The 72089-nt window shown below is 28.9% G+C and overlaps 2 protein-coding genes across 7 annotated transcripts; one reads left to right on the forward strand and one right to left on the reverse strand.

Moving 5' to 3' along the window:
- Positions 1–5165: 5165 nt before the first annotated feature.
- Positions 5166–37235, reverse strand: tmod (tropomodulin). Of its 4 annotated transcripts, none has more exons than XM_043052547.3 (10): positions 37101–37235; positions 29779–29921; positions 28995–29154; positions 24776–24904; positions 18463–18552; positions 15377–15507; positions 15155–15262; positions 11984–12127; positions 10288–10435; positions 5166–7770 (listed from the first exon to the last, which is right to left on the reverse strand). In XM_043052547.3, the coding sequence occupies exons 2-10, from the start codon at positions 29905–29907 to the stop codon at positions 7739–7741; spliced, it is 1071 nt and encodes a 356-aa protein (XP_042908481.1). In that variant the 5' UTR covers positions 29908–29921; positions 37101–37235; the 3' UTR covers positions 5166–7738. The 4 variants fall into 4 exon arrangements, with proteins under 4 accessions (XP_042908481.1, XP_087020709.1, XP_087020710.1 ...); XM_087164583.1 differs by lacking the exon at positions 37101–37235 and adding an exon at positions 31502–31633; XM_087164584.1 differs by lacking the exon at positions 37101–37235 and adding an exon at positions 31384–31478.
- Positions 37236–37332: 97 nt separating this feature from the next.
- Positions 37333–53816, forward strand: RpS4 (ribosomal protein S4). 3 transcript variants are annotated; one of them, XM_071185169.2, is made up of 8 exons: positions 37381–37516; positions 37981–38058; positions 40241–40421; positions 43118–43215; positions 43937–44108; positions 46200–46310; positions 46838–46856; positions 53659–53816. In XM_071185169.2, the coding sequence occupies exons 1-8, from the start codon at positions 37514–37516 to the stop codon at positions 53783–53785; spliced, it is 789 nt and encodes a 262-aa protein (XP_071041270.1). In that variant the 5' UTR covers positions 37381–37513; the 3' UTR covers positions 53786–53816. The 3 variants fall into 3 exon arrangements, with proteins under 3 accessions (XP_042908483.1, XP_071041270.1, XP_042908484.1); XM_043052549.3 differs by lacking the exon at positions 46838–46856 and having other exon boundaries at positions 37333–37516; positions 46200–46329; XM_043052550.3 differs by lacking the exon at positions 46838–46856 and having other exon boundaries at positions 37479–37726; positions 46200–46329.
- Positions 53817–72089: the final 18273 nt, after the last annotated feature.

Genomic DNA, 72089 nt, shown 5'->3' on the forward strand with positions numbered 1-72089 from the left:
TTTATTGATTGATAATTGAATTGATTGATAACATTGAATTGATAGCGTTCATTTGCAATTATCTTTGAATTCCACCTTAGAATTTTCTCTTTTTCTAATATTTGCTATTTACATTTTAATCCTTTTATAAAACACGGGAAAATAAAAATAAAAAAGTGTCTGGCATTTCTCTGATAAGAGGAAGATTTTGCAAAGTTCATAGCTATTTAATCCCATTAAGAAACTTAGATCCTTTTTGCGTTATTGCATCTAAAAGGGATTTTCTGGAAGTTAGGAAGAGCGAACAATTCGATTATCGACAAAGACCAGCCATTAAAACAATTCACTACTTAGAGAACTGGCAGACGATCTGGAAAATGCAAGTGAACTAACTGTAAATAAAATAGAATATTCTATTTCTTTCCTCAAACATAAAATTTTGTTACTGTAAAACTAGCAACATCTATTTATTTACAGTTTTTCAACAGTTAAAACCAAATTTTTTTATTGGTAATGAAACTTAATCGAACAAATCTTTTCAAAAGACTAGAATTTCTAAATAATAGTATATTTTCTTTTTTTCATCCAAAGTGCTGTACAGGGAATCTATAGCACTGTATATTACTGTGAATTTTTTCAAATCAAGTTCCGTAACGTTTTGTGGAACTAAAATGTCGTTAGCTTTAAAAATGGGTGACAATGGTCTTAGAAGGTTGAACAACAACGACAATACAAAATATTATCCCTTAAAAATACAGCATTTGATAAAATTTACTCTAAAAGATAAGAAAATTTAATCGCATTAATCATCTATTTCCTACTTAAAATTTGTCCTCATTTGTTATTTACATTTTAATCCTTTAATAAACACAGGAAATCCAAAAGCGCCTTGCATTCCTCTGATAAAAGAGGCTTTATTCCATTTAGGAAACTTTTATCCCTTTTGTGATATTGCTTCTAAAAGGAATTCTCTGGAAGCTCGAAAGAGTGAACAATTCTATCATCTTCCATGCTATCCACAATCGAGTACTTTCCATTAAAACAATTCGCTACAAGCAGACGATCAGGAAAATACAAGAGAACTAGAAATAAAATGAAATATTCTATATTTATTAGCAAATAGAAGATTTTAATTTATATCAATATATTTCAGTTATAGTAATTAATATAATTAAATTAAATAATAATTTTCGTGATTTGGGTAATTTTAACATATTAATAAATAGAACACAAAAAGAAAAACTACAGTATTTATATTTTAAAATTTTATTTCTTGAACACTACGTAATCAATTTCGTTCAAATTTTGGATTTCGGCAGCGATTTGAAGGGGCTAATGGCCCTTAGCATCCAGCGAAATGGGGCAATAGTTGGTAGTTAACAAATTTTTAATTGGATTACTAGCGTTAATGCAACATATTTTACGGGAAATAAAATATGATTTTCTACCAAATCTAACAATAAAGGTTTTTGGTCAGTAAATACATTTTTTTGTATGAATATTCAAGAAAAATTCAGAATATTTTGTTGGAAACGATAAAATTTAACAACCAATTTAACCTCAAATATAGCATGAAATATAGATTTTTGTGAAATATATATTTTCCCTTTTTTTTTCGTTTTAATTTGTTTTGTTTTTTTCCCTTCTATGGCAGTTATTGCTTTTATTGCACTCTGTTTTTCAAGGGCATCTAATCAAGGAGTTTGTCCTGAGCATACATACACTTGTGCACTCCACTAGTTCAAATAAAAGTGCCCCAAGGTACAGTACTTAGTGTCCCAAAGTACAGCAAGGAGTTGTATATAGGAACGATTTGTAATTTCAACTGTAAATATCTGCCAAATATTTATAATTAATTTAAAGTTGAAAAAAAAATGCAATAAATAAGAAAACGTTTGTGTGTTTAAAACTTGTCTTTATATTAAAAATCTGACTATAATATTCAAAATTAAAATGTGACAAGTGTCTCAAGGTACAACGCTCTAACCCTATATTTCTTTATTTCATTCTGCGAAGAATTTCATTGAAATACATTTTTTTACATACACATGGAAATACATTTTTTTACATGCACATGGGAAATACATTTTTATTTACTGTTTAAGTGAACATTACACGGAAAAGGCAAAATAGTAGACATTTTTACTAATTTCTGGAATCAATACAAGAAAATAAAAAACGAACTTCATTTTACCTTTATGTTTGATCTATGTTAATAAAGTTGTGTGTGGGCGACTACCGGCAAAGTTTTTTCTTTTTCTCATTGCAAAAGAGCCTCTTCTTAAAAACCTTCTATTGAAATCAATATTCAATGTTATCGATGACGTCAAAATTTATTAAACTTCATTTCATTTTTTCCCCTCGAGTACAAGAGCAAATAGAGTGCACGCGTCGTCATTGCATGCGTAGCTATGGCGACTGTGGCGGTTTATAATTTGAAAACGATAATTTTTTTTAAATTTAGAATTCTTTTTTTCATTAGCTTTATTTGCATTGAGATTAATTCTTAAAATGTGGGATCTTACAAAACACTTCTCGAATTGCAAGTGAAACGAATTTCCTTGTATCTCTCTGGTTCCGCATTTCAAGAATAAACTCACCAAATCTTAATCCATATTGGACTTCAAGAGAGGAAAGAAAAAAAAATTCTCTAAAAATATCGTTTTCTATTATTAAACAGCGCTGTCGTAGTAGTAATTGCTCTTGAACACCTTGCAAAAACTCCCAGTCAGTGGAGTTCTATAGACAAAAGAACTTTATTCTAGATAAGTATTTTTGAAATTAAAATAATTGTTCCAAATAAAAGGGAAAGAAGTAAATGTGTCTATTTCCCCATCTAATCTTTATTCGTTGTTGTTTTAACAATAAAATATGTGTATTTGCTTATAACGACAATTACGGTCTGATATTGTGAATTGTCGTTTTAATGGACTAACTGCAATTAAGGACTGTCATTACGAGCCGACCTGTCTAAGTTTCACGCAGAAGCAGAGAGTTAATAAGATATAAATCAAATTAGTCAATAATTAAGTTATCTCCTAACTGACACAAGTACTAGAATAAATTAGAATTCACTTATGCATAATAGAAATCAACAAAAGAACATTTAATAATCTTTTTAAAACCTTAAGATTAGAAAACTGGAGCTAAAAGCCGATTTCAGAAGACGAATTTTTAATTACTTCAGTGCTTGCTTGAATAATCCCTTTTGTAAAAATTGTTCGAAGTCACGTCTCTCGGATCCAGAAATTGGTTTATGTGAGTCAAAGAAATAAAATAAAAAAATCATTTCATAACCTTTTAGCGCCATTTCTTATAAAAAACATTTAGAAAACTTCTATTTTTCGTAATTCAATTTTCTCTGATGATCCGCGAAATTTCTGTTGATTCTTTTTTCTTCTATTCTTTGATTTTAGTCAAATAATTTATTGGGAATCGACTATTTCACGTAACATTCTTTTTTAAGATTATTTTCTAAAAATATTTTTTAATTAAAATAGAAATATTAATTACGTTACCGCGGTAAAACTCAAAAGTTTTTAAAGTGCATGTTGCCCAACTAATCTGCAGATTAACTCAGTTGCTCCGTTAAAGTGACGAACCAAGAGTTATTCGTATTTTGTGTAGTTAATGTAATGTACAGAAAAAAAATAATAAAATCGGACTGCTTTGAATAACTTATGATCCTAATGATCAAATCTTCATGTTCTAGGACTCAATCTTAAGAGGGGGTGACCTCAAATATGCTAATTAAATAGTGCAGACGATATTTTAAGTTATGAAATCGGGCACAAAAACATACTTTCTCTGAATAACCATACATTTGTTTCAACGGATTCAGGTTTCTGATCCCCAAAATATAGGGGTTTGCTACAATCTGGGAAATGGGGTCCTCATAGTTTGATCAGGAAAGTGATCCAAAGTATGAACCCCATAATGTTAATTTTACCTTTTGAGTGTTTTGCCATATCTCGAGAACTTTCGAAGCAAATAGAAAAATTTTTGCGCACAATTATAAAAATCTTTTATCCAAAGATAATTCCATGCAAAAAATTAATCTTAGTAAATATTTACTATTTTTTATTTAATAATAGTTGAAAAAATTTTGAATTGTAAGATATACAGTTTCTTACGGCATTTTAAATTATGTATTTTTACATGGGAAAATAAAAATTTTGAGCAAAATTTGGTCGTATAATTCCTGAGAAATCGAATTCTAAATATACGACTTATTTAAAATTAGATTTTTCAGGAACTTTTCAACCGGGTTTCTGGTTCTCTCTCGAAAAAAAATAAAAGCTTACTATCACTTTGGAGGCTAAACCTGGACATGTCCACCTCAAACATTCTCTTCCATGGCGTAACGAGAATGGATTCTATGTCAAACCTGTGGTTAGAAATTGTTACCAAAGTATATGAACCACAGAAGGACTCTCATTCACCCATCTCGCCACTTCTGGTTTTGTCTTGCCTCAAATCTTCCAATAATGATGCCTGTAGATTTATATTACAAATTGGCTATTTTAAATTTCGGAAACACACAGTGAAATTTGCAGGCTTGTGATCAAACACACAATTTCATGCTTATTTCAGATGGCATTATTCTATTACAGTGCCACTAATTTAAATATTGCAGTTTTATTTAGCAACTCTTATTCGAAAACATATTCAAATTTCTTTCATTGGAATTGGCTTATATCGCTATTTTTGTAATTTTACCTTATTTTATGATAATCAGGTGTATATGTATTGTCAATAGATAAAGAAATTACAGCTAATATCGCAAGACATTCAACAAAAACAATCAAAAATACAGTTAGACATTTTAAATTTGGATGTAAAAGATAAAATAATAGTTTGAACAGTTAGTGTCCTCTATTCTCTATATAATAAGAGAACATTTGTGCAAATTTTCAAGTGAATCGCATTATCAAAATTCAAGACGTTGCATTAAAAAATAAAGGAAACAGGTGACCTATAGGTGTATAGACGAGACAAGGTAGATATATTTTTTGTAAGTACAACAAATTCAGTTGTAATAGAGAAAAAAGCATGATTCAAATGATATTGGAGAGATAAAGCTTTGATGATAAATTGGTCTTAAAAAAAAGATAGTTGGGTGCCTTTAGCTTGTCTAACTGAACTTTTTACTACAAAGAAAAACTTCATACAAAATAATCATAATATTTATCATAATACTTTTTATTTTAACTTCAAAAAAGGTATATAATACATTCTGCTTTTGATAAAGAAAAGCTTACATTTAGAATATATAAAATGAAATAATGTTTTTTTTTTAGAGAGCTAAAAATTGTTTGACTGGCAGTGAGTACAAAACAGCAGCTCATCAATGTACAGGGAGTCAGTTACAATCAATCAATCAATCATAATTTAACTATACATAGCCAGTTGATTAAACTGGTAAACATTCACAAAGGAAAAAGCATTTAAGTATTGACCTTTGATTTTGATCTACAGAATTTACATAAGTGAGCCATTATGTTTTTGAAAATGGAAAAAGTTCACTTTTAGAAGAAGAAAAAAATAGTAAAAAGTATTTTTACTAAAATATAGATATCTTCTTATATTCATACATTCAAGAAAGCAGGATTTGTTGCTAAAGTAATCAAAATAATTTTAGCTAAAAATGCTATAACAAAATCATTTTTATATTTTTGTATCAAATATTTCATTTTAGAAAAGCCAATTTGTTTAAAAACATGGATATAACTTTCCTCTGGTTTTTATTTTTTACAAAATATTATTGAAAGTACATTTTAAGTTAAATAATAGTTTTTTCTTTATTATGAATTTTATAACTATTATATTTTAATGTTTAATTATAATTTAGTATTAAAAACATCACCTAAATTAATTAACCTTTGCCAATATTTTTAAATTCCAAACAATAAATTTCATCTGAATACTAAAAATTTTTGAAAAATCAAGATTTTTTTCTTATCACTTTCAAAAATAATGGCTCTTTCATAGTTAAACTAAATATTTTTGTTAAAGAAATGCAAAAACAAAAAATAGCAAATGTAAAAATGAAGCACATTTTATTCGAAGGTCATGGCTTAAAAATGATAAACACAATTAAAAGGGAAAAAAAATGCTTTCTTTCTGAAAATAATTTAATTTCACCGGTAATGTTTTAAGAGATGATGAGTTGTGATAAGTAAACAAAAATAGTGCAAGAATTTTCACTGAAATATTGTAATTAAGAAATTGAACAATTACTTCCATACATCTATAATATGACAGTTTATAGGTGCAACTTCATTCATAATAAACTAAAATTTTTTAAGTAATTGCGATTAGATATAGAATTTAACTGACAAATTGGAAGAAAAAAGAACCTATTGATAAATAAACTGCTAATACATGAAAGAAATTCTTTACTAATGTCTGAAATTTATACAATCAAAAATTAAACTAACTCAAAGAAAACTATATAGACTTATTTTAATAAAAAAAAATCTTAAAATTGTACAACTGTACAGCTTTTAGCACCAAAATTCAGGCAAAATCTAAATACATTAAACAGATAAATATTTCATGAAAAAAAATTGAAGTAAAGCTACCTAAAAGAACTATTAGAAGAATTCATTTATAAATATAGATGCTAACATAGCATGGTACTTAATGCATTTTTTTTTCAATACACATATAAAAGAAAAATAATATGGCAAAATCTTGCACGATTCATTAAATTTCAACATATCTTTTTTTAAAATATAAAATACTTTACCCATATTTTACAATAATGTAAAAATACACTGGTAGTTCTTAATATAAAAATTAGTACTTTAAAACATAATATCAACTTAATTATTTTAAAAATATTAAATTTAAATTATATCACTCATTTCAGAAGTTTAATTGATGCCTAAAAAAATAATGAAGAATTGTTATAAATAAAAATTGAGTCTAACTCTAAAATTTTGTTTTATATTTTCCAGCAATTAATACTAAAATAAGCATTTGATTAAAATTAAGATTAAATTACAACATACCCACATAATCATATATCAGGTAAAACATTGACATAAAAAGACATGGGAAAAAAAACACACGCATCTTCAATATACACATCTATGCAATATTTAAGCTTGCATTAAATGTAATAGAGTTGGGCAAAATCAGTTATTTAAATCACCATCCAAGGTAATTAGTGATTTGAATCCAAAATATAAGTGTAAATCAAATCTATTCAATTAAATGTAAACAAGTTTATTCAACACTTGGTGATTCAAATCACTAATTCAATAAATAAACTTGGGTGACATAAATCACTCAAGTGATTTAAATCAAACAAACGTTCCCTCAGGTCATTCAAATCAAACAGATTTTGAACATTTTAATCATGGGTTTGAATTAAAAGATTACAGATTCAGAACTTTATTACCAATCAAGTAACTCAAATCGTAAAATACGAATCACCAAATAAAAATTCAAGTCACTTTGTGGTGATTCGAATCGCAGATTCAGGATCCTAGTAATGTTTGAGATTGACGAAATAATAGGTCAGAAGAAATTTCTTTTCATGAAAGACAAATTCTTACAAAAAATAGAAATATTCACAATATATGAAGGAACACACAAACAGGAGTTCATAAAACCAAATTTCAATTCATTGGCGACAAGCTACTGCACTAAAGTGACGAAAAACGGATATAAAAGCAGGCTTGTTTATAGAGTGGGTTCTAATTCTAAAAGATTTCCATTATTGTCATATACTGTGTTTTGCATTACAGTCTTAAGGCTCCATTCCGATTCTTCGCAAGCGAACTAAAATAGAAATTTTAATTAGCAACAGAAAAATCTGCACAAGATAAAGTACAAACTTAATATGCAATGTATTTTAATTATGATAAAAAAACTTTATGTTATGTGTGTAAAGAAATAAACGGGCCATCTTACATACCTTTGATCAAATGAATAGGATCTTCACATTCTAGGAGATAATATCAAATATTCTAAAAATTTGATTTCTAAGGAACTATTTGTCCTATTTTGTTCTTTCTATTTTGCTTTTTTAAATTGTTTTCTTTAAAATTATGTAAAAAATTTGAATATCTTACAATTCAAAATTTTTTTCAACTATTAAATTAAATTTAAAAAAAAATTCTAATAAGATTTTTAATGAAAGCAAATGAAAATTGTGGTTTCTGAATAACAATAACATCAAGTAACATACAATACATTTTTAAGCTTTTAATAAAAGGATCGAATTTTTTTACCAATAGAGGGACAGGTTATAAAATATAAATATTTCAAAAAATATTTTTAATGTATTGAAATAATGTAATGTTAGTTACATTACGTTTAAATTAATTAGGATTAGAATTACTGGAAAAAAAACTATAAACATGAAAGACTTAGGAAAACTGAACAATGAAACTTCAGTTTTATTTGATACAGCATATAAATTTACAAAAGTTAGTAAATAACTCCACATTAACTCTTTTGTATGTTTGTTTGTTACTTTTGATTTATTTGGCTTTCATATGCCGTTATAAGAGTTTTTTTTATATATTTTATTAACAATTAAATAATAGTATTTAATTAAACCAATTTTATTTTGCTGAGTTTTATGTTTGCATTTAAATTTCAGGGGTGGGAAGTTTACTTCTCAAGGAACCATTTACAGTCATAAAGAAAATTAAATTTAATGGTGATTATTTATATTGTTAAGATGAGAAGCATGTTGCAATGCTCAAAGGTAGATCACATTCTGTACTTATGTTCAGGTAAGAGATCAATGCAGGTGTCAAAGCAGAACAATGCCAACACAAGGTTTTAAATGTTCAAAACAAATGTACTAATTCTGTTCAATACTGTACTAATGTACTAATTCTGTATAAAACTGAAGTCAGAATTCGTGTTCCTATCACTATAATACCAATACCAACATATTATAATGGGTTTTGTGCTTCCCAAAGGTGTATTTTGTAAGATCATGTAGGTTGGAAGTAATCATCCTAAGGCTCAAAAAAGCATCAAGGCACTTTGAAAAATTCAATCACTAGAATTCAACCTTAATCTTGATCAATTCAAGAATTCAAAGTAGGTTTTGAATAGTATCATAGATTTTTAAGTAGTAGTTTTTCAACATCCTTAGGCAGATAACAAAATTGGGTTGGAAAAAGATAAAACCTAGAAAAAATTAAGAAACTAATCAAAGAGAAAAAAAAGTGACTCACAGAATTCCCTATTTGCATAATTTTTTTCTCATAGTAATATTGAAATATAAAATTAAATATTACACTGACATTAAACAAGCAACAATCTTTAGAGTGAAGAAATTAGCTTAACACATTCAGTTGTTTAATAAGTTTTCATTAGAAATTTCTCCAAATTAGGGAATGCCACATAATTTTTTTTTACCTCTATGCAGAAACGGGAATCAAACACATTTAATTCAGAGATGATTTTTTAAATTGGTATCAAAAAAATATATACATATACAGTAGAACCTTGAACAATCGTTTCACATGGAACCTGTCATTGGGACTGATTGACAAGGACAAAAGTGAGTCAACATAAAATATCATATGACTTGATAATGTATGAAAAGTAATAAAAAGCAATGGAATTGATAAGTAATTTCGCAATAAGTGAAAAAATAAATTAAACTGGAAAAGTTACGTTTTCGTTGCAAAAATATTTATGTGCAGAAAGGATGAATAAGTACATTAATTTATTTAGAAAATTTTGATTTGAAGAGCCTCTTTGCATCTCAGCGCAAACAAAAAAATTTTGGTACAAAAAACAAATTTCTTTAAATTTGTGTGAATACAGAAAATTCCTAATTTTTTTAAAAGCTTCAAGGCCTTCTACAAAGAGCACAGGTTATGGTTTAGTTTTACCACATTCATCGGGTATCACTTCACACTTCTTTAGCTACTGTAACCATTCTTTTGAATCAAGAACGTATTTTACAACGTTCAACATTTTTATCAACAGATACATAAACATAAAGCTTGAGGCATTTTATTAAGACTCTGACAAATCCTTACTTTTTTATTTATCATCAGCATTAGGAATTATTGTTTTTCTTCCCAAAATAAAATTATTTTTTTATAAATATGGGTAGAATTTCTGATTGAGGGTTGCAAAAATCTGCTAGTTTTATAAACTATATAAACTGGCATTACTAACATTAAAAGAAAGTATTTGCGATGGGACCATTGAAACGAGATGATACATACGGGAAAACAAAAGATGAAGGAATGATGGATTGAGGTTCAACTTTATATATTTTGAAACAAAACCTATAAATTAGGTTTTTCATTTATAACTTACTTCGATCATTGTTCTTTTGAAGGTGATCAGTAATTCTAACTCGAGCGTCAGGGACATCAAAACACAATCCAAGTCTCAACAGTGTCTTGTTCTCCTCAATGAGCTTTGTGATCTCCATTTCTATTTTATTGCCAAGTGTAACCGGGCTCTGTAATATAAAATAATAATTATTTGCACTAAGGTTTCAACAATGGCAGTGGTTTTTCCAAAAGAAAATATTTCTTATTAAATTCTATTATTTTAATTGAGTAACCAGTTTTGAACAAAGGATTCCTCAAGTAAAAAATATAGTTCTAGGTCGTTTTGAATAAAAAAATAATCTGTAAACCTGATAAATGCTTTAAATATTACACTATTTATCAGCATTTGAAATCATAGTTGGTCTGCTTGTCTGAGGCTCCTGTTACAAGACTTGAATTGCAAGAAAACAGAGTTGGTAAAGTTTTGGTCATTTTGTCTAGAACTCTTCAGACCAAAGTTAGATTATTTAGAATTTTCATTTAATCAATGCAAAAATATTGAGATATTTGCAATAGCCTATAATAATATGTCACAAATGTAGCTATACAAATATCAATATTAATCTTTTTTTCTGCCTCACATTGCATCAAGAATCATAGACAACACTTCGTTGCAGAAAGTATATAAAAAATATGCTAATGTAGCTATTTTACAATCATATTATTATCATGTTTCTAATTAGCACTGCAATTAGATTCTAAAAAAGAAATTTAGTTCAATATCTTGGAGTTAATTATATTTGATATCTTAGGAGTTAAAAGTATATTATAAATTTTATAATATATAATAAAATATAAATTTATTACATGTATTATATAATATAAATTATTAATTATATGTTATATATAGATTATTAATATTATGTTTATAAGATATTTAGTGCAATACCTTGAGGAGTAATATATAAATATTATAAAAAATATTAAATTTAGTGTTATTAGTTAGGAGTTAAAATTGAGGAGTTATAAATTAATATATATTATTACATATATTAATTTATTATTTATATACTATTAATTTATTATTTATATATCATTAAAATTACATAATATGTTAAGGAATGAAATATATTAAATTTATTGTTAAATTTATTATTAAAGTTAATACATATTATTACATTATTATTAAATTCCAATGCAGTTATATTGCATGGAAAACAAGATTTAAAAAATTGACAATACTAAGTATTCAGAGTAATAAAATTAAACAGAGATATAAACCATTCCTGTTGTATAAATAAATAATGAAAAATTGATAGAGTAAGTGAAAAGATTATTAAAGTTTATGAAACAAATATTTATCTGAATATGTTAACATCCCTAGAGTATGTCAGTGAGAAATTTTTGATCAAGAATACTAATCAATAACAATTCATTTAAAAGTAGAAAGTAGCATTTCGGGCAGTATAAAGCCATATTTTCAAATTTTTCATGAGAGAATTTATAAAGAGCTGTTTTGGAGAAAAACATATTTTCCATACAGGCAATAGAACATTTCTGTGTATTATGTACTGTAAACATGTAAAAGTTCAGGAAATTTGCAATGTATCTTTATAGAAATAATACTAAAGAACATGTTGATGTCAAAATGTAAATCGAGAAACTGTGGCTTATGGGTACAACTAAAACCTTTATAATTAAAATTTAAAAAAAATTATATTTGAACAAAAACTCACCTGGTTTGAAGCACGGAATTCTAAAACAGTCTGATTTGTCAATATGGCATCGAGCAGATCACGAATCATACTGCCAGATAAATAATTTGATTCCACATTCAAAGATATTAGGTTTTTGTTTTGTTTTAATGCCTCAACCAACACCTACACAAATAAAGTATAGCAACATTAAAATACTTTTTGTCTGATATCTCAAAAGATAAACAGAACATAAAAGTTTCAGAAACAATTCAATGAGATATTAAATAAATATGCAACATAATGTATAATGATCTAACATAAACGCACATTTAGTTTTACAATAGCAGATTGGCTATTTTTTAGTTAACTAGATATTTTAGTCAGTAGAACTTTAAAAAATATTAAAATGCAAGCGAAATAGTATTCCATAACCTGTAGAGTAATGTAACTAATAAATTTATTTTGTTAATTTCAGATTGTCTTTCAAACAATAAAACAAGTCCTTACATATTTAATCATATATTAATGATCAGTATAAAGAAGTACTGAAAAAATAGCTTGAAATTCACAACTCAAATCTCTTTCCAAGAGTAAAATAAGCTTTTATATATGTAATTTTATTCTTCAGTTGAGAGTGTTCTTCAGTTGGGCAATAAATAGAGGCATGTTTTGTTGATGGTATATAATTATGAAATGGATTACAACTTAGATGTAACAGTATGAGTTCCGATTGTTGATGAAAATATAACTAATAAATATCATGTTACTCGATTTTTTGAAAATTTTGCTTGATAAATTTCTAAAAGTTATAAAACCTTAGTTAATATGATTTTGTGTGCTTATGTAATAAAATATATCAATAAAATAAAAATGCTTTCAAATCATTTTTAATTGATTTCTAAATTTTAGGTTTTTGAGATGCCAGCATCTCAACATTAAAAATTATACATACAATCAACATAAAGACATTGTTTGCATTTAACTGAAAAACTGATCTCTACATTACAGAACAGTTTAGAAAAGTATAAAAAAAAAAATAAATAACTATAAATTCAATTATAAATGGGGAGGGTCAGAAAAAGCTGGAAAATTGATTTTTTAACATCCACATTATAACGAAGAACATTAGTTTACCATTTTCTCTTCATTTTTCACTATGTCAGAGCATTAGGAGTGTGAAACCTGGAGTGCAATAGGCATTCACACATTTTGAAAGGAATACATTTAATTAAAGATAAAGGAGACAAAATTACAAATTTAAATAAAGTTTTCATTAAAAAAAAAGTATAGAAATGCTCTCCATTTTTTAAATTAAAAATAATAAATTTTTAATAAAAGTATATTTTTATTCTACATTTTTAACTGTAAAGGAATGACATTTAGCTAAAAATAAATTTTTAAAAAATTTTTGAATACAGTGAAACCTTTCGGGAGCAACCACTCTCTGTTCCACAGTAAAATTGTCATACTTAGGGGTTACCCCCATTGACTTCAAAATGTTATCGAAAGTACATAATTTTTCACGAATGATTTTAATTTTAGTTATTCATTTATAAAGCATCAAAAAGAGCCCATAGAATAAGAGTCTCGCACCAATATTTTGAATACATTTTAATCTATTTGTTTTGTTTTTATTTTTTGTTTTCATATTTTTCGCATTTAGTTCAGAGGTTTTTACAGTCACTGGAAAGGTTTTGATGATATCTCCTAAAAGTTTACTTCCACACAAAATCTATAGAAAAAAGTCCATGCCTTCCAAAAGTGGCTGTAAATAGAGGTGTTTTTTCCAGAGGTTTCACTGTATTTGTTACTAACAATGGTAAAAAGTAATAATAATTTAATTAAAATTTTCTTTATATAACTGAAAATTTCCCATAACTATAACAAATACAAAAAGTATAAAGCATTAAAGTCTTCTTAAATGTCTATTTTTTCTTCATAAAAAGCTAATTATTTTTGTATCCTTTCATTTTGAAAAAGTAAAAAACATATTTAAGCTTAATATATTTTTGTCTTCAGTTACAACAATACTTATTATAACTGACAGATAAAAAAACTTTTTGAAATTCCAACAATATGAGCTATAAGATGTTAGTATTAATAGAGAATAAAATCCACATAGATATCATTTGTTTCTAAAAAAATGATTATTGTTTCACACAAATGTATATTAAATTTAGAATCCAAAACAATTTAATTATCTGAAATAATATTACATGTAAATTACGTAATATCATGAATCACTTCGAAAAATTGTAAACTATGTTTTTTTTAATAAGAAAAACACAATATGAAAACTAATATTTCAAAATAAAAACCAAACAGAAAATAAATATAAAGGATTTTTTAAGCAAATGAAGGAAGAAAAGAAAACCCCATATATTAACAGTAACTTCAACAATGAACTTATCGTAAGTTTGAAATCAAGATATTGTTTCAACACCAACTGTTTATGTAAATTTAAAGATTTTTAGTAAATTTCTAAATCTTGTAAAAGAATTAGGGACAACTAGTAGCTATGGTATAGGTAGAACCATAATATAAATTGTGAAGTGTAATCCATGAATCATTTATTTTGAATCATGATGTTCCTTATGTGTAACATGCCAGTCAAATTTCTATGTTATGATGTCCATTCTCGATTTAAGTAAATATAATAATTTATTATTATGACTATTAATAAGAAATTGTAACATGTTATATATATTTTAATTTTTGACCCAATATAATGAAACAGAATATTATAAATAAATTTCATAACAAAAACATGGGTGACACTTTAAAACAATTTCCAAGACTAAACTTATTTTTTGACCAATTAACACAATCTAGCGTTATTTAGCAGAATTTTTCAGAAATTTATAGATAACTTTATACAAGAATGATCCATATGTTACATCATCATCAAATTTTGTCTTATTTCCATAAATTCAATTTTCAAAAAAGAATAATCCTATATTTATAGATCTGGCAGAAAATAGTTAAAAAATTTTAAAGGAAAAAATAAAATTTAATTTTCACTTTTAAAATTCAATTTACAAAAGTAAAAGGAAATAAATTTAATAGGAGGATGTATTTCATCCTACTGATCTTTTCTCAAGACTGATTTCAGTCCTCAAGACTGAAGAGTTTCCCCCACCCCTGTAAATAATGAATGAATCAACAACAAGGTAAAATAGAAATGTTGAAGTTAAAAAATATATATTTTACTTCAGCAGAAGCATCATATAAATCAACGTTGGCTAAGCTTAAATACTCCAAGTGTGTATTGGTTTTCAAGCCTTCAAAGAGCCTTCTCATTTTTTCCCTGGATATGTTCTGAAAAAGAATTTAAAAAAAAAAACTTTTTTAAAACTATCAATTAATTAGAAAAAAAAATTAATTAAAAAAACTAATGATATACACAATTTGATCAAAATAAACCCAACTTACTCTTATATTATTCCAGTTGAGAGTTTTTAAAGAGGAGGCATTATCAATAACTTGTTGAAGAGTTTTATCAACATCAGTATCATTGTCTGGTTCCAGTGGCAGCACTTTTTGTTTAGTGGCATGTACAATACCTTAAAACAAGTTAAAATACAGTTATTTAAGAAGGGATAAATGGCTTAAGTTTTCTAGAGACTTAATGTTCAGAGAATAATTAAAAACTTTTTTAAATATCATGCAGATTGCTAATGTAATTAATCATTTATGAGGACTTTTATAAAAATTTGAAACTACATCTCTGTGAAGTAACAATGACTGATCGAGCAAACGCAAAAATGTCCAATTTTATAAGAAAACTACAATGCAACAATGAGGAAATACAAAAGTTTCAAGCGATAAAAAAACAATTGTAACTAAACATAAACTTAATAAGCATTTATAAATTGGAAAGAATTTTAATATTTGCCTCAAATTAGTTATGTAACCAAGCTTGTAATTTAATATTTTAAACAAGTTTTATGTGTCAGACTAATTAAATAGCAAGTATAGTTTTTTTGCTAATTAATATTGTAATTGAAAATTAAAATGATGAAAACTAATTATATGAGGAAATGTCCATGTCAAGCAAACACAAAGTCTATAGATAAAAAAAAATTACTGCAAACTAAAAATTGACAATCAATTCAAAGTTAATTATTAATTAAGCAATACTGTTAAAATATTGTTCAGGGAAAATTGTATTGATGTCATAATTAAACATAAATAAATTTAATTCGGGAGAAAGTTGCTAAGCCATCACAAAAATGTTTATGGATACAAGTTTTTATTACAATGTAGAACAAGCTAATGCACATTTCCATAACACCAAGTAAATGATTAATTTGCACACAAACAAGAAAAAAAAAAAAAGAATACATAAAGTTTTCTATGAAATTAATGTTCCAGATTAACTAAATGACAGTTTTTAAATATTATGTAGATTTATATTGCAATTAGAAATTAAAAAAACTAAATTTATGAAGTTGCAAAGCAATATTAAGTCGGCACAAATATATATATATATATATTTCTCTTACACGGCACCAAAAAAAAGCCTCATTACAACTCCCCGAATGGCAACGTTGGAAAATCGACCAATAATTGCTGCTAAAAATGTCACATGGCAAATGTCACATGAGGTGGCTCAACATATAGCGCTTTTAAAAACTGAAACAATAACCAGAGTGAGCATTAACAGGTTGTTCAATTCAGATTCATGCCCTAAAAACATGATAATATTTAATTTAAACTCAATTGGGTATAATATGAAAAAAACACAACTACTTCGATTTAGTAGGAACAACATATGACGCAATGCTAAACGAATGGAATTTAGTTGTTGTTTATTTAGTTATTGTTATTAGTAGTTGTTGTTATTTGTTTTAGTTGTTGCTGTTTATTTAGTTGTATTTAGTTTCAATAACTTTTCTTTATAATGCAATAAAATTTGGCGAGCAGCTATTTAAACGATCGAACACTTCGTTTGTTTATTTGTGGCTTGAAGTTAGGCTAGCAGAAAATGCCGTTCATGGGTTAAATTTAGTAGGAACAACACAACCTGTGACGTAGGCTATATTATACCCAATTAGGAATTAATTAGGCTGGCCTTCTCCATGACTTTTTTTCTTTCCTCCAAGCCCTGGGCATGTACCTAGGTTATGAAAAACCCTTAACCATATAGCCCAAGACTTGGCCACTAATCCAGCTCCACTCCAGCCTACATAACATGATATTTAAAAAAAATATGTATATATTTTTTTTTTAACTGAATGTGTGGAATTTAAGAAGAAATAAGGCCAAAAAAATATACATGGAGAAGGGATCCCACTTCTGACACCTTCTCCATGACTATAAATAAGTCACAACGTCAGACTTTTGAGAAAGTCAGTTTAGTATTGACTAAACATGTTTTTAGTCATGGACAACTTTATGTTGGCCTGTCAAGAGTTAAGTCATTTAAAACCCTTTAATAATTGCTCCAAGATGCCAAATCTATAATTGTGTTTTCAAAGAAATTCTAAATGCTTAGTGTTAATTTCTTAGAGCTTTGAAGAAAAAAATGTTTTTTGGAAAAAATTTAATTGAAACTTCTATTGGCAGTAGGCAAGGGGAACTGCCAAAATCAAAACTCCCTGATTAGAAATGCAGCATAGCGACCTCCACGTGGTACTTCTCGGGTAATGCTAACAGCCATGCATCTTTATTTATTGTATGTAAAACATCCTTATTTTGTTCTAAAATGTTATGTACTTTATCACAAATGTTAATTTCAATAATGCTGATCACCAAAAAATATTTCATTTGGCGATAAAACAAATTTTTGTGTTCCTGAAAATGAAAGACTTTTCGAGGGTTATTATCTCACAAGGAAAAGTTAGGGTTTAAGGTTTATATTTTTAAATAATAAAATTTTTTTCTAAAACTTTCAGAATTTCTAGCATTAACTAATTTATTATGTACATTTAGTTGAATTTAGGTGAGTAACTGCAATATTTGATAATTTATTTTGCTAATATGTTTTTTATTTAGCTAATGTTTTGATTTCTTCACCATGTACAATCTAAATAGCTAATATACTTTTTAAAAGCCAATAAGAACATTGATAGTATTTTATCATCAAAGACACAGTATTGTACTTATGTAGAAGAATTCTATGTCTTTGATGATAATACACTATGTCTTTGTGCTAGAACATTGTGTTCATTGGCGAGTGAGCGCAGCGAGCCATGGTTCACGGCGTGAACCACATAGGATTGCGTAGCAATTCTCGGGGGTTGGCGAGCATTAGTGAGCAGGGGGCGTAGCCTCCTAGTATATATATATATATATATATATATATATATATATATATATATATATATATATATATATATATATATATATATATATATATATAATACTGGTACATTTTTAAATTACCCATTAATTCAATGTGTTATTCAAATTAATTAAAGATTTAAAACAAATAAAATTTATTATAAAATTAGATATTACTTGTAATTTATATTATTATTCATTTTATTTGTATGTGAAAACAGATTAATGCATACTTTCAAATCGATCACCAATTTTCTGTCCTTTGTTCAAGATTGAAGAATGAAACTGATCTTGATTCAACATACTGTGCAATCCCAAAATAGCTATTAAAAAAAGAGAAGAAATGAGAAATATGGTTGTTTAATTATTAGGGGCAAGTGTAGTATAGAGGTCACAAAACAAATTTTTTTTCTTGTTGTTGTAAATTTCCCTTATTTGAAAATATAAATTTACAGCATAGAGAAGGAAAAAAAAAATAGGTGAGAAATAGAGCAGTTTAATGATCAGGGGTAAATGGAGTAAAAAGGTCATAAAACAGTATAAATTGCTATTACAGAAAATTGTTACAAAAATTTATCAATTTTTTTTGAAACTGCATTTTAGGAGATTAACAATTTCTTTATTAACTTAACTATTTTGTAACAACTTTTTAGAACGCCTTTCTGAATTAAAAAAAACAATTAAGATAAAATGGAAACACTGAATAAGGCTAAAAGCTTATCTGCAAAAACTTTTAACAAGTAAAAAACAATTATTACATTTATGTAAAAGAAATTGGACACTATGTAAAAGAATTGGGACTGGTGTTCACAATTACAAAAATTGATAGAATACATAAATTATTTCTAAGACCACTGAACTAATTTGAATGAAATTTTGTTCGAAGTGTGTAAAACTCATTAGAGTTTGGTACAGGGTTTAATCTGAAACTCAAATTTTTTGCTTACACGTGGTACAACAGCTGGACTGGACAACAGGCTTCACAATGCGAAGCGCCAAAAGAAAACGGTCAATTTAGCATAATATAATACTCAAGTAACATCAGTCTTGAAAAATAACATTAAATAATTCTAAAATATCCACAAAAGGTAAGCCTAAGAATAAAAGAAGAGCCTACTTCAAACTTTACTTTAAATTTTTATAAAATGTAATGTTATTTAAAAATAATGATAATTAGATGTTAATGAAAATACATTCATTCATTGTGAATCCATTTTGTGAAACATAGATTAAAAAAAAAAAAAAAAAAAAAAGAATAATAGTGAAAGTTTACAAGTTGTAATAATGTGAAACTGAGAAGCCTTTCTTTTACTAATATGTTGCCTTTAAAAGCTTATTTTGAATTATAACTATTAAAATCCAGAATGGGATGCCTGCAAGTGACATAGTGTGGGTATCTTGATCCTGATTGGTTGTTAAAAACAAGGCATTTGTTTAAGTTAGCAACAGTTCTTTCCCTTCTATTTTGAGCAAGCCAATCCAATCAAGTATCAATTCTCTTTAAAAAAAAAAAAAAAAAAAAAAAAAAACTATAAATTCTTTCCCAAAAATTTCAATTCTTTCACTATATACACCCTTGTGCAAATTAATTGAAACAAACTTTTTTTTGTGTGTTTTTTAAAGAAGATGTTTTGGGGTTGTTTCGGTTACAATGGGGGTTGGACCTTTGCAGCCTATTGATGGTATGATGCGTTCTGAGCAGTACATTACTATTCTGGGTAAAAAAGTTGTTCCAGAGTTGAAGAAACGATACCCTGATGGAACAGGAATTTTTCAACAGCATTTAGCTCCTTGCCATACGTCCAAAATTGTCAAGAAATTCATGTCTGAGAATCAAATTGAGACATTGGAATGGCCAGGGAACTCTCCGGATATCAACCCAATTGAGAATCTCTGGGCCATATGCAAGAATCGCCTATTAAATATGGACTGTACAACTATGGAGAAGCTAATCACGGCGTTAATTCATGTGTGGTACAAGGACACAAATATTATAAATGACTGTAAAAAATTAGTGGAATCCATGCCGAATCGTGTCCAAATGTTAATAAAGTGTCGTGGAGATCATATCAGGCATGAGATTAGCCAAAAGGCAAAAAAGCTGAATTTCCACGATTGTAAATTTTACGCAAGCGCAGCTCTTTAATAATAAATTCCAGACAGTTTAAGGTAATAAATAATGTGTTGACATACAATTGCGTACTAATCTATTATTATAAAAACGACAACATTGATACCTAATATTTAGTGAAAATAAAAATTACCAATTGAAAAAATAAAGCTGGAAATTATATTTTTCCTCAGTTCACATAAGAGACAATTATTACTTGAAAAACTACTTGGTTTATCAAATTAAAACTACTGAGAATCTATATATATATTTCTCTTACACGGCGATAAAAAAAAGCCTCATTACAACTCCCCGAATGGCAACGCTAGAAAATAGACCAATGATTGCAGCTAAAAATGTCACATGCCAAATCTAACTAAGATGGCTCAACATATAGCGCTTTTAAAAACGGAAACTGAAATAACCAGGGAGAGCATAAGCTAGGCAGAAGTCTTTGTCGATAGATCTCTATTTTGGTTTTTTGTCGAAAGCGTTTTTTTTTTCACGAATTTATGTATTACGAATTTATTTGACAATTTTTGATTTATATCACGAATTTATTTGTTTTACTAGAATTTATTTGTTTATGCAGGTTTTTCCATTGCAATTCACTTATTTAAATTTTTAATAGACTTAATTATAGCCGAAATTTTAATCTTTTTAAAGAGATATCAGTTTTAGAAATTTTATCTTAAGATTTTATACTATAGCACATTTCTAATAGATTTAACGAATTACATGTCATTTATTTGAATTCAAATTTATTTTAAGGACTCAGTACTTACTAAAAAGATGTAATTTTTTTTAGAAAAAAAAGTTGTTATATGGATTTGAATGATTGTTTTGAATTCTTAGAATTTTGTGCATTTGCAATGTACCTAAGTTAGTAGTGAGCGAAGCGAGCTTGGTTTGGGGAGCAAACCATATAACATTGCGTAGCAATTTTCGGGGGTTGGCGAGCGTTAGCGAGCAGGGGGCGCAGCCCACTAGTATACATTAATATTTCATTTCTTTTAATAAATACTGTTATGTGATTTATAGCAAATATATCAGTAATTTTACTTTTTAAATTATATTGGGGAAAAAAAACTTTAACAATGGACCAAATCAATATGTTCATGTTATAGTCTAACCTAACTACAGCCCTTTGAAACATACCAATAACAGTGAAGTAGAAATATATAGTAACTCTTTAACATAAAAAAATTGGTATTTTAGTTTGAAAAATTACATGACAATCAGCAGCTGTTTAGATAATTGTTTTTTATTTGAAAAGAATTTTGCATTTTATAGCATAAATAACAGCAATTATAAATAAAATTTTGATGATGAGTTAATTAACTCTTTTTCCAATAAAAAAAAATTAAATTGAATCCCTTTTTAAGTTATTGCTTTTGTTTCCTATATCTTTAATGTTTGCTATATTTAGTCGTTAGTCCATTTTCAAACATCTTGTGACAAATCCTATTTTTTCTTCTTTGCAAGCACAGAATGTAAGTTTTGAATATATTCCCTTCCAGTTCCTTTGATGTTGTAACACTTATATATACATACTAATACTCGTCGTTAGAAAAACAGTCACCTTTATAGTAATTAATTTTTAAAAAAAATTTACTTCTTACAAGAATCGCGAGAGTTGATCTTAAAATTGCGTGAATATGAATAACAATTATGCATTTTGAAATCACATGAATATGAAACTAAATATACGATTTTGAAAATGAGAAAATACAAACTGGGATATAGAATTTTTAAAACGCGTAAATACAAATCCCGATTCATAATTTTTAGATCGCGTAAATACGAATCATGATGCGTAATTTTTAGATCGCATAAATAAGAATTATGATGCATAATTTTTGGAGTGCGTGATTGCGAATCCCAATGCCTTATTTTAAAATCATGTATAAATGAAAATCAATGTTTGATATTATAAACAGCATGAGCAAATCAAGACATTGAATTTTAAACTTGCGTGAATACGAATCGCTTCATAGGTTTTTAAAAAGGCGTAAATACGAATCACAACGTACAATATTCAAATCGCGTGAATAAGAATCTCAACACGCAAATATGAAAAGCTATGTTTGATATTAAAATCGTGTGAATAAGAATCGAGATATTGGCAGATTCCAGGCTTGGGACCTCTAAAAGGCTTGTCAGAAACAGCGTCGTTTGAACTACAAAAATCGGATCTATCTGGAGGGCGGGTAAAAAATTCGGAAAATCTTATCTGCGACGAGTAAAAGGGGAAAAAATAGCTAAAATAAGTAAAAATGAGAAAAGATTGGTAGCTATGTAGTTTGAATTTTCTGTTTCTCTTTGAAAATGGGTGAATTTTCAGAAAAAGCGGAATACTTATAAAAAAAAAGTGAAATTTTTAAAAAAATCTGAATTTTTGATAAAAAAGCTGAAATTCAAGAGATAAAAGTGAAAAAAGCGGAAATCAGCTAAAAAGCGGAAAAATCTCATCCCTGTCATATTATGTACTAAAAATTTTTGAGTTTGTATAAATTTAAATAAAATAGCATTTTCTCTTAGTTTTCTGAATTTATTGAGTTTGTTTCAATTAATTTGCACAAGGGTGTATTTACACAAAGCCATATGAACGTAAACTAATTATGCATCAAAGTTTCCAGATACTACAAAACAAAAATATATCATGGTAACAATAAAATGCATAAATCATAAATTTAAGTTAAATAAAAGAAGAAAAGAAAAAATTATATTTCAACTAATTTGATGTGTGATATAGTTCTGCATTTAATTAACTTATCGTTAATTGACATTCTAACTTATGTAGAGAATTTTAGATTAACTTCAATATGTCATTTTGCTGATAAATATTAGCTGGCACTGATGTCATAGGTCACATGTGTGGGTATGGGAGGTCTTCTCCAAGTGCAAGTAAACAATTAAAATTTACATTATAAAACTAAAATTGTAATTATGACTTAAAATGTTAAAGTTGTTAATTTTAAGATTGCTTTATTTTAAAGGTCAAATAAATTGTGCGAAGAATTTTGTGATAATAAATTGTACATGATAAGAATATAGCATTCTATGAGATATGATTTAGCATTATGTGCAGGGTTGGAGTTTTGGACGTCCTAAACTGGTTTTGGACAGGACACGTGGGTTTTACTGTCTTAAACTGGGTTTTACTGTCTTAAACTGGGTAAAACTGTGCTAAACTGGGTAATACTGTCCTAAACTGTCTTAAAGTGTCCAAAACCTTGAACTTTGGTAAAAGGTAAAAATTCTATAGGTGTAACCATTGTACACATAATAATTACATGTATCAATAAATATTTAATATTTTTTATACAGTAACTTATTAAAAGAAAATAATATAATATAATAGGAAAAGGTTTAAAATTTTTGAAGCTTCACAATTCAGTGAACATAATCCTTGCATGAACAGTGAATGCCTAATCCTTTAAATATAAATATGCTTTTAGTACTGATAAATAATATTTTTGCATAAGGATAAATATGGCAATATTAAAAAATAAAAATTTTTCTTAAAAAAAAACACTAAATTTGCTCAAAAATTAACCTTTTACTTTTCACAATATTTTTTTAAAAAATTTTATAATTTCTGCATCACAGGATGATAAAAAAGACATCTATTTTAAAAAAAATTGTCTTTAAATATAAATATATTAGTGTAAATTGAAAATACAAAATAACTGAAAAATGTATTAACAGTTTTGAAGGGCATAATATCAGTTTCAGTTACTGACACTGGTGATGTATCACCCCTATGCTGAAAGAATTGAACATGAATGAAATAAAAGTATTCTTGAATAGTATACTATAGATAAATAAACCTGTTTATGACAAACCAAGCACTTAGACCCTAATATTTTAACCTGTATGGCAAGGCCAAACTTCAGTTATGTACTATTGAATGAGAGGACCAATTGAACTTGATTACTGATTAATCTTCCTTTGTTTAAATTGAAGAGTCAAACAATATTAATAAAACATTATACTTTTAAAAACAAATATTCTCTAGTATATTTTATTATCAATATGTTACTAGTACTATGTTTATTTTACCTCTTAAATATTGTTCAGATAAAATTATGACATAATTTGCGTAAAAGGGTTTTGGACAGTTTAAGACAGTTTTGGACAAAGGGGTTTTGGACAGGACGGTTTAAACCAGGGTTTAAACCGTGGATTAATCCATTCTGTCCTAAATCTTGCCAACCCTGATTATGAGACATAAAATTAACATTACAATGCCACAGAATAATTTGAAACAGGTTAGTAAAATATAGTTAGATTACTCAAAATGTTTGAACAATCCATGAGTATAGTATAATGTAATCTTATAGGACAAATTGAGAATTTCCAATATATATATATATATAGCTAATTGGAACAGAAATGATTTTGAACGAAATAATACAATCCATATTGCATACCAGCTAAATCAACCAATTCAGCTTCATCAGCACCAGTCAATGCTTGTTCATATTCATCATCTAGATCAAGTTCAATTTGCAGATCATCAGATTTTGGTTTCTGCACTTCTTTGGGCTTCCAAATTTTTCCTATTAAAATTAACTGTTTTAAATATCAAAAATATTTGTTTTATTTCAATAAATTAGATTATCAAAATAGATGGTAAAAAGAAAATGCCATTCATTTTTTGAACTTCTTATTTTAGGTAAAAATTTGATGTCAAAAAGCTTGCAATTGAATGGAAAAAAAACTGGCATAGAAATTTTAACTTACATTTTCTTAACGGCAGAAAATTATTTTGCATGATTATAGAAAATAAGAGAACCTCAAAATTTCTACAAAAATTTAAGAACCAAAAATAAAAGATGTTAAGTTCAAAAACAAGGAAAAAGAATATGTAGAATATTAACTAAATCTATAAAATCCGCATGCAGATTTGTAGAGCTAGATTACTAACACATTAATTTTTGATATCTTATAATTTTTTTATGAAAATAATAGAAAGGAAAACAATCCTAATATCCTTGTCATACACATATTCAGGGTGCACGACCAAATCTTTCAATAAAAAATAAGCACCAAGAATTCAAAAACAGTTTTCAAGTACAATATACATCAACAACTTACAAAATTATTTTCAAACACTTTACGTGATCATGATAAAATAACTAGTTTCTGACAAAGAACTCTTTTTCTTGATTATATTAGCCATTGTAAAATGATCAAGAGAGTTTTCGGTTCAATATCAGAGGGTGGAAAATGAAGCCTGAAATGGAGAATATCTTACAAAATGCAGCAGAGTTGCACATGAGAGTGCATCAAACTCAACTTAGTAGACGCACATGCGGACTCGCAATTATTTCATCAAACATGGTAAAATGATTGGAACTTTCATACGCTAAAGACTCCGACAGTCGACCAAAATAGATAGTGGTTGAATGAATTGCGAAAATGTTGTTTAGAACAATGTGAAAAGCACGCTTTTACATAATATATGGAATACATGGCGATAATCAACATTCTCGTTTCAAAAACTCATCTTCAAAAAGGGAAAATTAAGCACTTTTTAAAAACATCCAATAAAAAAAGCAACTCTAAGGACTTTTATAAAACAAAAATCGAAAATAAGCACCTTTAAGCACTTTTTAAAAATGCTATGCACCATGATATTATAGCAGTTTCATTTAGTGAATGCCAATAATTCCAAAGAAACAAATACGAGGATAGACATGTACCTAATTTTTATCATGTGCGTTGATAAAACATCTTTCCTAAATTTATGGTAGATAATTGTACAGATTCAATAATTAATGTTGTAATACAAATACTTGTGACGGTTGTTAATTAGATTCTAAAATAGTTTGTATATATTACACTTCATAGGATAGGGGTTCCTAAAATTGCTAACGAGATTCAAAACTATTTTATGTTACCCCAGGCATAGATTTTTTGCCAGTGGTTTAAAATTTATCACATTAATATATTGCATGTTTCATTTGTGCCAGACTATGAAAGAGAAACTGCAGAAATAAATGATAAGAATATAAATAAAGTTAATACAACTCTTACTTAAAATACACTCAAGTACTATAATAGTTATTAGTAATAATATTTATATAATATTATGAGTATTAAGAACATAATGAAAAATACAAATAAAGAGAAATTACTATCCAGACTAGAGAGTATTGTAAATTATTTTAGTGCAATCAGTAAGCTTGTTGCTCATAACATAATTTTCAAACCAGTTTTTTAATGTTTATTTTTGTCCTTAAGTGAAATGATCACGAAGATAGGTCATTTATTGCATATATTTTAGATCAATTAGAATGGTTATTAAAAAATAATTCTAATTTTTAATGCAACAAAAATAATCTATTAATGACACTGACTAAAACAAACATATCTATTCCTAATTTTATTAATTTTGAGACAGAGATTAATTTCTTGATTTTTTTTTTTTTGCAATTGCTTTGAGCAATTTAAAGGAAAATAAGATTTAGAACAGTTCAGAAAAAATTTATGTGGAATACAGCATAAAAATAGCAATTATATCACTTATTTATCAATCATAAAACTGATGGTCATTTAATATATGAAAAATTAAAATTTTTGCATAAACCTAAATATGATGAAAATAAATTACAAAGTGCAACATCATTTTTAAATTTGAACGCAATTTCACATCAATTATCAATACAGAAGCAAATTAAATGTGTAAAGCGATGAAACTAATAATGAAAATGTAATAAATGTTATACACTGATTGACAACCACAGCTTAACTCTAAATATTTTAAGAATAAATTGCAAAGATAAATTTCATTTCTAATAAATATTATATGTATTAATATTGTATGCAAAAAGTTTTAGTAACTTTCAATTTTTCTTTTGTTGTAAAGTTAATTCTATAATATCAAGAATTTTTCAGACATCTTTTCAAGATAGATTTATCATACTGAATAACTGAGTGATAATCATTGACTTTGAATCTAGTGATTTTATCAGTGGTGGTCACTGTATAAGTAATTTTTAATTTCATTACACATTATTAATCAATAATAAGTAAGTAAATTAAAAATGCATTAAAGTAATAAGGCTTTATAAGATAAAAATTATAAAACTGAGTAAATGATGCAGTGATACTAATGTCCAAGATAATAAATCTACTTTTCACATAATTTTTTTACAGCATTAAATGGTAATTTTCTTACATGCACTAATTATCTTTTCTTACACATTGTGCTTTAAATACATTTACAACATGTACAAAAAGAAAGAATTGTTTTTCTTTCTTCATATTTTGATACGGCTGAACCTTACAATAGTTTTCTTTAAAGCTTAAAAATATCTAAAAATTTGGCTCAAAACGTTAAACTTCTTTAGTCTAGGGGTTCCACATTTCATTTAAAATTTGAAGCATTTGAAATGAATCCTTAAAAATACCCACATTGCTATTTAGGTATACGATGTGTTATATCCCATGTAGAGATCAAAATCCCATTGAAGGAGATTAATTCTTAGATGACAGGACCAATAGTTTAGAAGTTATACGGATTTTAAATATATAAAGTACAATTTACACATCTGACATTGTTATCTAATGAAATAAAGTATTGCTTCATATGCATTTTTTTCTCTTTTTGATGCTGAATCGATTGAGGTTAAACTAGTACAAAACTGTAGTTTTTTTTTACATAAAAACTTTAATAACATTTGAACAACAAGATTTCATTCTATTCAAGATAATAAAAATTGTATCCGAAACAATTACTTATTTGTCTACATAACCACTAGATAGTATTATAAAATGTATATCATAGTACATGTCAAAAATAGTATTTTTTACACATAAAATTACTTGCAACTTGTGAACTATTTATTCTACTAACGTGTGTTTATTCTCTTTCAATTCTGTATGAAGTAAATTCATATGAAGCAATGTCTAACTTTTTAATAATTTTCTAATAGCTAAGTCAGATGCTGTAATAGGTAGAATTACAAAATTTTACTTTTTATTCCGAAAATCTTTTTAACTTTTAAATTATTAGTTTTATTACTTAGAGACTGATTTCATTCGATTCAGTGTAAAAAAAAAAGAAGAAAAAAAAAGAGATAGACATAATACCTCATATAGCAATGCTAAATAGCAATGAGGGTCCTTTTATTGGTTTATTTGCATATGGTTGAAATTTTACATAGGATGTGGAACATCAAAAATTTTAAGTTTTTGAGAATAGTGAATTGATATAAGCTTTTAAAGGGGGAGTAATTAATCTTTAATAGGTAAGTAAGACATATCATAGTTTTTAAAAATGAAAAAAGAAATCACTAATATACAACATGCTACAAATGTCTTAGAAGGCCACAGAAAAGTACAATTCTAATGATTTTAATCATGGATAATAAGAACAGTCAAAATCTAATGAAGACTAAATCAAATTACCAGCATTAATTAGTATTATTAATGCTGGATTAACAATAGACTTGTAACTGAATGGTACAAACAAAATCACACATTAACATTTTTTGAAATGAGACTACTTGTGAACAAATGTCACAAAAAATATGGAATTGCAAAACATTAAATTATAATTTAATAAGATTTCTAATCATACTTTTAAAATATTATGCATTAATATGTTCAAATTTTGCATTAATTGAGATATTAATTTATTACCTCGCTTAATTCCAGCTTCATAAGGCTTTGCTTCGGGCCAATCTTCTTGTTCTCTTGCTGTTCTTTCGAGAAATTCTAAGAGCTTTTTTCGATTAAGGGGTCCTGTAGGTGCTTTCTTGGTTTGATCTTTACATCTTTGAGATGGTGGGAGCAATGAATCCTGAAAACATTGTATACGAATAGTATATAGATTAAATTTTTTAGTTAGATACAATACATTAAAGCTCTGATCATTTAAATTAAAATGACAACAGATAATAAAAATAAAAATTAAGAACTTTACAAGAACAAATTTAAAACAATATGATCAATATTTTTTAATAAAGATTTTCTTTTTTTTTTTACAAGAAAAATTGACATTATTTACATGAGCAGCACACACAAAGAGTTTAAACATACCTATTCAGCTGCTACTATTTTATGATAGGGATTCGTTTACTTGAAATAAAAAAAATATAGCAAAATTTTTTTCTTCTTCAAACTTTGATTAAAATTGGCAGATTTGGGCATCTTTTTTTACTCTGCAATACATTAAAAGTCCAGTATGGCATGAAAATTTTGCAAAATAAGTTTAAAAAAAGATATAACACCATATAAACATAAAAAATAGAATAAAAATATTTGTATTGAGAAAAATTAAATAGTCGTTTAAAATAATTACAACATAACGAACCACAGAAGCAGATTTATACCTAATAATTGGTAACAAGAATTTTGATTATAAATGTTTTGTAAGACATATGAACAAAATCACAGAATAATCTTATTAATCTAAGAACTTTACATCAGGATCCACTTCATTACTCAGCTGTTCTAATTCTTCAGCAGTGAGAGATGCCAGCAAATCATCGATGTCATTGTCATCCAGCTCTCTCACCTCCTTCCCCATAAGTTTTGTTGCAAGAAATGCCATTTTTGCCTATTGATCTAGAAGAGAAAAACATTATCTTAATTAATAAAGTAAGCAGTATCTCTAAAGATGATTTTTGACCATAAAAAAGGTAGGTAGGTATTTCATTTACATCGCACTAGAGCTGCACAATCGGCGACAGTCTGGGAAACACCCCTGAGGGTGGTCTGAAGACATGCCCTCGTAATTTTGTTGGTAGCCCGACAACCTGTGCATGAAATTGAGCCATTTATGGTAGAACAATTTAACGAGGACCAATACCGTACACCCTCGGTCCCGACGGAGGTCGATCAAAGTGATCACCCACCTGCTTACTGATCGCAGCCATGGAGGATTGAGTTTGGTGTTCTACTGGAAAACGTGTATTTACGATCAGTCCACTGAGGGACTAATAATAAAGGAAGATATAGTGGAATATTGGTTATTGAAAAGCATTAGCGTTTTTAAATAAGTGAGATACCATGGAAATATTTGAATAATTGGGATTCTACTTTTAATCAAGAGATAAAATGAAGAAAAAGTAATGCATAGTTTAGTATAGAAATAAGAAGAAAATAGATATCTTATAATGAACCTATTTTATAGCATGATGTTAACTAGTGAGAGGTAGCGTTTATTTATGCTATATTTGGGACATTTTACAGCCATATTTTGATATATGTTTTTATTAGTTACATATTAGTTATCATCAATGCACATAAATAAAATTAAACATACAGAAAAATATAATAATGAGGGGAAAAATTGAAATACCTGAATTATACACTATCTGCTTTAAATAGCAGTTTTTCTAAAAATAAATTTACTATGCGCATCCTTGGTAGTAGGAGAGTAAGTTTTTATTTGGATCAATAGTTTTCCTTTTAAAATTAAAATCAACTTAAATTACATACAAGATATCAAGTCAAACATCCACAGTGTCAGTTAAAACCTTATCTAGAAATGTCAAATTAAAAAATAAAAAAAATAATAACAAATTTTGATTATCAATTAAATATTTGCATTTCCAAAAATATAATATAAGAAAAGAACAATCAAGGGAAAACTTGAAATAAAAAAGAAATTGTCTGAATGTTGTGTTTGTAAAGTTATTTTTTGATCATACAGACTGAAATATCTTAATACCAAATAATATTTTGTGTAGGTAATGTTTAGAACTTAAAAATTACATAAAAATCAATCTCCAATTTTTAGATGACAAATAATTCTTTCAGAAAAACCCAAACAACAGGACTGTCAAAACCAAAGTTCTAAATCACTAAAATCAAATAAATTAATTAAATAAAGTAAATAAATAAATATAATAAAATAAATAAATAGAAAAACATTTCTTAAATGGGGTTACTCAGGATACAATCCTGTTATTAAAATACATCTCTACATTAAACACAAATCACATCCACATTAAAATATTAATAAATCCACAATATAAATAATTATTTGCATAAATTAATAATTAAACCAAATTTTTATAATTACTTAATTGCAAGGCAAGGAAAAAATAATTTATGCTTTAAAGAAATTTTTTTTTACTCTAAGTTTCGTTAAAAGTATGTTAAGAGTACAATTTATGGGATATGTATTAAAAAAATTTTACCACACAAATTCATGCATTTTTGAAAACCTTCTGTGGAGAAAATAAATAACAAACACTTGAAACAGAGATTTAAAAGTGAACTTTTGGATCATGTCCAAATATAAGCTATCATAGAATGTTCTGAAACCTAAGAGTTACACAAAAGAAAGAATTGTTTGAAGTTGATGATGCAATGTCACTTGAGGGGAAAGAGAAACAGATTTCTCCATCAATGGTTTATTTTACTTCTCAAAGTTCTTAAAAAAATCAAAATATTGCCAAAAAACATAATGATTCAATGTTCCAAGAAAGCACTGTATTTTGACAATAAACAGTCTGCATAAACATTACAAAATAGCTTTAGACACACAAAAACATAAGGAATAAAGGTTGGAATAGACTTATATTTAATGTTAAAAAGATTGCAGATTGCAGAATTTTTTTTTTTTTTAATTCCTTTCACATTTTAAAAAAAAACTAATATTTTAGTAATTTTTTTTATATATATTTGGTAAATAATTTTTGGTATAAGATAATTTGAGAAATAATTTCATATTTGAAACAGATTTTTTACAACCTGAAAGAAATATCAACAGTGTTCTCTTAAATGTTTAAGGGTGCCCTACCCTTTCCAAGAGGTAAATACACCCTCCTTACCTTTTTTGTAAAAATACTGCCCTTTTTTTATTTAAAAAAAAAAATGTTTTGTTTTTTTACTTAATTAAAAAAAAAAGATTCAATAGCACAGACCAGGAAGTTTAGATTATGATAATTATTGCAAATTACTTTTTAGCTATGTTAATATCATAGGCACCACACTAAAAATACTTCAAGACTGAACTTATTTTCTGGCCAATTAACACAATCTAGTTTTGTTTACCAGAATTTTCCGAAAATTATAACTCACTGACTCCAAAATGTACATTTCCATAAAAATAGCATAAATATTAAATCAATGATTTGATTTTTTTTCTTCCTTTTGTTCATTTATTTTTTTGCGGTAAACGAGATAAAAATATAGTCAACCTTGTAGATTTTTTTCCACCTATCACTGGATAATAAACCACTAATTTCTTAATGAAGCGATTTATCAATCTAATTTTTTTTTTGCTTCAACATAATTTATTTCTAGTCCTATCTCTATAATTTAAAAAAAAAAAATCTCAACTTTAGTAGATACAACAATAGTACAAATTTTGTTTAAGCAAGCAGGCACTGAAGCCTCAATTCCATTGAGGTGCAACATCATTACTAAATCACTTCGCAAATAATTATTGAAAACAACAATGTTTTCATTAAAATATAATATTTGTATAAAATTAACTAAAAAATAAAATGCTTGCATAAAATTAACATTTGTTCTTTAATTTTAGTTTAAAGAACAAATGGAAAAGAGATATTAATTGAGGAAATTTAATCTCCTGATCTATTCTCAAGATTGATTTCAGTCCCCAGGTCTGAAGAGTGGCGCAAACATTGATATAAAATATTATTTCTCATATTTAATTAGTATTTTTATTATTGATATTTACATAAAAGATGTAACTTTATGTTAAACAAAATTTGCTTATTATTTCATTTCATAACATTTGAAACTCTTTGAAATAAAATTTTTTCATTCTCCAAAATTTTACTTTTTCTAAATATGACTTATTGCAAAATTTTTCATTTTTTATTTTATCTAAATTTTTTGTCTTTTTTTTTTTGACACTTTAAAAAAAAAAAAGCATTTGTTCTGCAATTCTTTAAAAAAATATTTCAATGTTTGTTTTATTAATATTTAAATGAAAGATGAAACTTTATGCAAAACAAACTTTGCCCATTATTTTATTTCATAACATTTTGAAACTCTTTGAAATTAAATTTTTTAATTCTCCAAACCTTTCTTTTTCTAAATATGACTTATTTCAAAACTTTTCATTTCTTTCTTTATTTAAGTTTTTGTTCCTTTTTTAAAAAAAATAAATAAATCACTTTACTCCTTGTCAGCAAAAATAAACATTGGTTCCGCAATTCCTTAAAAAAAAATTTTTTTTAAATTACAAGTGTTTTTTTAAGTTTGTTTTATTATTAATATTTAAATATAAGATGCAACTTTATGCAAAACAAAATTTGCTCATCATTTTACTTCATAAAATTTTGAAACTCTCTGAAATAAAATTTTCTCCAAACTTTTTCAAATCATAAATTTTAAAAATACAAGGTAAAATTCTTGATCACTATTGTCATTTTGAATAAAAGATATTTTTTTTGTTTCAGTTCTTAACCTCAATATATATTACAATAACAAACAAGAGAAATGTGATGCCACAATTGGCATTACATATTTATTTCCTATCCTTTTAAAATATCTTTGATTACTTAAGTTTATTTTTATCAATAGAATTATATTTAAAAAAAATCAAAGACTTAAGCTTTTAAAATGAATATAAAATATGTATTCTTCTTTTGCATCGATCAATGTAACGGATACTTTTTATTTCATTACTAATGCAGACTTATTAATTCGCTGTCGCGCCTAATCGAAAACAAAAATCTATTTATAACTTTTTATTCTAATTTCTAACTGCTAAATGTTCCAGTTGCATGGTTGTAATAATTCTCATAAATTTGTTGGCCACTCGTGATCGCCAAGGTATTTTTTTTAACCCAATATTGATATGCTGGTTGGCTTTGTTTTGGCTACGTAATATTTTGATAATTTGCCAATTTTGGATCTCCTACCCATACTTTCTGTGTCCGTTAGGAACAATTGTATTCAAAATTTGTGGCGATTAGGAGTGCCCTTTGGGCTCTCCAGTCTAACCGTTTTAAAAATGAAAACGTAACGGAATGCTAACAAAACTACTTAATGTGGAAGTTATATTTTCTTGATCCCTGTAAGGGATTTATTTTTGATAATTTGTAATTATATATGATGGCCATTCTTTATAATCTTCATGAATTATTGTTTAATAAATTGGATTTTTACTAAACGATTTATATATGAATTTCCTGGAGACTGTCATTTTGTTTCATACTTTTATTAACGGCCAATACGAACAAAAATGAATTTAGATATTTTCCACTATACAGATATTGGCGGCCACTGATGGAGAACAACCTCTACCATAGGGAATCAGGGTTGGCAAGATTTTGCCGCAGGTGGAAAAAACCATGGTAAATACCGGTAAAAACCGTCCTGGCAAAAACAGGTTTTTGCCAAGCAAATTGGCAAAAACCTATATTTTCCAAGATGAGAGGACAAAAACACATTTTTGATACAAAATTATTCCTTAAATTGAAATATATTTTATGAATATAAATAGTTACAAAAAAATTAACAAAATTATTATTCCATAATTAAATGATAATGTAATAATATATCATTTTAGTAGTTTAAAACATTATTGATTGGAAAATTTGTGATTATTCTCTTTTTTCCAGTGAAATGAACTTATTTTAAATTAATATAACTATAATTTAAAGCATAAAATATCTTATCAACATGTGTAGTTAATTATTGTATAAATAATAATTTTTTATAATAAATAATAATATTATACAAATAATAATATTTATTTGTAAAAAAACATATTTTAGGATTCTAAAATGAAAGGAGATCAAAAACTTTCAATCTTTTAAAAATTATTACCCTTATATTAATTATTAATATGTTAAAAATAATTTTTTCATGTAATGTATCAAAATTATTATTCCTTATGATTGATTTAAATTTGTTTAAATTATTTTGCAATAATATTTAATCAGCAATTTAGATAATTTGGTTTTTGCCGGTTTTTACCAGTTTTTGCCACTGTCCTGGCAAAAAACCCTTTTTGACGGCAAAAACTCCAACCCTGTAGGGAATATGTGCCTTCTTTCGTTAAAGAAAATTTTTTTATATCCGACAGCTAGTGTTTAATGTCCGTGTCATACAATAATTATTTGATGTAAGTACAGTATTAAGAAATCAGATAACTAAGTATTTATTGAAAAAGTTATTTCATTTCTCATGCCTTTAAGTACATTATTTTAATGCAAAGTTGAGCTGGCTGATTCAAATAAAATGATTTTTTTTTAAGAATTCTTTTAAACAATAATTTTTTTTACATAAATATTTTTTTAATTTAGAAAAATTAAATGTTTGCAAAATTTCTTAGTTTAATTACTGGAGTAAATTAGCATCACTTTAAATAAACGTAAATAAGTAATATGTAATGTTTAGAAATCATTGTGTTTTCGAAAAAATATCTATGTAAATTAAATTAATGTGAGCAAGTAGTCATGATGTCAATGAAAGTGCTTGACCATCCCTGACTCTGTTTAGTATTTAAAATTAGTTAAGTAAAGCAATAATTGAAAGAATTTAGAATTACACAGCACTATAGGACAGCAATGATTAAACTGGTTATGTCTGATGTGCATTGAAAGATGTTTTACTAACTGTTTAGTTTGACAAAATAATTCATACCTGATTTTTTCATTTTTGGTTTCTTATACCTTTATGTTTTTTTAAAAAATAATTTTAATTAGCTTCCATCATTTTGAAAATTATTTCATAATCTGAGGATTGCAACTGGTTGGCATCAAGCTTTTTTTTCTTTTTGTTATGCATAGTTTAAGAATGCTTTACTTTATCATACCTGCCAACTCTTCCGGTTTTTCCGGAAGATTTTAATTTTGCATTTAAAGTGGTACCGAAACTCATGTCATGTCATTAAAATTTTTGAATTATAATATTAATTATAAATGAGTTTGTCCACCACTACGTTTAAATAATTACAATAAATATATAAAAGCATACTAATCTTTACAATAGCGAATTTTAACCTAGTCAAAATATAAATATATTTTTGAGTAAGGCTGTTTTTCGATAATTGTTTATGTACATCGAGTTTATGGGTTAATCAAATTGCGTTTAAATTTGATAAAAATTTTTGAGAGTTTTAAAAATGCTTCATTTTATGTATGTGAAGTTCTTTTTAGTTCGAATTTAAACATTATGACATGTTATAAAGCCCCAAAACATTTTTGTGCCTGTGGGCACTGCATGTTATTAAGAACATGAACAAAGTCTACATACCTGAAATTGAATAACGCTATTAAAATGCATAAAAAATCTATTAAAATGAATAAAAAATTTCAACACTGTAACTCAAAAGGCATGAGATTTTCTTTATTGGCTATTTTCAAGACATCTTGACAATTATCAGCTATTATTCTTAATGTGTCTTTAAAAAGCTATTCTCCAAGCTATTTAATAGATAAATGCATTGTTTCCATCAAATTTAAACTTCCCGTCATATTTAAAAATAGTAACTGGGTCATTAAACTTTGATAACATATCAATCAATAACTGTCGGTGAAGAATAATTGAAAGAAATAAAACATTTTGTAGTAATATTCGAAGTAAAAAGTTAGTATATAGTACTAAAATATGCTGCAGTTTACACAAAAGAGTTCAGAAACACGCTTTCTTTCTTCGTGTAAATACATTTTGATAGATCAGTAATAATGACCATATATAAACATGTTAAAAACTTCATATAACAAAACTTAACACTTTCGCAAGTGCCAGTTAAATTAAATAGCTAGCAATGATCTTAATGAATTTAATTAGAGAAATTCCAATCATTACCTTAACCCCCGGACAGAACAGTTCTTTATTGACAAAAATAGCAAGATAAGTATAAAAATAAAATTTACTTAAATGCAAAACTAGCAAAATTTACGGGAGGGGTTGCAGAAAGCAGACAGAGTTGAGATGTTTTATAAGAGCAGCAAATGAATCAATTTTTTTTATAATTAAAACTTACATGTATTTAACTTCATTATTATATATTTAATTTCGGTATTTTCAAACAATATCAAATTCACACACAGAATTCAATAGCATTTGAATTTTAAAAATTTAAAGTACAACTGATGTAAGCATGACAAATCCCAAAGAACTAAATCAACATCTGGTAGGTGAAGAGGAAGAGAAGAAGTAATACGGTCGCGGTCAAAAAAATCTTCTCGATATAGCTCTTGCGTGTTTTCATTTTAAACATGGTGAGTACGTCAGTTTATTAATTACAATCTGTTATAATCTATTAAAATTTTGATTATTAATCATTTGTATTTATGATCTTCGCTTTTGTTGTTATGTTTAATAGCTGTTAATAATAATATTTTCACTTCTTGTGATATTTATTTACCTTTCGACTAATCGATAGTTTTAGAAGATTGCACTATTTTGAGTTAAAATTTACTTAAGAAATGGTTAAGTCCTGCCTTATCTAGTATTGTTTTTTAAATTACTATAGTAGTTATTGCTCATTTTTAAATTGTTCTTCATGGATAGCATTAAATTCTTAAGATAATACTCTTTCCTAATCTGATGTCTGTTACTAATTCTGAGCAACAGTAATTTTTGCTATTTTCAGTTTTAATCCTCCTTACTTTTAATTTCTTCTTCTTGTTTCATGAGTTAAGTTTATATATTTGATTAACGGTATACTAATTTTATATTTCAGGCTCGAGGTCCAAAGAAACATTTAAAACGGCTTCAAGCCCCAAAATCATGGATGTTAGACAAATTAGGAGGTGTATTCGTAAGTACATTTTGATTTATTACTTTTCTCAATTTAATGTATCTCAATTTAAGGATGATTGAAATGAACTTAACATAGTAAAACACAGTACGAAATATTAAATCTCATGATGTTGCCTATATGGTTAATTTTTTCATTTCTATCGTCGTTTTTACACATGTCCATTATTGTCCAGATGACATAGTTTCGTATATATTTGTAGAATAGTTTTATTAAAAAAAGCAAATGTTTTAACATGTAATTCAATGCTGTTTAGTATAAACATTTTGGCTTTATTTAACAGTTGTTGAATTCTGTTAGAATGAAGCAGATTTTCTATTGTGAAGTTCTCACATTTGGCCACTGAGTAATTAATCTCTGAGACTAATTAATATCTGTTTCCAGTTAGTTTTGTTTAAGATGAAGTATATATTTTGATTACATTAAAACATAAATAGTACATTTTCCTCTGAATCAGAAGTATTTTTAAGCTATTTTCAAGTATGATTGAAAATTTTAGTTGGTTAATATGTGTAACAATATGTCCACTTTTCATCGAAGAACAGGCGTATGTGGATAAAAATAATTGAGAAATTTGAATATGCTTATTTATACATTATTTAACATTTCAATTTAACATGCAAGTAAAAATTTCTAATTATTTTGAATGACATAATTATGTGTGTTAAAAATGGATTTATTCTGAATACCATGTCCATTCTTTCTTTACCGTGTCTATTTTTGCCATGAATTATGCCCCTAGTGTGTTTTCTACATTGCTCTATTCTATATTTTCATAATTCATTCAACCACAATGCATTTCAGCCTACTGTCATTCTGTAGCATGTATAAACACCAATCATTATGCATCTATGGTGAAATTCTTACTGGTGCGTATAGTGAGCTGGTTTCAGCGGGAGTATTCTTGCACTCTTGTGTGCGATTCTGTTGAATTTTACATGCGATTCTCAATATCGGGCTTTATTTTCTGCCGTTTGAAATCAGACCGAAAAATCTCGAAATAACTGGTAAAAAAACGAATAGTTATAATAACGACCATAAAAGATCAGACATTGGTGTAGGTTTTCAGTGGAAACGTTGCGTTCATAATAGTGTGCAAAAGTTATTACTAAAATTAGATATTCGCTAGTAGCATGTTAGGATTGAAAAAAATGCAAGGAAATAGTCAAAGGACTATTCACAGCTTCTGAAAGTACGACCTATAAAGAAATTGAAATTTAAGATGGGATTGTTCCGAATTGAGAAAAAGTTGCTCCTACAGATCAGTTATCTTGAATTGACCACTTCAAAGTGATAGCTTGATGCTCAGAGTTTGGAATGTGCCTGTCACGAATTTATGTATATGTTCAGAGATCTCAACTTGTTCCGGACGGCAAATATATATTTTAAGGTAGTAGATTATCAATTGTGATTCTTAGTTTAATAAATTCAATTTAGTAGATTTTTTCCCCACCACTATTTCTAAATAATTCGTAGGCTTATGTAATTCACCACTTTGTAAATCTTATGTCATGCTATACCTTTTAAAAAGCAACCAAAATTAGTCAAATTTTTGTAAAATTTACTTTGTAGTTATTTACCGTTTTATTTTATTTATTTTTTTTTATTATTATTATTATTTAGGCGTGTCCTGAGCAGTTGGCATATCTGTGTGTTGGAATTTAAAACACCATAATGATGCATTTAAAAAAAAAAAAAAAAAAAACAGTGAATTAATTGTGGCTGATAAACTAATGAATACTGCTGGAAGGCCACATGGATGTTTAATCTCACCACAATCGGCACTAGTATGCTTCTCTTTTATTAAGGATCAGGTTCAGAGGGCAGGTAGAACAGAAATCAAAAGGCAAATAGGACGCCCAGTGTCATATACATTGCCTGTATTATATGTCAAGTATACTAATATATGTTTTTGTATCCCAGAGCCCAAGGTCAAGAGAACTGAGATGGGTACAGTAGTTCTTGGCTGTCGCAATGTTTAGTTTATACTAATATCTGACCATACCAGGCTCTGTTGAGTAATTTTTTTTATATGTTGATTAGTTCTTTTTGAGATATTTTATCTTAACCTAGATTTATAAAAGCTGACGACTGCAAATTCAATATTCATTTTGAATACTCATTATCAATATTGTTTGTATTAATTTCCTATCTTTGTTTATAGTTTGTTTATAAATTTCAGGCACCTCGTCCAAGCACAGGACCTCACAAACTAAGGGAATCTCTGCCCTTGATAATTATGATTAGAAATAGATTAAAATATGCTCTTACAAATGCAGAAGTAACAAAGATAGTGATGCAAAGATTAATTAAAGTTGATGGTAAAGTGAGGACAGACAAGAATTTTCCATCAGGTTTTATGGGTAAATATGTAATTTTATTTTAATTTTATATTGAATTGTCTGGTCTAGTAGGTAGGTAAATAAATGCACGACGGAGCTTTATGTGTGGTCGAAAATCGAAATACTGTAGTGGTACTATAAATTAAGGGCCCTGATTTGATGTTTGCATGGTTTTTTAACAAGTAACTTCACAGTTTCAATAATAATGATGAAATTCAAATTGCAGGAAGATTTGTTCAGAGCTAAGGACTTCAAATTATTAGCCAAATATCATATGTATAAGCTAAATTTCAAAATTTTTAGCCTAATGCGAGTCTTGATTTTTATGATTAATCTCTTCCATAGGAAGCTTTTAATCAAAATATTACTGAACTTGTTTGTATAAGGCAAATATATTTTGTAAATTGATATTAAGAATCATTTTATGGTTGTGAATGAGAGGAGGAAAAATGTTGGATGTTTTATTGTCTTTGAGGAACAGAAATAAGATTCATTGTTCTAAATAAGTAGATATTAAAAAGTAGTTTTAAATTTTATAATAAATTTATTTTTATAAACATTGTTATTGTCATGAGAAAACAAATTTTCTGCAAAGATGGTTTGATAATATGCACCTAGACAATTTTGATGCAAACTGTAGGGGAGAGTTACATCATATGATATTGCATGATCCAGCAACAAACGTTTTTATCGCTTATGTTATCTATATGTAATATAATCAGAGCTCATTCTAGGCAGAAAAGGGGGCAGGGTGCAAAAATTTCAAAAAAAGGGCATTATTATTCTAAAAAGGCAATAATTTCACAGTGTCTGTAGTTATGATTAAATAATTAAAATGATTAATAATAATTATGATTTAATGATAGTGGAAGTAACTGCAAACTTTCAAAGACAAGTGCAACAATGGGTTGTGATGACTATTTTTCCTTTCCCATATAAATCTATGTCTTGACAACAATCATGGGTGCCACTCTTCTGTCCCAGGGACTGAAATCAGTCTTGAGAAAAATCAATAGACTAATAAATTCTATCAATTAAATAAATTTATCTTTTTTTTTCATTAGAAATTTTGTAATTTTTTTTTTGTCAAAATAAAAAAATATTGTATCTTAATGAAAACATGATATGGTATTGATGTCAGGACTTTAATTTATCTTCTTTTTGTCAGCTTCACTAAATCTCATTCTTTAAAGTCTTGACAATGGGATTGTCTGAACTTTATCTACTTCTATAATTAAATTTTGTACTATTAATGAATCTAAGTCTGCTCTAGTTTGCTTCCTCCACCATAACCTATCGTCATGCTGGTCAAAGTTAAATAAAAACAGGGATACAATGGTTTCAGGTTGTTCAGTAATAGTTGTTAAAAAATATACAAGGTTGGCTGTTATTTTCGTTTTGTTTGTTAAAAAAACATAAAATAAAAAATTAGAAAAAATAATCAAATCTTTGATTTAATATGTAGGCTAATATCAAGGAAAGGTAAATTTTGGTGTCAATGTGCTATAAATTTCTAAAAGTTTGGTAAGCAACGCTAGACAGTATTATTTGGTCAAAAAATGAGTTCAGTCTTGAAATTTTTTTAGAGTGGCGCCCCTGACAACAATGATAAACCAAATAAAAAGAGTTAAAAATAACAGTTCATGAAATCCATTATAGAGTTTGTGGAAAAAGTAAAGAAGGGTTGAGGAAAGAAAGGGCAAAAAGGGTATGGAGTCTATTATGTCAGGGCACTAATTTACTTCAGGGGCAACAAGGTGCTGCACCCTGTTTACCCTGCCTAGAATGAGCTCTGATATAATTCTACTTAGTTATGCATCCTATATTTCAGGTATAACATATGGAACAAAATGGATTGATTATTCAGAAAAATTTATACTGACATAATTTTCAAGATTAAGAGTTATTTTTATTTTCAGTAGATAGAAAACTTTTGTCAATGCTTTTAACAAAACACATTTATTTTGCAGAATTTACGATTTTATCGCTTCTGGTGAGGTGGCAAATGCTTAGCATAGGTTCTGTGTGTTAGATAAGGATAAATGAATGGTTTCTTGTTTTAAATAAATGCTTCTTTCTCAGTTTTAAAAAGTATAACTTGTTAACGTTAGTAAAACATTTGTTATGATTAAACTTTATTTCTGACTTATTAAGAATTTAGCTTTTTCATTAGGGATTTGTAGGTAATATTGCCTAATTGCATTCAATCCCCCAATTTTTCAATGCCGATAATTTATGCTAATTGTTTTGCATTTTGATTTAAGAAATACTGAACGTTATTATTTCCTCCAATATTTTTTGTAACATCATATTTATTTTTAAAAGAATGTGTTTTTACCTAAGTGTTCACGTAAACTAAGCACAAATTTGGAAGCAAGTTGATTTTTACAAAAAATAATTTATCGCAAATTTTTAAGATTAATTCATTTTAATTCCCAGAATTTTTTTTATTTATTGAATTTTTAAAACTGATTAGATTATCGTAAGTAATTCATAGCATTTTGCTAAGTATTACATTTAGTTTATTTCTTTAACAATTGGTGGCTGTTAATACTGATAGATTATATTGTAACATATACCAAAGAGATTGTTAGTTACTATGAACTATTTTACTCAACTATGTAATATATGTAACATAAAGTGTACTTATTTTATTTGAAAATTGTGAAAAATATTTCTTAAACTGCGTGCTTATTTAAATATTTGAAATATTCTAGATACCATTACAATTGAGAAAACTGGTGAATACTTCAGGTTGTTGTATGATGTCAAAGGAAGATTTCTTCTTCATAGAATAACCGCTGAAGAAGCTAAGGTTTCTATACTTTTTTGTTAAATATTTTCATTTGATACAATTTTTTAATTTCATGGTTGTAGTACCGGGTTCCCGGGTTTCATTTTAGAAAATAAGAGCCCTTAAAGGTACTTAATTTTGGCACATCCTTAGTTTTTCAGCATCACTATAGTTGATAGGAGCAATTTTTTAAAACACAAATTTCTTTTGTCATCTAGAATTAGACCATGCATCGAGGGTAGAGCATTTTAGAGAAATAAGATAGCGATTTGTGTGAGGTAAATAATTGTCACTAGTGGTGTTGTGTATTTGATGATAAACAATCATACTATTTTTAAGGTCCTTCATTTTTGCTTTGTTAAAAGAGTGAGTACCGTCTAGTATGACTGTCCGAGATAATTTCTGTGTTTTGTAAACATCATAAGTAGAGAATTTTTTTAAGTTCTTAAAAAAGGAAATGTTAATATAATGTAATATAATGTATTTTCTCGCATAACTATGAGATATTTGTTAAATATTGGTCATTATTTAGTAATCTGTTAGCCATTATTTAGTAATCTGTTAGCTTAGCAGCCAGTGTATGATACATTAAAAACTTCTAAGTCTAAGTTTTGCCGTTAAATTTTTATTATTGATTTTTTCAGGTTCAGTTTAAAAGTCAACAAAGGTTTTTTTTTTCATATTTAATGTATTCTTTCCTTTTTAGAATTGTATTTATTTAATGTTTTATATCATTTTACAGTATAAATTGTGCAGAGTTAAGAGAGTTCAAGTTGGTCCCAAAGGTATTCCTTTCTTAGTAACACACGATGGCAGAACAATCAGATATCCTGATCCTCTCATAAAAGTGCATGACACTATTCAGCTTGATATTGCCACTGGTAAAATTATGGACTTCATCAAATTTGACATTGGTAAGGTCTTACAATATTTTTTTTTAATAGTTTTCGTTCTAGTGTTGTATTTTTTTCTTCTGAGATTTAAAAATTTTGCTAATTCCCTCTAACAAAATGCTTGCATAGACGTAATTCTTCCACCAATGGGCGGGAATTCTCGAACGTGGTTCTTTTGGTGGATTTTCGTCGTTTTAAATGGTTGAAACTACTTCATTATTCACTAATATTCACACAATTTTAATGCATGTTGCAGTTGTTATTCGCATGGCTTAAATATCCATTGTCATGATTTGCTTTTCACCGTCGTGTGTCACACTTCTGATCATCTTGTTTTTGATTTGCATATACACGTTAGTAATATCAAACATTGATTTTCGTATTTGCAAGATTTTAAAACCCAAAATCTCAATTTAAATTTGCAGTTTTAAAACCCAATATTGCAATTTATATTCACGAGATTTTAAAAATCCAGCATCGTGGTTCTTGTAAGAACTAAGATTTTTTTAAAAAGTGTGATTCTTTATAGGTAGGTAATTTTATAAGTATTTTCTTGTATAATATATAAGAATCTGATTTCTTGTTGAAAACACAATTTGGAAACAATGATTAAAATTTTTAAAAGATGAGAAGTGGTAATTTCGTATTTAAATCTTTTAACTCCCAGTCATTGATCAGTTAGGCGTCTATGTGTACATTAATGCCTTTAGACTTCAGTAGTGACAGTTTTCCTTGAAGAACTTAATTTAGTTACTCAGGAAAGGAACCAAGTGTTATGAAGTTAGTTATAATGAAGTCTTAAAGTTTTGGACCTGTAGCTGATATGAATTACATATTTTTTTATGTTTACATTTTTAGTACTGTGAGTATATTCCTAGATTCCTTAATGTTATTGAACTAGACTCCTGTTCATTCATTTTTAATATATAATTGATTGAGTAGCTAATTAGAAATTTCATCTAAATTTAAATGCATTCCACAAATTGTAACTGCTGCCAGAGAGAATCGATTTAAATTTGTGTTCAAGGTCCTTTCTTATTAAATATGTGTATTGCAGTCTTTATTTTTATGTCCTAGTATTGGCTTTAGTCTAAACCTTTGTTTGCTCTTCTTAAAACTAAGGTATAGGTTGTAGCCAAAAAATAATATTCTTTGTCTTGGTCGCATGAGCACTTTTTATAAGGTTTGTGCATAAATCAATAAGTGACATTTAAATGATTTATTTTATGCATTGCTAATATATTTATTGCATGCAATTTTCAAAAGATTATAGTGAGGTGGACATTTTATAGCAAAAGACTGCGAAAATTATATACATTATCAAGCGAAAGCGTATGAGACAGAACTGCTCAACTTTTTAAAATAAATCATTAAAAGTTAGAGATGCAGCATGCAAGGAATTATTTAGTGCTATCACTAATATAAGCTCAGTTCAGTTTTCATTAATCAAATGAAAATTTAGGGAGTTTATTGACTTTAAAAATGAAATCTTTGGGGAAAAAAAAAAAAACTTTAGTGATGTGTTTTTAAGAAAACTGAAGTATTGCAGTTAAAATTTTCTAAATGAATAAGAATCTTTGATATTTTTATATCCGTTTATTTGAATATTTCTGGATGCGTTATGAAATATGTTTTGTTATTATTGATATTAACTATATATATATGTTGAGAGTAAAAATAAAAAAAATTCAGGAATGTATTATGTTAAGAACAATAAGTATAACATAATTATTAATTTAAGTTGTATTGTCTTTTTTATTTTAATTCAAAATTTTATTTAAAATTTATTTTAATTTAAGACTTTAAGTTAACGTTATGCCTTGTTTTGGAAAATGTCTGCAGCTTTTTTTTCTGATATGGTTGAAATAACCAGAGAGAAATTATTAGATTGTATTTAAGTTTATGCTGACAATTTATTACTATCTTTTAAAAATGCTGCAATATATATTCTCCTGGTGCATAATGCTTACCTTTAAATGAAAATTCTTGTTTTAGTAGGTCTGATTTTTTTTAAATCTTTGGCTTTTATTTTTTAATTATTTTAATGTCTAATGTTTTTGTTTTAATGTCTAGTGTTATCCTTTTTTTTTTAATGTTCTGTTTTTGTTACAGGAAACTTAGTAATGGTTACTGGAGGGCATAACTTGGGACGAGTAGGAACAATAACATCTCGAGAACGCCATCCTGGTTCCTTCGACATAGTCCACGTTAAAGATTCATTAGGTCATAGCTTTGCAACAAGGTAAGGATTTGGTTTTTTTCGGTGTTATTTTTTTTTCCCTTCATTTTCATATTTAACCGTGCCAAAATTGCATTTATAATAGATTTTAGAACAACAAGGGTTAACATGTAAGTTTTTTTCGAGTTTGGTGTAAAGTGTCGAATAAGATTTTATGCATTTTCATTATTTAAAACAGTGAATAAATAAGGATTATCTGTAGAAGACTGGAGAAACTTTTAATTTTCTGTTCACTTTGAGTTTCTTCTTGGCGGCCTGTGATTTATAGGCCAAAAAGAAATGATCGAGCATATATAGTTATCTTGTTTAAAATAAGTGTGCTATTTATTGACATGCAATGATGAAATTGGTTAGAAAATGATTAGGTTGAAAATGATAAATAGTTCTTTCTGAGGATGTCAATTTGTTAACTTTTACACACATTACTCTACTTTATATGACGAGTAGGAAAAATAACATCTCGAACGCTATCCTGGTTCCTTCGACATAGTCCACGTTAAAGATTCATTAGGTCATAGTTTTGCAACAAGGTAAAGATTTGATTAGTTTCGTTGTTATTTTTTTTCCCTTCATTTTCATATTTAACTGTGCCAAAATTGCATTTATAATAGATTTTAGAATAATGGGATTATTGTGTAAGTTTTTTTCGAGTTTGGTGTAAAATGTTCAGAACTTTTGTACAGTATGTTTTGGGGATATCCCTCAAATTTTGTCAGTTTTTAAGTGAGAATCTCATTGAATAAGATTTTATGCATTTTTCATTATTTAAAATAGCGAATAAATAAGGATTATCTGTAGAAGACTGGAGAAACTTAATTTTCTGTTCACTTTGAGTTTCTTCTTAGCAGCCTGTGCTTTGTGGGCCAAAAAGAAATGAGCAAGCATATATAGTTATCTTGTTTAAAATAAGTGTGCTATTTATTGACATGCAATGATGAAATTGGTTAGAAAATGATTTGGTTGAAAATGATAAATAGTTCTTTCTGAGATGTCAATTTGTTAACTTTTACGCACATTACTCTACTTTATATAAGTCATACTAAGCTTTTTTATTTAAGTTCTTGCATTATGATAACATTTGCAGGGTTCGTACAGACTCCTTATACTCCTTGGAAATAAAAAGGTGTCCAAGGAGTACTTGGAACTACTTAGATTTCCAAATTAGTCCTTAGAAACTCGTTAGATTATTGTGTTGCATAGATGAACTTACTAAGTCTGCTGATGAATTTGCTCCCCATGCAGGGAAATGAAACGATATAACTTAGCTTTCAAAATCTAATAGTTTAAGAAAAACTTTCAAAGAAGAAAAAAAAATTGAATTGCAAGAGTTGGAAGAAAAAAATAACAGCAAATAATTTTAATTTTACATGTTACAAGCAAACTTAATTAATGATTTACTGTGATTTTTTAAATTTTTTATGTATGAATTGCCTTAAATTTTCTTATGTATTCAAATTTAAAAATATAGAATTGGTAGGTTGTTTTGTTAATCTTAAACATCTGTACTATGTACTTTAACAAGATTTATTAAAATATTTGAAGCTGGAAAAATATTTATGTGTAAGTGATAACTTTATTTTTCTTGATGAGGTTTGACATAGTCAAAATTTGTTTCAAAAGGGCTAGAAAAGATATCTTTTGCAAAATATACATTTTTGCAAGTTCTTTATAGTAACTGCCTTTTGATTTTTTTTTAAAAAAAAAAATAACTGTCTAGTTATCTTTTGCGCAATGTTTTTAAATTTTGGACTCTTTGGATTTCTTCTTCTCATCTCTGTATGAACCCTGCATTTGCAATGTAATGATAATAATGATTTTATCGATGAGTCTTTCTGAAAGTGTTTTAATTCATAGTCTATATTGTGTTGTGTAAGATTTTCTGTATGTGCTTTGTAGCCTTATATAGACCTTGGTCATCAGTTTAAATATGTTGCTAAGGTCGAAGCCATTTTATATCATATGCATAGCTGCCAACTGTTCTAAATTTTTCGGATTTGTTCCTAATTTTTAAATCAAATCTGAAAATTGATATTTTTACCAATCCCTTGTTCTGATCACTGTAATCGCTCTTCCTGTGAATATTGTGCAGAGGTAATTTTTAGTAGCTTTTCATTGGAAAATACTATTCCAATAGCTGTTGCTGATCATTTCACTATATTGAATCTTAAACAGTTATTATAACTTTTTAAGAAATGTAATGTAGTATTTAAACACTTGCATCAGAAATATTTGTTTATGATGTAGATTATTATTTACCTGTGTTTTATAAATTGAAGAGGAATAATTATAATTATAGGTAATGGTTGTTTTTAAGCTATTATACGGTATTCCTAATTATATATTAATATTATAAAGATGGAGTTTATAGTTTTGTTTTACTAATTTAATGATATTATTTAATAGGTAAATTTTTGTCTTACTCATTTTAATACAGCAGCCAACCTTAGTGTGTTTAGCAAAAATTATAGGCTTTTCATTGGTCCCGTTTTTTGATTAATTTGATTGATGCATGACCAGTATCTTTTTGTGATTTTTTTTTTTTTTTTCTTCTGTAGTACGCTGAAATATTTACTAAGAATAAGATTGTGTATAATCTTTTTTTATTGCTTATGTTTAGTTCAAGCTATTTATTTCCGGTATAAGCACTATATATTTATATTTACTCTTTCTTCTATAAAAAGAAAAGTTAAGGATTCAAAGCTGAATTGTTCATGATGCTTTACCTACATTGTTTGATGCTTTATGATATCAACATATTTCTGATATTCAACTTTACGTAATATTCAGGTATCCGCAGTTATCAAAATTTATTTCCTATCTTGCCAGGTTAATTTTACTAAAAAATAATTAGCATTTTAGTTTGCTTGACACAAAATGATAAACTAAAAGTCATAATTGTTTTGTTCAATATGTTCTCTTCATTGTTATGAACTAAATGATGAATATTTACCTACATTGCTTGATGTTTAATGATATGAAGAATTTTCTGAAGTTCATGATGCTTTTCTAAATAGACATTTTCTGCTGAAATATGTTTTAGGTTTATCTGCAGTTACTCATTTTGTTGGAAATTTTTGCTTTGTGAATTCAATGGTTACATTTACTTGTGTTCAAAATATTGACTTTCCTGTTGTACAATTTATGTTGGTCTTGGAGTAGTCTCTTATCAGGGGTCTGTCCAGGCATTTTGTGAAAGGTCCGTTTTTGTGAAATTGTGAACAAAATTACTCCTTAATTTGTGGTTATATAAGATAGAAATTTGCAAAAAACTTTTTCAAGGAGGAGGATTGTAAAGAGATACAAGCTTATGCTCAACACTGTAAAATAATATAAAAAAAATTAAATTTTAAAATATAAACAGCAATTGCTGCTACTAAAGTAGAGATTCAACATACAAATATTTAGTATTTAGCCTATACTGCTGAACGAAGAAGCGTCTGCTGAAGACAAAACTTAGTTCATTTACATCTGTCTTTCTTTTCCCCACCCTCTAGAAAGGGTTTATTCGATTAACAAAACGATCATTAAGATATATTATTTTGTGAAGGGCTTGTTTTTAAGTTAAAATATTTTGTGAAACTGACCCAAATTTCTTCTAAGCCAATTTTCCGTCCAAATTTTCCTGCTTTTGTTTCTAGAATGCCATGTTCATAACTTTAAATGATATTTATGGATATTTTCTGAACTGAATAGTGTTTTTTTACTGACATTTAATTTCTATGGTGTAAGCATTATTATTTGTCATATAATTATCTGTAAGGTTTTAATCAGTTGCTTTGTGTTCCATTTAACTGGATGATGTTTATTTACCTACATTGTTTGATGTTATGTGATATCAAAATTTTTCTGATATACAGTTTAATTTAATTTTTTTTTTAATATTATAATTAAGGATTCCTATGAATCATTTTCTAAATCTATAAATATATTCCCTAGATTCTAGATAGATTTATAATGTAACTAAAAATATCTGGTGCTAAATTAACTTCTAGAGATCTTCTAAAAGTTTTTTTTATTATATTCATGCAATTATAAGTCTGATTTTATTTCTTGTGTTTGTTTAGCATTTATTGAGGGTTTGTAATGTGAAAAATATTTGTGCTCAATAATAAATAAGAAAACTGCATATCAATAAGACTGCCAAAGTTATTATTGCTGTTCTCTTAGCTATTTGCCACAATCTCTGTTTTTGATGAATAGAAACTATTTAAGATTCTTAATAGAATTTGGAAAGATTCTGGATTTGAGAGAGTAGTTTCTTAAATTGAAAGTTAAAGTAGTATTTTTGTAATAAGTTGCAATAAATCAGCCTGGAGATCTGGTGGAAGTTAACCTTTGGCAACGCTTAGTATTGCCATTTCTCGCTATAATCGAAGCCATGAATTCTATGTGAAAGTTTTGGTCAAAATATAGCAAATATTAATAGTTTTTCATTGGTCGCACATTTTATTTCATTTAATTTGTGCATTACCCAGAGGAACAACATTAAAGTGCCATTTTTCAAATTAAATGATGTTTTGCCTACATTGTTTGAAATTATGATTTTAAAAAAAAAACACTTTTCTGAACCTTGAGGTTTTGCAGTCTTAACTTCATAGCCACTTAAGATGAAAGCTGCCAAAGTTACTATTACTGTTCCCTTTGTTGCTATTTTCCAGAATCTTTGTTTTTTGGTAAATCAGAGACTATTTTAGAAAGATTCTGGAAAAGTGAGAATGGTTAAGTTGCAAAAATCAGCCTGGATATTTCTTTAGCGGCCACCCCTAGAAATGGGATCTAGTGAAAGTTCACTTTTGGTGTTACAATTTCTTGCTATAATCGAAGCCATGAATTCTGTGTAGAAGTTGTGGTCAAAATATAGCAAATATTAATAGTTTTACATTGGTCGCACATTTTATTTCATTTAAATTGTGCATTACCCAGTAGAACAACATTAAAATGCCATTTTTTCAGATGAAATGATGTTTATTTACCTACATTGTTTGAAATTATGATAAAAACACTTTGCTGAACTTTAAAGTTTTGTAATCTTAGCTTTGAAGCCACTCTATTGTTAGCAACGAGTTTAAATATGCACTGCTGTAATCGAAGCCATGTTACCTGTTTTAGGTTGTGTGGTCAATCTATAGCAGAGAGCAATTGTTTTCTATTGGTCGCACATCTCAATTCATTTTGCTTGTGCATTACCCAAGGAAACAACATTTTTTGCTGTAGCTTATAAGAATTAGTGATGTGTTAAGTTACGAATCTGATTGACATTTAATGATGACATCTAACCCTTTAATGATTATAAGGATTTTATCGATGAGTCTTTCTGAAAGAATGTCATTCTGTGTTTGTGATGATGTTTTGTTATTTTTCTGTTGCGTAATCTTGCGTTCGTTATTGCGCTCCCAAGTGCCAGTTTTTATTTTTTTTCAGTCTAAGCATTTTTTTCCTAAAATATTTATGCTATTTGATTGCTAATGAATTTCTTGTGATGAATAGTCGCTCGCTATGATGAAGATGATTTTATCTATCGATGAGTCTTTCTGAGAAATCATTCGTTATTGCAATCCCAATTGCCAGCTTTTTTTTCTCTTTTTTTTCATTCTGGGCATTTGGGGGACATTTTTTTCCCCTAAAATGTTTATGCTATTTGATTGTTGATAAATTTCTTGTGATGAATAGCCGCTCGCAATGATAAAGATGATTTTATCTATCGATGAGTCTTTCTGAGAGAGATCATTCGTTATTGCAATCCCAATTGCCCGTTTTTTTTTTTTTTTTTTTTTTTTTTTTTTTTTTTTTTTCATTCTAGGCATTTGGGGGACATTTTTTCCCTAAAATGTTTATGCTATTTGATTGTTGGTGAATTTCTTGTGATGAATAGTCGCTCGCAATGATAAAGATGATTTTATTTATCGATGAGTCTTTCTGAGAGATCATTCGTTATTTTTTTCATTCTGCGCATTTGGGGGACATTTTCCCCTAAAATGTTTATGCTATTTTATTGTTAATGACTTTCTTGTGATGAATAGTCGCTCGGAATGATAAAAATGATTCTATCTATCGATGAGTCTTTCTGAGAGATTTCAACTTTTAAATTGGTGAACTATGACAAACTTTGACAAACGAACCAGAAAAATCTGTTACAGTGAAAAGGTCTATTCTTGTCCAAGATGTCTATGAGATCAAATAAAGTATATTCTTAATTATAGTGATTAGGAGTTATCATTCAAGTAGTTATTTCCTTAATTGTAACTTAAATCTTAGGTTTAACCAAATCTCTTACATCTGAAAATAATTTTGCAGTGAGTTAGTGAATATGGTGATATGATATGGGACAATTTTTAGCTACTCAAAATTGCTAACTGCTCCGGACACGCCAAAGTGATTTTTTAAAAACTTTAAATAACTACAAAGTAAATTTTGCAAATATTTGACTAATTTTGCTTGCTTTTTAAAAGATATAGCATGACATAAGTACTATAAAGTGGTTGTTGTTGCTTATCCTCTTCTGTCCTGACGAAGTCAGACCAGATCTATGAATCCGTTGACCTGGAGAAAATCAAATACCAAAAGAGGAGTAGAGTAAATGTCTTCCCAGAGAAGACCAAGTTCAGGGTGTGATCGGCAGAAGCCCGATGTAGATGGCATTTAGGGCACATGGGGTGAATTTTAGCTCCTTCGGAAAGCGGTTGCTAGGCGGGATATGGTGGTGCAGACTCTCCTTTGAAAGGGAAAGGTCAAAGAAGCTCCAGGCTTATTTCCTTTGTACCAATGGTGAGTGGGGGAAATCAAGTGGTGAATTATATATTCTTACGAATTATTTATAAATAGTGGTGGATAAAAGTATACTAAATTGAATTTATTAAATCTAGAATAACAATTGATTAAACTACCACATTTAATATATACTTGCTGTCCGGAGCAAGTTGGCTTCGCTAGTAACTGCTAAGAGCCACAATCTCTGTGAAGAGTGTGTTAAATCCAGGGTTGCCTTTTACAGGGTGCGTAGCGCTTTTTAAAAGGTGCTAATTTTCGCAAGTTTTTTTTTTTTTTTTGACATGTAGGTTAAAACCAGATAAAACCATTAAAGTGCTTAAAAATATTTTTTGAGTGCTTGAAAAGTAGTTGAAAGGTGCTTACTTTTAGTTGAATAATTTCGCTACGCAGAGTCTGTAAGGTTTTGATCTATGTTTTCCACCAGTTTAACCTTTTCTATATTGAGGGCGCAGCGGGTAGTAAATTTATTTCCTAGTAGGTGGAAAGAGCTGCCTTAAAGATCACATGTGTAAAATCTCTTTAATTTCTAGTTTTTGTATTTAATGCTGTATCTTTATTTTCTAGGTTGAGTTACATCTTTGTGATTGGCAAAGGAAACAAGCCCTTTATCTCCCTGCCTAGAGGCAAGGGTGTAAGACTTTCTGTAGCTGAAGAGAGAGACAGGCGTTTAGCAGCAAAGTCACAGCATTAAATGTCAATTAAATAAAAGTGAAAAAAAAAAAGACACAATGTGTTTTCTTTATTGTTTTTCTTTACCAAATACAGTCAAATCAAACCTATTCAGAATGAAAACTAGTATAATGGATATTTTTTTAAAAGACTTGATATAGACTTTTAATAATTTTTGTTTGTAAGTAACAAATAGGTGAACAAATTAAAGTACTCGAATGTTTGGTCAATATAACGATACCCTGACAAGAATAGTGCAGATATGGTTTTAACTTTTTCAACAAATTATTTGTAAATATGTTTAAGCTTATAATAATATTTCATCTATGTAGTGCCCTAGTACGTAACATATAATCACTGAGGCCGAGAAAGAAGATATTAGAGTTTAGGCTTACACTTCTAAAAGGAATTTTTTTTAATCATGAACAATTTGTGCGATAATTTTGTTTCAAAGAAAAAAGATTCTACCTTTGTTTGCTTTAACCTCAGCAAGTATTGACTTGCTTAATTATTTTTATACTAAAATTATGAGGTGTTAGGGTTCCCACGGTACTTGAAAGTCCTTGAATTTGGTTGGGGGGAAAAATCAGGAACCTGTAAAGTCCTTGAATTCTGCTGTATGGTACTTGAAAAATACTTGATTTTTTAGTAATTAAAATAATACTAATCTTTCTTACAAAAGATCAGTAAAAAAATTATAGCAATTCTGATAGATGCATTTTTTATGCTTAGAGTGAAAAATGGTTAACAAGGATGCAAAACTTTTCACTCTAGATTCTTCATCTCTGAAATTTCTTGCTAATTTTAGGTTTTGTAGTCTTAGTTTTCGAATGATATATGGTGTTTAATCGATTTAGAAATATGTTCAATATTGTTATCCTATTTTTATAAGAAGTGTCATTAGTTTATCATTTATAATCAGATTTTTACATTTGGATTTTACTGCCAAGATTCTAGATTTCGTGGATTGTCAATAAACATCGTGATTCACGTTAAACCGATTCGTAATTTATGGATCGGAATTAATATAAAATGTTCTAGGAATTTCGATGAAAGCGATTAAAGGATCAAATATTACTTTAAAGTGATTTGCAAATTACTCATCAGGATTCATGTTAAGGCATTTTATAAATCGCACATCAGGATTTCAATTAAGGTTATTTCTGAATCAAATAGCGGGATACTTATGTAAGTAATATCAGAATCATGCCTCACAGTTCTCATTCTAGTAGTTTACAAATCAGGCATTGCGATTCGCAATAGAGAGATTTAAGAATTACCACTCAATATCTCTTCAAAATGATCACAACTGTGTTAAGCACCTCTCGAATTACAATTTGCATCATAATATCACTATTCACATTAAAGTGATTTATGTATCACATTTTGATTTGCATATAGTATATCTAGATTCGTATAAATGCTATTTAAAAATTAGGCTTAGTGAAAATTATGCATTTTCTCAATAATGTTCAAAATACATTACTGATATTCTGAAGTAACAAAATAGATAATTTGTCAGATATGTTAAATGGATTTATTTTGATATTTTATCTAATTATATGTTTCCTGTAACCTAAAATTTTATCCGACATATTAAAAGTATTTAATTTATATTTTAATAATCGTGCAATTATGCAAACTTTATCAATTATTTACTATGCTTGCTTAATGTAATATGCATTATTCATTCAGTTTCATTAATTTTAATTCACTTCATTAAATTTTTCACGATAAGTTTCACTGAGGCTAGTTTTTAAGTGTTGGCTAGTAACCTATGTCAATTGTGCTTTAAAAATATACAAATTTAGCTTCTACGTAATTGTAAAATCATCTTGCAGGCTTTTTTAATTTTCCATTTCGAACCTTTTTTCACCATAATTTTTTCGGGTTTGTGATTAGTAAATTTTATTAGCTGCTTCATAGTGACAACTTTCTAAAGATCTCACTTTCTCAAAATGTTATATAACTATTACAAGAAAGATATTGATTTCAGTTATAGAGGAAGTTTCATTTTTTTATGCAAAAACCTGCATCATGTCTGGAAAATGATCAGTCTCAGAATTGTCAGTAATTGAGATTCCAACTGAATAGTACTGGTTGTAAGAAGTTCAAAATTTAGTGAAATTTTTATATGTCTATTGTATTTATTTCAATTTTAAAAAAAATTTCCTCACGAAATCTAATATTTGTTATTAATCATTTGACATAAGTAATACTAATTTCATTGAAATGCCAAAGCTTAAAATATTTCCCTTTTTTTTTGTGCTGTTTTTAAATGAAGAGCACATTCTAAGTTGGAGATGAATTAATGCTAATACTATATTCCTTATGCATTTGAAAACTGTTTGGAAAATTAACTAATGAATTTAAGAAAGTTTATTTGCAACAAAAATTTTTAGCTTTAAATAATGACACTATTTCAAGGACAAAAATATTTTTCCCTATAATTTGAAAAATGTGAGAAAAAAATCATGATTTTTGCAAAAAGCACAGGGCACATTAGTACATAAAAGTGCTCGATTTTCACATTGTTCTATTCAACGTTTTCACAAATCATTTCGGTGTTTTAATCAATTTACATGTTTGATGAAATACTTGCGAGTCCGTAAGTGCGTCTACTGAGCTGGGTTCAGCGAGATAATTGCCTTCTCATGTGCAACTCTGCTGCATTTTGCCAGATATTCTCAATTTCAGACTTCGTTTTCCACCCTACTGATATCGAACCGAAAAATCTCTCGATCATTTTATAACGGCTAAAACAGTCAATTCGCTATAACCCGAATATTACTATAACTCGATTTTTTTTTTATGAGGTCCCGACCCTTTTATCTTCAATTTCCTGTTAATTATTCTCGATTACTCGAATTTTACTCCCTTTATTTTACCCGACGTATTTGGTGTTTGTCGACATTCACCGGTGAAAGTCAACAACCACCGATTTCGGTCTTTCGCCGTGAAATTAACACTTTTAAATCAACTCAAAACAAAATCTAACTACAGTCAATTCGCTATAACTCGATTTTTTTATGAGGTCCCGACCCTTTTATCTTCAATTTCATGTTAATTATTCTCGATTACTCGAATTTTACTCCCTTTAACTCGATTTTTTTTGGATCTTTCAAAGCAAGAAAAAAGGCCTAGGAGCTGATATCTTGCCCCTTCCTTTGCAACACACGCACAATGTCTTTCGCACTCTTCATGGAGTAGCTAAAGCTGTCCCTTTTGAAGTATGTGAACAGTGGTTAAATGAAACGTTACCAAATTTACTTCAAGGATACAGTAAAAATGATGTTTTCAATATTGATGAAATGGGTTTATTTTTTAAATGTCTTCCAAATAAGACTATGATGTTTAAGGATGAAAACTGCTCAGAGGGTAAAATGAGCAAGGAACGTTTGACTGTCCTAGTTGGAGGAAATGCGTCTGGGACAGAGAAATTGCCCTTACTTGTTATCGGAAAAAAACGAAATCCCCGATGTTTCAAGAATGTAAAAACGTATCCTTTGGATTACAAGTCTAACAAAAAGTTTTGGATGACATCAGTTTTATTTGAAGACTATGTAAGAAAATTGGATCGGAAATTCTTCGCTAAAAAAAGAAAGTGATACTCTTTATGGATAAATGCACAGCGCGTAGTGATCTACCTAATTTGAAAGCAGTAAACTGGCAGTTTCTCCCGCCAAACACAACAGCAAAGTTGCAGCCGATGGACCAGGGTATCATAAAGAGCTTCAAACAGTCTTATCGTAAATGGCTTGTCAGAAAAATTATCTTAAATATTGTAAGCAATTAAAAGATTTGTAATTAATAAGCATTAATTAAATAATCCGACAATATTTTGAAAGTCCAAAACCGAAACTAACGGTAAGTCGAACTTCCGATAGGTCGAAGTTTTTCGTCAGTCCTATCAGATTCGAGTTATCGCGAATTCACTGTATTATCAAGAAAAAGAGTTCTTTGTCGGAAACTATTTATTTTCTCATGATCATGTAAAGTCTTGGTAAATTAATGTATATAGTGCTTAAAAATATTTTTTGCTGAAAGATTTGATTCCGCACCCTGATTAAGCACATTTTCTAATTAATTCTGCATTGCAGACCCAAAATATTAGCCTCTGCTTTGAATTGCGCACGTAATGAACTGAAAAAGCGGTTAAAATTTTCATTTGAGATTTCGTGAATATTTTCTATATAAATAACGTTCAATTTTAAAGAAAAAATCAATTTTCATATGATTTCCTCATCGCGAAAAATTTATACAGTGTACAAATGTATTTCTATTCTCTTTTTTTTTGGCTCAGAAGATAGAGCGCAAACCTAATGAAGAAAGTACGAATTGCTAATTTCGCTTAGAACATTTTTATTTAACAAACATTACATTAGAATAACATAAACTTTAACATTATAGCTAGCTAGTGAAGAGGTTGAAAAGGTAAGTGGCAGTACTTCACCTGAAGGAGGATATTTATCACGTGGTTGCTTTTATCTGAAGATCTTAACTCGCCAAGCTGGTGGTAAGAGTGGCACATGGAATGTCTGATCAATACGGATTCTGTTATTGGATCGCACTAACCACAGCTTTAACTTAAGATATCCCCAATGGTAGACGGATTATGGGTTAGACTTAGCCGTTTTTTTTTTATCTCCTTGCAACTCAAATGTAAGTTGGTTCCATCAAATGGTCTAAAAAAAATTTTTGTCGCAACGCTTGACCCAGGAATTACCTTGTGTTCTCTATTTTCAAAATTGCAAGGTTAGGGAGCTGAACATTTTAGCTATAAACTCAAAAATAAGTCGACACCGTTTAAATGAAATAATAAGTAAATTTTTTTTATTTCAAACGAATAGCAAAATCAAATGCTCCAGTAAAGAATAAAAAAAAAATGTTCTTTTGTATTGAACCTGAGATAAATAAATATTTTTCATAATGAAGTTGCTGTTGAAAGAAAATAATGATTAAATATAATAAAGAAGACTATTTGAAAAAAAATTCACAAACATTGAAAACAGGTGAAAAAATAGAATTAATTTAAAAATAATAAGACGTCGAAAATTGTAAGACTGCCCTTTTGAATCGCTGGCCCCACAGGGGCACAAAGTTCCCTGCAACCTTCCCCCCCCCTCCTGTTATATGCACCATTGAATGGTTCTTATAAAGGAGGGGATGAGAGGATAATGACAATTTCTTATAAAATTACTCATTGAAAACTTGTGTTACTTCGTTTTGATAATAGCTTATGGAGGTCCACTTGGTCAGCTCCCGTTCATTTAAATAATCTTCAATGTAGAATTCTGATAAAAATATTCTGCTGCATCATTTAAAAAAATGGAAGCCATAAACCCCTCCACGATAAGGTGGGACCTTTTGGAGGGGACCCCCACCCGTCCAGGTTGCTACCCCTGAATATATGTATGGCTGTAAACAAAAGAACTTTAAATTATATATCAATTTTCTTAAAAATAAAAGTTTTTAGGAGAAGAATTATTTTTGCTAATTTTTTGATAACGACTTCTACGTATCAACTGTGACTTTAACGATAACCAACCTTCATTAATTAAAAAATCTTCGTGTTTAGTAATATGTTTATACATTAGTGACGTAAGCACACGCTAAGTATTTCTTTTGTTAAAAATTATATAAATTAGAGGTTTGAAAATGGTTACTATGATTTTTCCAATTAGGATATTATGAACATGAAATTAAGAAACTCTAAACTTAACCCGCAGCAACCTGGAAGTCCGCTCTAAACACCCAGTTTTTATTTTTTCTATTACTTATTGGTACATGTAATAACCTTTGTTAAGTCACTGAATATGGGTCTCTTACGGTTCCCGAGCCTTTGTGAAGTAATGTAATGTGGGTGTCTTGTGGTTCCCAAGCCTATGTCGCGTGATGTATTGTGGGTATCTTATGGTTCCCAAGCCTTTGTGTAGTGATGTACAGTGGGTATCTTATGGTTCCCAAGCCTTTGTGAAATGATGTACAGTGGGTATCTTATGGTTCCCAAGCCTTTGTGAAGTGATGTACAGTGGGTATCTTATGGTTCCCAAGCCTTTGTGAAGTGATGTACAGTGGGTATCTTATGGTTCCCAAGCCTTTGTGAAGTGATGTACAGTGGGTATCTTATGGTTCCCAAGCCTTTGTGAAGTGATGTATAAAGGGTATCTTACTATTATTATTATCTTACTATTACTTTTCTATTAAGAGGAATTTAATTTCATTATTTCTTTGACAATGATTCCGATTGCAGTGTGAAATCCACGATTTTTTTAATTCTCCTCTGTGGTACTTAATCAACTGTATAAACAAGAATTTCTTCCCTACTTTTGCTATACATGTTTACACTGATTAACTAGCTTTAATGTTAATTTATTTACTTTATTAATCGCTAAAAAAATTGTCGCGCTTTTTTTAGTTTTAATTTTTTATTTTTTTTAATTTGAAACTTTCATTTATTTCTTCTTAAATTTCATTCTTTTTTTAAATATATTTAGTGTAAGTTTATATTTTTTGTGCCAGTCTATTACTAAAATTAAGAAATTAAAATTAAGCCCAATTTTTCTGGGGGGTTGAAATTAAATTGAATATTCACGAAAGTTTCCTAAATTTCTCACATAAGGAAAAAAATTCTGAAATGTAGTATAATTATCTTTAAAAAGAATAATAATTTTATCTTTTTTTTTTTTAATTATTTTTAACCTTTGAAATTTTAAATTGATGTTAATTCACGAAAATATTCTTTATCTGAAATATTGATATAGACCAGAGGTCGCCAAAGTGGTCTATATAGATTCCCAGGGGTCTATTTAACATAAGCGGGGGTCGATCTGAGCCAGGGGGTCGATCCGAACCGGAAGGGTCGATTGGTCGAAGAATTATCAGTATTTTTCAGATGTGTGACAATTAGAAATAAAAGAAGAAGACTTGGAAATATATACAGGCAATCTTCAAAAATTGAGCGACGATTTTAAACTGCGTTTTGTTGATTTGGAAGACATTGACATCCCTGATTGGATTATTGTGCCATTTTCTGCTCAAATTGAAAACGTGGACTTCAACCTGCAAGATGAGCTTGCTGAATTATTATGGGGATTTGAGGCAAAGACGCTTTTTAAAAATTTAACAATAAGCAAATTTTGGACAAATATAAATATAATGCAAAAATATGTAAGACTTTACGAAATAGCTCAGCTATTTATGCTGGCATTTCCACGTTCCTATATGGTTGAAGCCGGTTTCAGTCACGTAAATTCAATCTTAACTTAAGTACAGAAATAAATTAAATATTGAGTTTCGAGGGGATTTAAGATTAAAACTGACCAATTTTGAACCTAATATAGCGAACTTAGCAGGGGAAAAAAACACCAGGCACACCCATGTCATTGATTAAGAAGCAATAAATCCGTAGTTACTTTACTTATTATTTCTACTTACTTATAATTACTTATTATTTCATAAATATTAAGGTATTTATATTTCAACAGTAATATATTTTTCATAAAACTATTGTTACACTATGTACTATTACTTTAATAAATGTTCACCCGTCGGCTTCGGCACTATCATCTCGGAGCATTTTAATTATTTTATTGCTGTTGCCATCAGACTCTGTAATGTTTACATAATGTTACTCTGTAATGTTACGTTTTGTATTTTATGTACTTTTCTGTTTTTCTTGATTTTAATAAACATTTACCCGTATGCCCTAAATTGGGGCAGGTCGGGGTAAATATTTCATATTTAATAAATGTTCAAAATCGTAAAATAAACGTACAAACACAGTATCTAATAGTGTTTTATTTTAATTAACAGAAAATTACTTTTATGGGGGTCGATGGAGATTTCGAAAAATTATGTAGGGGTCGATGATCAAAAAAGTTTGGCAGCCCCTGATATAGACAAATATTAACTGTCCGACCCTCGCTAAAGACCCCCATGCTCCGTATTATACAAAGAATTTTGTCTACGAATCAAAATGCTGTGAAATTACAACAGATTGAAAGTATGCTATGTGATTTTTTAGAAGGATAAAAATTTTATGAGGACGATTTCTTCACTGTTTATGTAGGATTAATGGAAAATTCGTAGGTTACGATCACAAAAGAAACTAGCAATTATACTTCAAAAACTGAAGGGGGGGAAAACTAAATTGTTAAGAGTATCTGATCTGTTGTGTAGCAATTTTGTTAATTGCATAGTGAGTAGTGTTCAGGAAATTGTGTAGTGAATTCTATTATTAGAAACTAGTGGACTACGCCCCCTGCTCGCCAACCCCCGAAAATTGCTACTCAATCTTATATGGTTTGCTTCGCAAACCAAGCTCGCTTCGCTCGCTACTAACTTAGGTACATTGCAAATGCACAAAATTCTAAGAATTCAAAACAATCATTCAAATCCATATAAAAACTTTTTTTTTTAAAAAAAATTACATCTTTTTAGTAAATACTAAGTCATTAAAATAAAATTGAATTCAAATAAATGACACGTAATTCGTCAAACCTATTAGAAATGTGCTTTCCTTAAAAAGGCTAAAATTTTGGCTACAATTAAGTCAATTAAAAATTGAAATAAGTGAATTGCAATGGAAAAACCTGCATAAACAAATAAATTCGTGATACCAAACAATATATACCAAACAATCGTATTAAGGGGAATTTTTATAGACTAATTAGGGAGCACATAATGGGCCAAAATAGATTTTGTTAATTTACCAGTAGGAAGTTCTTTAAGCTATATATTCGTGGAAGCAAAGTGTGAGTCGTGGTGTAGTCGTTAGCGCCACGGGTAAAGAAGTATGTAGACCCGATGGTCAGGGGTTCGGTGCTAGTCAAGCATTAATTTTTAATTTTTTTTCTTTTCATTTTATTTAACTTTTTTTATATGTCACTTTTCGATATTTCAACGTGAATAAAGTGTTCTGTATACAAAAATAATTATTCTTCTTTGGGAAAGAGGGAATATTAGCTAAAAAACGGACAAATGTCGACACTGGAGCTACGCACACGACTCACTCCGTAACTCCCTTTAATATTAACTTATAATTTTCAAACTCTGCCAGAAATTAGAGTTTAATATACCAAACAATCGTATTAAGGGGAATTTTTATAGACTAATTAGGGAGCACATAATGGGCCAAAATAGATTTTCTTAATTTACCGGTAGGAAGTTCTTAAAGCTATATATTCGTGGAAGCAACGTGTGAGTCGTGGTGTAGTCGTTAGCGCCACGGGTAAAGAAGTATGTAGACCCGATGGTCAGGGGTTCGGTTCTGGTCACGCATTAATTTTTAATTTTTTTTCTTTTTATTTTATTTAACTTTTTTTATATGTCACTTTTCGATATTTCAACGTGAATAAAGTGTTCTGTATACAAAAATAATTATTCTTCTTTGGGAAAGAGGGAATATTGGCTAAAAAACGGACAAATGTCGACCCTGGAGCTACGCACACGACTCACTCCGTAACTCCCTTTAATATTAACTTATAATTTTCAAACTCTGCCTGAAATTAGAGTTTTATATACCAAACAATCGTATTAAGGGGAATTTTTATAGACTAATTAGGGAGCACATAATGGGCCAAAATAGATTTTGTTAATTTACCAGTAGGAAGTTCTTTAAGCTACATATTCGTGGAAGCAACGTGTGAGTCGTGGTGTAGTCGTTAGCGCCACGGGTAAAGAAGTATGTAGACCCGATGGTCAGGGGTTCGGTTCTGGTCACGCATTAATTTTTAATTTTTTTTCTTTTCATTTTATTTAACTTTTTTTATATGTCACTTTTCGATATTTCAACGTGAATAAAGTGTTCTGTATACAAAAATAATTATTCTTCTTTGGGAAAGAGGGAATATTGGCTAAAAAACGGACAAATGTCGACCCTGGAGCTACGCACACGACTCACTCCGTAACTCCCTTTAATATTAACTTATAATTTTCAAACTCTGCCTGAAATTAGAGTTTTATATACCAAACAATCGTATTAAGGGGAATTTTTATAGACTAATTAGGGAGCACATAATGGGCCAAAATAGATTTTCTTAATTTACCGGTAGGAAGTTCTTAAAGCTATATATTCGTGGAAGCAACGTGTGAGTCGTGGTGTAGTCGTTAGCGCCACGGGTAAAGAAGTATGTAGACCCGATGGTCAGGGGTTCGGTTCTGGTCACGCATTAATTTTTAATTTTTTTTCTTTTTATTTTATTTAACTTTTTTTATATGTCACTTTTCGATATTTCAACGTGAATAAAGTGTTCTGTATACAAAAATAATTATTCTTCTTTGGGAAAGAGGGAATATTGGCTAAAAAACGGACAAATGTCGACCCTGGAGCTACGCACACGACTCACTCCGTAACTCCCTTTAATATTAACTTATAATTTTAAACTCTGCCTGAAATTAGAGTTTTATATACCAAACAATCGTATTAAGGGGAATTTTTATAGACTAATTAGGGAGCACATAATGGGCCAAAATAGATTTTGTTCATTTACCGGTAGGATGTTCTTTAAGCTATATATTCGTGGAAGCAACGTGTGAGTCGGGGTGTAGTCGTTAGCGCCACGGGTAAAGAAGTATGTAGACCCGATGGTCAGGGGTTCGGTTCTGGTCACGCATTAATTTTTAATTTTTTTTCTTTTTATTTTATTTAACTTTTTTTATATGTCACTTTTCGATATTTCAACGTGAATAAAGTGTTCTGTATACAAAAATAATTATTCTTCTTTGGGAAAGAGGGAATATTGGCTAAAAAACGGACAAATGTCGACCCTGGAGCTACGCACACGACTCACTCCGTAACTCCCTTTAATATTAACTTATAATTTTCAAACTCTGCCAGAAATTAGAGTTTTATATACCAAACAATCGTATTAAGGGGAATTTTTATAGACTAAATAGGGAGCACATAATGGGCCAAAATAGATTTTGTTCATTTACCGGTAGGATGTTCTTTAAACTATATATTCGTGGAAGCAACGTGTGAGTCGGGGTGTAGTCGTTAGCGCCACGGGTAAAGAAGTATGTAGACCCGATGGTCAGGGGTTCGGTTCTGGTCACGCATTAATTTTTAATTTTTTTTCTTTTCATTTTATTTAACTCTTTTTATATGTCACTTTTCGATATTTCAACGTGAATAAAGTGTTCTGTATACAAAAATAATTATTCTTCTTTGGGAAAGAGGGAATATTGGCTAAAAAACGGACAAATGTCGACCCTGGAGCTACGCACACGACTCACTCCGTAACTCCCTTTAATATTAACTTATAATTTTCAAACTCTGCCAGAAATTAGAGTTTTATATACCAAACAATCGTATTAAGGGGAATTTTTATAGACTAATTAGGGAGCACAAAATGGGCCAAAATAGATTTTGTTAATTAACCGAAAGGAAGTTCTTTAAGCTATAAATTCGTGGAAGCAACGTGTGATACGTGGTGTGGTCGTTAGCGCCACGGGTAAAGAAGTTTGCAGACCCGATGGTCAGGGGTTCGGTTCTGGTCACGCATTAATTTTTAATTTTTTTTCTTTTTATTTTATTTAACTTTTTTTTGTATTTCTCTTTTCGATATTTCAACGTGAATAAAGTGTTCGGTATATAAAAATAATTATTCTTCTTGGGGAAAGAGGGAATATTAGCTAAAAAACGGACAAATGTCGACCCTGGAGCTACGCACACGACTCACTCCGTAACTCCCTTTAATATTAACTTATAAATTTCAAACTCTGCCAGAAATTAGAGTTTTATATACCAAACAATCGTATTAAGGGGAATTTTTATAGACTAATTAGGGAGCACATAATGGGCCAAAATAGAATTTGTTAATTTACCAGTAGGAAGTTCTTTAAGCTATATATTCGTGGAAGCAACGTGTGAGTCGTGGTGTAGTCGTTAGCGCCACGGGAAAGGAAGTTTGCAGACCCGATGGTCAGGGGTTCGGTGCTAGTCACGCATTAATTTTTAATTTTTTTTCTTTTTATTTTATTTAACTTTTTTTTGTATTTCTCTTTTCGATATTTCAACGTGAAAAAAGTGTTCGGTATATAAAAATAATTATTCTTCTTTGGGAAAGAGGGAATATTAGCTAAAAAACGGACAAATGTCGACCCTGGAGCTACGCACACGACTCACTCCGTAACTCCCTTTAATATTAACTTATAATTTTCAAACTCTGCCAGAAATTAGAGTTTTATATACCAAACAATCGTATTAAGGGGAATTTTTATAGACTAATTAGGGAGCACACAATGGGCCAAAATAGATTTTGTTAATTTACCGGTAGGAAGTTCTTTAAGCTATATATTCGTGGAAGCAACGTGTGAGTCGTGGTGTAGTCGTTAGCGCCACGGGTAAAGAAGTATGTAGACCCGGGGGTCAGGGGTTCGGCGCTAGTCACGCATTAATTTTTAATTTTTTTTCTTTTCATTTTATTTAACTTTTTTTATATGTCACTTTTCGACATTTCAACGTGAATAAAGTGTTCTGTATACAAAAATAATTATTCTTCTTTGGGAAAGAGGGAATATTAGCTAAACGGACAAATGTCGACCTTGGAGCTACGCACACGACTCACTCCGTAACTCCCTTTAATATTAACTTATAATTTTCAAACTCTGCCAGAAATTAGAGTTACATATACCAAACAATCGTATTAAGGGGAATTTTTATACACTAATTAGGGAGCACATAATGGGACAAAATAGATTTTGTTAATTTACCAGTAGGAAGTTCTTTAAGCTATATATTCGTGGAAGCAACGTGTGAGTCGTTGTGTAGTCGTTAGCGCCACGGGTAAAGAAGTATGCAGACCCGATTATCAGGGGTTCGGTGCTAGTCACGCATTAATTTTTAATTTATTTTTCTTTTCATTTTATTTAACTTTTTTTATATGTCACTTTTCGATATTTCAACGTGAATAAAGTGTTCTGTATACAAAAATAATTATTCTTCTTTGGGAAAGAGGGAATATTAGCTAAAAAACGGACAAATGTCGACCCTGGAGCTACGCACACGACTCACTCCGTAACTCCCTTTAATATTAACTTATAATTTTCAAACTCTGCCAGAAATTAGAGTTTTATATACCAAACAATCGTATTAAGGGGAATTTTTATAGACTAATTAGGGAGCACATAATGGGCCAATATAGATTTTGTTAATTAACCGGTAGGAAGTTCTTTAAGCTATATATTCGTGGAAGCGACGTGTGAGTCGTGGTGTAGTCGTTAGCGCCGCGGGTAAAGAAGTATGTAGACCCGATGGTCAGGGGTTCGGTGCTAGTCACGCATTAATTTTTAATTTTTTTTCTTTTCATTTTATTTAACTTTTTTTATATGTCACTTTTCGATATTTCAACGTGAATAAAGTGTTCTGTATACAAAAAAAATTCTTCTTCTTTGGGAAAGAGGGAATATTAGCTAAAAAACGGACAAATGTCGACCTTGGAGCTACGCACACGACTCACTCCGTAACTCCCTTTAATATTAACTTATAATTTTCAAACTCTGCCAGAAATTAGAGTTTTATATACCAAACAATCGTATTAAGGGGAAATTTTATAGACTAATTAGGGAGCACATAATGGGACAAAATGGATTTTGTTAATTTACCAGTAGGAAGTTCTTTAAGCTATATATTCGTGGAAGCAACGTGTGAGTCGTGGTGTAGTCGTTAGCGCCACGGGTAAAGAAGTATGTAGACCCGATTATCAGGGGTTCGGTGCTAGTCACGCATTAATTTTTAATTTATTTTTCTTTTCATTTTATTTAACTTTTTTTATATGTCACTTTTCGATATTTCAACGTGAATAAAGTGTTCTGTATACAAAAAAAATTTTTCTTCTTTGGGAAAGAGGGAATATTAGCTAAAAAACGGACAAATGTCGACCCTGGAGCTACGCACACGACTCACTCCGTATCTCATCTCCCTTTAATATTTACTTATAATTTTCAAACTCTGCCAGAAATTAGAGTTTTACATACCAAACAATCGTATTAAGGGGAATTTTTATAGACTAATTAGGGAGCACATAATGGGCCAAAATAGATTTTGTTAATTTACCAGTAGGAAGTTCTTTAAGCTATATATTCGTGGAAGCAACGTGTGAGTCGTGGTGTAGTCGTTAGCGCCACGGGTAAAGAAGTATGTAGACCCGATGGTCAGGGGTTCGGTTCTGGTCACGCATTAATTTTTAATTTTTTTTCTTTTTATTTTATTTAACTTTTTTTATATGTCACTTTTCGATATTGCAACGTGAATAAAGTGTTCTGTATACAAAAATAATTATTCTTCTTTGGGAAAGAGGGAATATTAGCTAAAAAACGGACAAATGTCGACCCTGGAGCTACGCACACGACTCACTCCGTAACTCCCTTTAATATTAACTTATAATTTTCAAACTCTGCCAGAAATTAGAGTTACATATACCAAACAATCGTATTAAGGGGAATTTTTATAGACTAATTAGGGAGCACATAATGGGACAAAATAGATTTTGTTAATTTACCAGTAGGAAGTTCTTTAAGCTATATATTCGTGGAAGCAACGTGTGAGTCGTTGTGTAGTCGTTAGCGCCACGGGTAAAGAAGTATGTAGACCCGATGGTCAGGGGTTCGGTGCTAGTCACGCATTAATTTTAAATTTTTTTTCTTTTCATTTTATTTAACTTTTTTTATATGTCACTTTTCGATATTTCAACGTGAATAAAGTGCTCTGTATACAAAAATAATTATTCTTCTTTGGGAAAGAGGGAATATTAGCTAAAAAACGGAAAAATGTCGACCTTGGAGCTTTGCACACGACTCACTCCGTAACTCCCTTTAATATTAACTTATAATTTTCAAACTCTACCAGAAATTAGAGTTTTATATACCAAACAATCGTATTAAGGGGAATTTTTATAGTCTAATTAGGGAGCACATAATGGGACAAAATAGATTTTGTTAATTTACCAGTAGGAAGTTCTTTAAGCTATATATTCGTGGAAGCAACGTGTGAGTCGTGGTGTTGTCGTTAGCGCCACGGGTAAGGAAGTATGTAGACCCGATGGTCAGGGGTTCGGTGCTAGTCACGCATTAATTTTTAATTTTTTTTCTTTTCATTTTATTTAACTTTTTTTATATGTCACTTTTCGATATTTCAACGTGAATAAAGTGCTCTGTATACAAAAATAATTATTCTTCTTTGGGAAAGAGGGAATATTAGCTAAAAAACGGAAAAATGTCGACCTTGGAGCTTTGCACACGACTCACTCCGTAACTCCCTTTAATATTAACTTATAATTTTCAAACTCTGCCAGAAATTAGAGTTTTATATACCAAACAATCGTATTAAGGGGAATTTTTATAGTCTAATTAGGGAGCACATAATGGGTGAAAATAGATTTTGTTAATTTACCAGTAGGAAGTTCTTTAAGCTATATATTCGTGGAAGCAACGTGTGAGTCGTGGTGTTGTCGTTAGCGCCACGGGTAAAGAAGTATGTAGACCCGATGGTCAGGGGTTCGGTGCTAGTCACGCATTAATTTTTAATTTATTTTTCTTTTCATTTTATTTAACTTTTTTTATATGTCACTTTTCGATATTTCAACGTGAATAAAGTGTTCTGTAAACAAAAATAATTATTCTTCTTTGGGAAAGAGGGAATATTAGCTAAAAAACGGACAAATGTCGACCCTGGAGCTACGCACACGACTCACTCCGTAACTCCCTTTAATATTAACTTATAATTTTCAAACTCTGCCAGAAATTAGAGTTTTATATACCAATCAATCTTATTAAGGGGAATTTTTATAGACTAATTAGGGAGCACATAATGGGCCAAAATAGATTTTGTTAATTTACCAGTAGGAAGTTCTTTAAGCTATATATTCGTGGAAGCAACGTGTGAGTCGTGGTGTAGTCGTTAGCGCCACGGGTAAAGAAGTATGTAGAACTGATGGTTAGGGGTTCGGTTCTGGTCACGCATTAATTTTTAATTTTTTTTCTTTTCATTTTATTTAACTTTTTTTATATGTCACTTTTCGATATTTCAACGTGAATAAAGTGTTCTGTATACAAAAATAATTCTTCTTCTTTGGGAAAGAGGGAATATTGGCTAAAAAACGGATAAATTTCGACTCTGGAGCTACGCACACGACTCACTCCGTAACTCCCTTTAATATTAACTTATAATTTTCAAACTCTGCCAGAAATTAGAGTTTTATATACCAAACAATCGTATTAAGGGGAATTTTTATAGACTAAATAGGGAGCACATAATGGGCCAAAATAGATTTTGTTCATTTACCGGTAGGATGTTCTTTAAGCTATATATTCGTTGAAGCAACGTGTGAGTCGGGGTGTAGTCGTTAGCGCCACGGGTAAAGAAGTATGTAGACCCGATGGTCAGGGGTTCGGTTCTGGTCATGCATTAATTTTTAATTTTTTTTCTTTTCATTTTATTTAACTTTTTTTATATGTCACTTTTCGATATTTCGACGTGAATAAAGTGTTCTGTATACAAAAATAATTATTCTTCTTTGGGAAAGAGGGAATATTGGCTAAAAAACGGACAAATGTCGACTCTGGAGCTACGCACACGACTCACTCCGTAACTCCCTTTAATATTAACTTATAATTTTCAAACTCTGCCAGAAATTAGAGTTTTATATACCAAACAATTGTATTAAGGGGAATTTTTATAGACTAATTAGGGAGCACATAATGGGCCAAAATAGATTTTGTTAATTTACCAGTAGGAAGTTCTTTAAGCTATATATTCGTGGAAGCAACGTGTGAGTCGTGGTGTAGTAGTTAGCGCCACGGGTAAAGAAGTATGTAGACCCGATGGTCAGGGGTTCGGTGCTAGTCACGCATTAATTTTTAATTTTTTTCTTTTAATTTTTTTAACTTTTTTTATATGTCACTTTTCGATATTTCAACGTGAATAAAGTGTTCTGTATACAAAAATAATTATTCTTCTTTGGGAAAGAGGGAATATTAGCTAAAAAACGGACAAATGTCGACCCTGGAGCTACGCACACGACTCACTCTGTAACTCCCTTTAATATTAACTTATAATTTTCAAACTCTGCCCGAAATTAGAGTTTTATATACCAAACAATCGTATTAAGGGGAATTTTTATAGACTAATTAGGGAGCACATAATGGGCCAAAATAGATTTTGTTAATTAACCGGTAGGAAGTTCTTTAAGCTATATATTCGCGGAAGCAACGTGTGAGTCGTGGTGTAGTCGTTAGCGCCACGGGTAAAGATGTATGTAGACCCGATGGTCAGGGGTTCGGTGCTAGTCACGCATTAATTTTTAATTTTTTTTCTTTTCATTTTATTTAACTTTTTTTATATGTCACTTTTCAATATTTCAACGTGAATAAAGTGTTCTGTATACAAAAAAAATTCCTCTTCTTTGGGAAAGAGGGAATATTAGCTAAAAAACGGACAAATGTCGACCTTGGAGCTACGCACACGACTCACTCCGTAACTCCCTTTAATATTAACTTATAATTTTCAAACTCTGCCAGAAATTAGAGTTTTATATACCAAACAATCGTATTAAGGGGAATTTTTATAGACTAATTAGGGAGCACATAATGGGACAAAATAGATTTTGTTAATTTACCAGTAGGAAGTTCTTTAAGCTATATATTCGTGGAAGCAACGTGTGAGTCGTGGTGTAGTCGTTAGCGCCACGGGTAAAGAAGTATGTAGACCCGATTATCAGGGGTTCGGTGCTAGTCACGCATTAATTTTTAATTTATTTTTCTCTTCATTTTATTTAACTTTTTTTATATGTCACTTTTCGATATTTCATCGTGAATAAAGTGTTCTGTATACAAAAATAATTATTCTTCTTTGGGAAAGAGGGAATATTAGCTAAAAAACGGACAAATGTCGACCCTGTAGCTACGCACACGACTCACTCCGTATCTCCCTTTAATATTAACTTATAATTTTCAAACTCTGCCAGAAATTAGAGTTTTATATACCAAACAATCGTATTAAGGGGAATTTTTACAGACTAATTAGGGAGCACATAATGAGCCAAAATAGATTTTGTTAATTTACCAGTAGGAAGTTCTTTAAGCTATATATTCGTGGAAGCAACGTGTGAGTCGTGGTGTAGTCGTTAGCGCCACGGGTAAAGAAGTATGTAGACCCGATGGTCAGGGGTTCGGTGCTAGTCACGCATTAATTTTTAATTTTTTTTCTTTTCACTTTATTTAACTTTTTTTATATGTCACTTTTCGATATTTCAACGTGAATAAAGTGTTCTGTATACAAAAATAATTCTTCTTCTTTGGGAAAGAGGGAATATTGGCTAAAAAAC

Source organism: Parasteatoda tepidariorum, chromosome 5 (genome assembly GCF_982258835.1).
Source record: "Parasteatoda tepidariorum strain Cologne lab strain chromosome 5, Ptep-v5.0, whole genome shotgun sequence".
Taxonomy (NCBI): domain Eukaryota; kingdom Metazoa; phylum Arthropoda; class Arachnida; order Araneae; family Theridiidae; genus Parasteatoda; species Parasteatoda tepidariorum.

What these genes read in the sequence shown, in the direction of transcription:
- RpS4 (XM_043052549.3), top strand. An exon ending in TTTTCCATCAGGTTTTATGG is followed by an intron (nt 40,422 to 43,117) that starts GTAAATATGTAA and finishes GAAATATTCTAG; the next exon opens with ATACCATTACAATTGAGAAA. An exon ending in GGTCATAGCTTTGCAACAAG is followed by an intron (nt 46,330 to 53,658) that starts GTAAGGATTTGG and finishes TTTATTTTCTAG; the next exon opens with GTTGAGTTACATCTTTGTGA.
- tmod (XM_043052547.3), bottom strand. Translation starts at nt 29,907, where the DNA reads ATGGCATTTCTTGCAACAAAACTTATGGGGAAGGAGGTGAGAGAGCTG. An exon ending in AATTGGTGATCGATTTGAAA is followed by an intron (nt 15,508 to 18,462) that starts GTATGCATTAAT and finishes ACTTGTTTTAAG; the next exon opens with GTATTGTACATGCCACTAAA. An exon ending in AATTCCGTGCTTCAAACCAG is followed by an intron (nt 10,436 to 11,983) that starts GTGAGTTTTTGT and finishes TTTATATTACAG; the next exon opens with AGCCCGGTTACACTTGGCAA.